Source organism: Helianthus annuus, chromosome 14 (genome assembly GCF_002127325.2).
Source record: "Helianthus annuus cultivar XRQ/B chromosome 14, HanXRQr2.0-SUNRISE, whole genome shotgun sequence".
NCBI classification, from domain to species: Eukaryota; Viridiplantae; Streptophyta; class Magnoliopsida; order Asterales; family Asteraceae; genus Helianthus; species Helianthus annuus.
This window is the reverse complement of record NC_035446.2, coordinates 81147444-81219532: the sequence shown is the minus strand read 5'-3', so window position 1 is coordinate 81219532 and position 72089 is coordinate 81147444. Positions and strand designations below refer to the sequence as shown.

Sequence of the window (72089 nt, the reverse complement as noted above, 5' to 3'; positions counted from 1 at the left end):
CGTCGGACCATCGCCATTGCCGCCGTCCGGTAATCAGTTCCGTTTCTTTTATTAATAACAGTTTGTTTTTTTTTTTCTTTTATTTATTTATTTATTTCTTAGTTTCAATCTTATATTATTATTATTAGTTATAATTCAAATGTGATTATTAATATTATAACTATTACTATTATTAAAATTATTATTATTATCCTTATTATTAATATTGTTATTATTAATATTATTAGTATTAGATATTATTATTAAAATCAGAATTTATAAATCAGATTTATACTTTTATATTATCAGAATTTTTTTATATATAAAATAAACAGATTTATTTATATATTTTTAAAAATCTGAAATCTAATGTATTAACAGAATTATTATTCTATTTTATTTATAAAATCAGATCTATTAATTAAAATCAGAATTTTTAATTTACAGAATTTACATTTTATTTTAAGCAGAAATTATGTTTAAAATCAGAATAATTATTTATTTAAAATCTGAATTATTACTTATATTTAACCAGATTTATTTCTATTAATATTAAACAAATTTATTTATATTTTAAAACTGGAATATTATTAAAGTTCAGAATTCTTATTTCTGCTTTTATTTAATTTCAGAATTTATTATTTTTCAGAAATTTTATTTTATTAATTCAGATTTATTATAAACAGAATTTATATTTAATATCAGAATTATTACTTGAAATAAAATCAGAATTTTTATTTTAAATATATATTAGAAATTAATAATCTATATAATCTAGAATTTTAGAAATATTATTTATTATTCACTTATTTATAAATGAATTGTTATTTATTTCATTAATTACCAAATATTAAAAATGAAGCATATGAATATTATTTTAGACATGTCTATATTTTTATATAAATGCCTTGTTATTTAATAATCTCCAAATTCCCAATAATTAACAAACCTCAAAATTAATAGGGTAATTCTCTTGTGCACGCTCTCTTTGGAAAATCTTTTATTCTTAATTCTATTCCAAGAAATACGCAACGCACTCTAAGGTGAGTATACTTGACCCATTTTCTTTTTACACTTTTGGGTGTAGTATGCATTTCCTATATCAAAAACACTATGTGAAACATTTTTGCACTATCTATCCACATTTCTTGTGAATCTATTTGAATCATGTTATTCATGTTATGCTAATGTTAAACATTTATGACTGTGTGTTCATTAACTTTGCAAGCCTCCCCTAACAATGGCAGCGCTGTAGGTTGAGAAACGCCCCTCCCATAATATTATGGGTATTGTTAGGATTTTTATTCTATGTTACCACCCTTTTAGGGTTAGGCTATGTTAATTGCGTTAAACTTTGGTTTGAACACATAGATTTCATCGTTACGAGTATAACTGTTAATATGATCTCATGTATTCACGTGGATTTGATCAAGTTAAACTATTTTAAACATATTATACTATTATCAAACTTGTATACTCGCCAACATGTGTTGTTGACTTTATTTTAAATGCATACTGCAGGATGAGGAATCAAGATTCGAAGAATTGATTAGGATGGCTTAGAAACCCACCTAGAAATAAATCATGTATTATGTTGTTATTTCCTTTTGTGACATTATGTATGAACCTTTGAAATTTTAATAAATGAAATTTTAATTATTGTCACATTTAGTGTTATGATGTCTTTGAACAGTTTGTACGTCTCATCCTGATGTTTCCGCCATCGGTTGGGGTGTGACACGACCGCCATGGACCCATCTGTTTGAGAGCTTAACGGTGGAAATTAATTCGGGTACCAAACCATCTTTGGAGGAACCCCGAAATTGGAGCTAAAAGATTTGCCAAGCCATTTGAAGTATTCATTCTTAGGGGATAATGATACTTTACCGGTCATTATTGCCTCTAATTTGGAGATGGCACAAGAGCAAGCTTTGTTGGAAGTGTTGAAGGCGAATAAAGGGGCTATTGGGTGGACGATTGCCGATTTGAAAGGAATTAGTCCATCAATTGTTATGCACAAAATCATCACCACTGAGGATGCAAAACCAACGAGGGAGGCACAAAGGAGATTGAACCCGAATCTACGAGAAATGGTAAAAAAGGAGGTAATTAAGTGGTTAGACGCGGGAATTATCTATCCTATTTCGGATAGTGCTTGGGTAAATCCTACCCAAGTAGTGCCTAAGAAGGCCGGCATTCAAGTTATTAAAGATGAAAATGGTGAACAAATCGCCACCCGACCGGTCACCGGGTGGCGTGTGTGTATTGATTACCGAAAACTGAATGCCGCCACTTCTAAGGACCATTTCCCGCTACCGTTTATTGACCAAATTATTGAAAAATTATCGGGTAAAAATTATTACTGCTCTTTGGATGGGTACTCGGGTTACAATCAAATTGTAATTCACCCAGATGACCAACACAAGACCACCTTCACTTGTCCATATGGCACTTTTGCCTTTCGGCGAATGCCATTTGGCTTGTGTAATGCACCGGAAACTTTCCTACGATGTATGATGAGTATTTTCCCGGACATGGTTGGGGAGTCGCTTGAGGTATTTATCGATGACTTTTCCATTTTTGGCACAAGTTTTGAATCGTGTCTCGACGAGTTGCAAAAAGTTTTAAAAAGATGTGTCGAGAAAAACTTGGTGCTAAGTTGGGATAAAAGTCATTTCATGGTGCAAGAGGGTATTGTGTTAGGCCATGTAATTTCAGAAATGGGAATGGAGGTGGATAAGGCGAAAATTCGGGTAATATCATCTTTGCCTCCACCAAAAAATGTAAAAGGGGTAAGGTCATTTTTGGGACATGTGGGTTTTTATCGACGTTTCATTAAAGGTTTAGAGAGTCTAGAGTATTACTTTGAGTCTAGATTTAGGTTAATTTTAGTTGTTTTTATTAAATTACTTTTAGCACATCAATGTCAAAGCACCAGTCAAAGATAAAGAGATGTGTATTCCTATTCACCTTAGCTAGTTTGGGAAGTAGGGTGTCGAACCATGAAGAGTTTGTGGTCGGTGGCTAAACTCGATTGATTAAGACTTATTTTAAGATTGGATTAATGGTCGAGATATGAGACAGTAATTATGCTTTGATTGAAAATAACGAGCAACAATGAAATTAAGATTTGTACACAATGGTTTATAAAAGGATCACACCCCGTGTTTTGTGTTTAGTAAAATAATTAGAAAAATCTCATAACTTTGGATTCGAGTTTAGATAAGCATAATTGATCAATAAGGTTTTTCACAATCAAGGCCAATTCAAAAAGACCAACAATCATCTATCAAATGCAATTAGTGCAATAAAACCTTCAATAGACGATTTTAACAATTGTATGCAATAAAGAATTGGGATAATCAATCAAATTGTAGCATAAACCATATGTCAATAATGATTATCTTAAAAATGTTGACGGTATTAGAAAACCTTTAACTAGATGATTCAATAATAATACAAAACAATAGATTCTCATAAATTAATCAAATGATTACATGAATTAGTTCTCAAATAGATAGAAACATGAAATAAACCCTAAAAACTTACAAAATCTACACTCGAGGATGATCACAAGTAAATTAGCCTTGCATCTTCATGAATTGCATCTTGTATTCTTCAATTTTCGGTTTGAAATCTTTAATCAGAGGTATGGAATGAGAATCCAATTGTGGAAAATCACCAAAATAGTCTAAAAACTGAATGTGTTTGAATGAGGACGAGGCCTTGATTAAAAACCGGCTAAATCATCTATTTCCTCAATTTCCCCACATGAAATCATCCCACGACGTCGAGGACACAAGAAAAGGCATCCAGGAGGCGCCTTTAGATCGTCGTCACGATCTTATGCTGCATTACGCCCCCAAGTTGCTCCCAGAACGCCGACTCTTGTTTTCTTTTATGTTTTTCGTTAGTTTGACCCCTTGATTCTTTAATCTCTCGCCTTATCTCATCCATAGCCATCCAAACTCATCCAAAATCCCTTTTGCATCCTTAATGCATATAGTCCTGCAATCATCAAACATTATCAAAGTATCATTCTTCTAGATAGTTATACATGTAAAAACAATGATTACACATCCTTAAACCCAGATTACACCTAGCCATCACATCCCCACGCTTACCATTTGCTTGCCCTCAAACAAACTATCTTGTAGCACATTTGCACCAATTAACCAAATACAACATCTCAACCATATGTGAGTTGAGGTCCAGGGCCATACCCAATTCACAAGAATACATATATCAATTGAATTACATCCCAACAAACAACACGATATGTGTGTAAAACACAAAATTGCCTAATTAAACTTGGTGTTCCTCTTGATTCAACATACTTGCAATCACACCTCTCACAATTGACATTTCTCTCATTTCCATATATGCGCTAGCAATGATGCACTAGCATATTTGTAACACTCAAAACCGATAATGAATCTCATTATCATAAGCTTACATATCAATCATATGTCCACCAACTAACACAATCATAATGCACAAATCAAAAGGACTTAAACGAGTTAAAATGTAGGCTAGGATATAAGGTATGGAATGATTATTTATTTGAGTGACTAAAGATGGTGAAAATCCAACTTGCTAGGTCAAAATAAAACAAACACAAAACATCTATGTTCGATTAACTCAATCCACAAATAAACAACTCTTTTTTGTTTTCTTTTTTTTTTCTATTTGATATTTTTACTTTTCTTTCTCATACTTCTTTTAGCAATACATAACATAACAACTATGACCTAACTTTGACCAAATTTCACCACTCGGGTGTCAAAAATTTTAATAAGTTAACAAAGCTAGAGGGGTTGGTGGTTTTGGGTTAAGAATAGAAATAGTAATGCTAATGTGTGTAAAATGCAACATATAAATTACATCAAATGAGGCATAAAACTAACCCTTTTTTAGTACTAATGTTGAAAAAAGTGTGCTTTTGTCTTCCTTTAATATTTTCAGGATTAAATGAGCGTAAATGAACAAAAGGAACAAATATGCAGCAAAATCTAACATAATTACAAGAAAAGGAATAAACGTGGCATGCCCGACCCCTCGACAATATCTTCCCAATCAAAAACAAGTGAACAGAAGGCTGAACACGGCCCCATGCCCAGCGGACATGGGGGCGTAGTCAGGTGTCTGCAGAAAGGACAAAGCTATAGAAGCTTCTATCCCCGACACGGGGGCGTGCCCAGCTCAACACGGCCGTGGTCAACACTATGATTCGCAGAATCCAAGCAAATCTTGATAGTACAGATACGCTTCTGCACACGGGGTCGTGCCCAGCGGACGCGGGGGCGTGTGGAGCTAATGCAGACAAATTGCAAGTAATGAAGAAAGAGAAAGTGGATGGACACGGGGCCGTGCTCAATGGACACGGGACCGTGTCCGGGCTTCTGTGCAGGCTATAAATAGAGGTGCTTGGTTCACTTCAAAGGCATCCCTTAGCAAACCACCTCTCTCCCACTTTACCCACACTCCCCCACCATCACAACCCACATCCACCACCATCATCCATCATCCATCTTAGAGTGTGTGTAGTAGTCTCGGGATCCAAGATTGATAGTAAAAGTTCTTGACAATCAAAGGCCATGTTTGCCTAAGTCTCTTACATCACTTGGTGAAGACAAGCATTTAGTGTAATACTTTTGATTTTTAATCTTTTCGCACTTTTTATTTGGTTTTGTATTAATGACTTTAATAACTAGTTTCTTATGTTGAAGGTGAAACTCTCTTATCATTTGTCCGTGGTGTCTTGGCATTATTTTACTGTCTATATAAAATAAAAGATTTACACCATTCATATCTCTACGGTCCATATAGAGATATGTTGGCTACCTGGTCGGGGGTTAAGGGAATGGTTTGGTAAGGTTCTTGCCTTGTTCAATGTATAGATCCTGCAAGGATCTGGGTCAAGCTTACTAGGACCTCCTTCAATACGCACTAGTGTTGGATGGCGGGGGTGCGAATAGCTTGATCCCCTCATATGTAAACTACTATTAATACATTAACCCGGCTACTTGGGATTGTATCCCTGCTGACTCAAACCACTTAGCCGAGGGTAACGTCACCTTCAAAAGAGGGGCGTACCACATTACGCATTAATAAATTAATTAATTATCTTTCAATATTCCGACCCTTTAGGATTGTATCCATGCTGACTCAAACTACTGGGTTGAGGGTAACGTCACCTTCAAAATAGGAGCCTACCACTATAACTGAGATAATCTCTTAAAAAGTGCAAAAGTGCGGAAATCATCAAAGGTTACACTAAAGGCGAGTCAGATCCAAGTGATTCATCTTGTCTATCTGTTTATTTTTCAGCATTTTTTTTAGTTTTTATTTTCATGTTTAAAACTTTTTCTAAACTTTTGATTTGATTAGACGTTGAGGATAAACCGGTACTAAAAGCTCGTGTGTCCTCGGACGACCTCGGTATCTTACCAACGCTATACTACGCTCATGATGGGTGCACTTGCCCATATGTGTGTTTAGTGTTAGTAAAATATCGTGTTTTATAAATTTAAAACTTGACTAAAGTGTTAAAAAAGGGCTTAAAATATAAGTACAAATATATAACGCTACACGCACATCAAGTTTTTGGCGCCGCTGCCGGGGACACAAGGATTTTAAGAAAGTTAGGACTCAACGGCCTAATCAGTTTTTCAAAACCTTTTTAATCGCGCACATATTTTTCTGCATTTTAGTTAGTTTTGTATTTACAGTAGACTGAACACGGGGCCGTGCTGCACATTTTGTTCAAAACTCCCGGATACAGAGTCTGAACACGGGGTCATGCTCACTGAACACGCCCCCGTGCTGCACTAATTATTAAAATGCCCAGATACATGACCTGAACACGGGCCTTGCTCACTAAACACAGGGTCGTGTCCAGCCTCTGTTTTCGTTTTTATTTTTGTTTTCTGGTCCCGAGACTCTGTTGTGGCCTGCTGAGTGATTCTTATGGATCAATACTCAAGGAGGATGATTATAGGGAAGACTATTGAACCATTTGTGGTAACCCTCATTCGGTACAATATTGTGACCTCTTTGAGCCATCCCCTTCATACACCTACTATGAGGAGCCCAGGTAGGAGCCGACAACTTCATACACACCCTATGAAGAGCCGAGGTATGAACCTTCTCCCTCATACTCATATCTTGATGAACCAAGGTATGAGCCTTCATACTCATACTTTGAGGAACCAAGATATGAGCCTTCACCTTCATATGCTTACTATGAGGAACCATGGCCTGAATAACCCAACTCATATGAGTATTATGAAGAACAAAGTTACGACCCTTATCCACCATATACTTACATGTAACACCCCAAAAACGGGCTTGGTAATTTAGAACCCGGTTAAGATAAAGGAATGGGTAAAGTACCGTTAGTAGTAAAAGTGAACCCATAAATAAAATAAGTAGGAATAAACTAGCCTAGTGGTGTCATGTATATAAGTAATAAGATGATAAGTTTTTAGTCCTGTATGCAATCAAAACGATATTGAGGGACCAAACCGTTAAGATGGAAAGATAGGTTTTATTTATGAAAGTTAACATACACTTCCTGTGTGTTCTAGATCAAGCAGGAGACTCCCATGGAGCCAAGAACCCTAACTTCATCATTTTCATCAAATTGAAAGGCTAAATGATGCTTAAATTCATGAATAAACACGGATTAATGATCACCTTCACAAGGGGATCGCAAGGTATGTCTTAAAAGTTAGATTGGTGATTATGCACGAAGTGGGTTATGTTGTAAATCACGAATTTGTATGAAATTGAGTATGAGTATGTGTTATAATTTTCATATAGAGCATGGATTATGCATGGTTTAGGTTAATTTGATGTTTAGAGATGAAACTCGTTGATTATGGTGATGATGATGATGACTTGAATGAATCATCCATGTCTAAATTCTTGCTTAATGTTGATGTATTTTGATATGTATGGTAGATTCTTGTTAGAGGAATTGAAGGAAATGTGATACTAGTATGTTTGATGTTTATGCATGAATGATTTATGTTGATTAGAAGGAGGAATTTGATGAATTATGAATGAGATTAGAAGGATATGCATGAACTAGTTGTACACTATGCTTAGGAGGTAGTACACACATCAAAAGTATGATGAATTTATGAAGAACATAAGATTTGATCACTTGTAAGTGATTAACAAAGTAGTTATGAAGTGGCTTTTTTATGATATGATAGAAGTAATGATATGTTTATGTTAATAATGTTGAAAATCATATTATGTGTAAGTATGTTTAAAGAAATTGGATAAGAAATGATGGATTAGCATGTTTTAAGGTTAAATGATAAACTTAATATGAGATCCGTGTGATAAAAAGGATTTGATGAATGATGAATAAGCTAACTATCTTGAGAATGTTATGTGATAGTTTATGCTTAATAAGCGATATGGAAGCTTGGAAAAGAAGCGGGTCAAACGGGACTAATGCGCACGGGAAGAATGTTCGGATGCTAGGTAAGTAAAACTTACACCCCTTTTGTAGAATATCTATTCAATGTTTAGATTACAAACATGGTAAGTAAATATGTGAATTATGATGTTCCGACAAGTCTTTGTATGGGTCGGAACATGTGGTTATGTCAAGAAACTAAGTTGATGGTTAAAAAGGGTAGAAGGGGCATTATGTTAATTTTGGTTGCAAGTTAACGAAGTAATAAGTTACATGGATGGGATAATGAATAAATAACATCCCACAAGGATAAAATGGACATTTAGACTTAACGGGTCAAATGGTGAAGATGTCACCCTTTGGCGTTATCGACTAATGAATTGCTTTGTTAAGTATTATGAATCTGCAGAATGTATAGAAAAAGGATTTGTGTTGCTATTGTCTAGCAATTTAGCGGATGAAGTATTAAAACGGGTCATAGCTTTGATCCGAGCCAGGTAGGTGCATTTACAATTGTAGATAAGTCGCATGATTGGTTAATTATGCAATGAAGTCTTTTGTAGTAAAGGATGGGTCAAAGTTGACAAAAACGCCCTTGATGGGTGAAACGGGCAAATGGTCTTAAAAGTTGATTACAAACAAGCTATTTGATTAAATGAATGTTTTGAAAAAGTAAGAAAGCGAGAAGTATGATTTTCGTAAGCTAAGGACCTTAAAATGCGCAACTACCTTTAACGGGTCAAAATAAGCTTTCGAGCGAAAATGGATTAAGAGGATGCAAGACATCCGAGAATTTAGTTTTTATGATAAACGTCATTGATATTATTAGGTTCATAAGAAGTTATGGTCAAACGAACGAGTTATGTTGATAAATGCATGAACGGGTCAAAATTTGGTAAAAGGGTAATAATCCGAAGGCTTAAAAATCATAAATTTCAGCAGTCCAAATATTGGATTTTCACTCCATGTGATGGAGAATTAAATTACGGTCGCGTAGAAAAAAGAATCGGGTAAAACGGATCAAAAACGAGAAAGTTATGCTCGTTTCCGTAAAATCCGGATGTGCTGGGAATGTGCAGCAACCAGCTGCAACAATTTTGGTCATATGAGGCCGTCGCGTAGCGCGACGGAAGAAGCATGTACCCGTCGCGCTACGTGACGGGGTGTGTTTCGCCGAAAAGTGTTTAATTTCTCCGTTTTTCCTTGGAAACTCGTTTAAATGCGTTCCAAACTGCATACGACTAATTAAACTTACGTTTTTACGAGTATAAGTGTATGCACACATGTAGATAGGTATGTATGTATGCTGTAAGTCTCTATACATGTATGTGGAAATGTATGTAAGCCCGTATGTACCTACGTATGTATGCTATAAGTATGCAAGCAAATATGAGTGGATAAATGAAGGTATGTATGTGAGTAGGCATGTATGAGTTAGGTATGTTTGCTAGTAGGGATGTATGTATGTATGTATGTATGTATGTATGTATGTATGTATGTATGTATGTATGTATGTATGTATGTATGTATGTATGTATGTATGTATGTATGTATGTATGTATGTATGTATGTATGTATGTATGTATGTATGTATGTATGTATGTATGTATGTATGTATGTATGTATGTATGTATGTATGTATGTATGTATGTATGTATGTATGTATGTATGTATGTATGTATGTATGTATGTATGTATGTATGTATGTATGTATGTATGTATGTATGTATGTATGTATGTATGTATGTATGTATGTATGTATGTATGTATGTATGTATGTATGTATGTATGTATGTATGTATGTATGTATGTATGTATGTATGTATGTATGTATGTATGTATGTATGTATGTATGTATGTATGTATGTATGTATGTATGTATGTATGTATGTATGTATGTATGTATGTATGTATGTATGTATGTATGTATGTATGTATGTATGTATGTATGTATGTATGTATGTATGTATGTATGTATGTATGTATGTATGTATGTATGTATGTATGTATGTATGTATGTATGTATGTATGTATGTATGTATGTATGTATGTATGTATGTATGTATGTATGTATGTATGTATGTATGTATGTATGTATGCATGTATATGTGTATAATGTTATGAGTGTACGTAATGATGTAGGTATGTGTGTACGTAGATACGTATGTAATGATGTAGGTGTGTTTATATGTGGGTATGCACGTATGTATGTAAATAGTTATGTGTGAACATATAATTGTGTATAAGTATGTCTGAAAGTAGGTACGCATGTAACCAATGAAATTGAGTACTAACGATGATATTAGCGTGCCTAGTAAATGAAGTGTAACGCAGGAATAGGAAAGAAGTCTCACCACGGATTATGTGATCGGATGGAAAGTTGGGATGTAAAAAGTTAACGGAACGAAAAGTAAACATGAATAAATCTTGTATGTTTATAGTGCGTACTAGTGTTATGAATTTTATGTGGTGAGCGCAGGTAGTACGAGTCACGTGGATCATCAAGGAATAGAGATCGAGGACTGAGTCACAAGATAGATTGTACGAGAACGTCGATGTATGTAATATAGTAAACAGAAGCCATGTTTTTACTTAGTAAATGAGTCGATTGATAATTTTATGTGAAAGAGTTATGTTACAATGAAATTTTAAAGTAAGTCAAGGTACTTATAAGGAAAGAAATTTTATGGCATGAACTTCCGCTGCGACATTTGTCAATTACGTGTTAGGGTATTACATTACAATGAGAAACAATGGTATGAACCATCTACCTCATATGAGTATTATGAGGAACCAAGGATCGAGCTTCCGACTTCAAGCTTTGAGGATACTTATTCAACTCAATTTGACGAACCACCAACTATTTCACCTGTAGCCGAAAAGATAATAGAACACTCTAAAACTATCGAGCGCTATATAAAAGAATCCTGCTCAAGGGAAGAGGAATCCCGCGCAAAGGAAGAAATAACTTGTAATAAAGTAGAGATAGTTGAAGAGGTAAAAATGGAAGAACAAATAAGTGAAAACCGACACATGAGTTAAACGACGAAAAAGGTGAGTCTGACAACGTTAAAATTCAAGAAGAGTCTAATTTTAAAGAAATTAATCTCTTATCACCTTCTTTCGAAAATCATTGTTTAGTACCCACTCATGCAAAGTTTTTAAAAGAGTTAAACACTAACACTAAAATTGACGAAACGGTAAGCATTAAGTTAACAAATGATCAAACTACGCTAGTAAAAGAAGACCCATTTGAAATTAACATTACACCGGTTCCATGTTTTTTTCAAAATTCCTTTATTAGTAATATTACAATTGATAAAGATCTTTGTGTTAATATAATGCCAAATTACATTTTCGAAAAATTAAGTATTGATGATTTTTCTCCACTTCAAATACCCATTTTTCTATCTAATCGGAAAACAATAAAATCAATAGGGATAGTTGATGATGTGTTGGTCCAGTCAAATCAATTGGTAATCCTAACCAACTTCTTCATCCTTGATGACGCTCCACTAGTGTTGGGACGACCTTTTGTAAAGACCCGCGAAGCTTTGAAAAATTGGAAGTATAACAATCTACCTATTCAATTAGGGGCATTCAAAAAAGTGTCAATCTTGAGCATTCAATGAAATATCCATTCGGCAATGATGACCCCCTAATTGAAGATGAAGATGAACCACCCGATACAAGAAAAGAAATTGACCACTTTGTTGAAGAAGAGGTCGCCATAGAACAAACCTTTGTGGTTCTTGACCGAAATGAGCAACCAAATAAGGAGTCTCCTAAAGACCCACCTCTTAAGCTCAAAGAACTTCCAAAAGGTTTGGAATATGCTTTTCTCGACAAAGATGGTAAATTACCTGTAATTATTTTGTCAAAAATAACTAGTTTAGAAAAAGAAAAACTAATTAAGCTTTTGAAAAAACACAAAAACGCGATCGCTTGGAAGCTTGTAGATATTAAAGGAATAAGTCCTTCCATGCGCACGCACAAAATTTTAATGAATGATGACTATAAATCGGTAATACAACCACAACGTAGAGTAAATCCAAACGTCCAAGAAGTGGTTAAAAACGAAGTCATCAAATTACTTGACGCTGGACTCATTTACCCAATCTCCGATAGTCCTTGGGTAAGTCCCGTCCAAGTAGTTCCAAAGAAAGGAGGTATGACAGTAGTAACTAACGAGAAAAAATGAATTAATACCAACAAGAACCGTCACAGGATGGAGAGTATGTATAGATTAGCGTCAATTAAATGAGGCAACAAGGAAAGATCACTTTCCTTTACCTTTTATTGATCAAATGTTAGAAAGATTATCTGGTCACAAATTTTATTGTTTCTTAGATGGCTTTTCAGGTTACTTTCAAAAACCGATAGCACCCGAAGACCAAGAAAAGACAACATTTACATGTCCCTACGGAACTTTTGCTTATCGACGCATGCCTTTTGGTCTATGTAATGTCCCCGCAACCTTTCAACGTTGCATGGTGGCCATCTTCCATGACATGATAGAAAAGACAATGGAAGTCTTCATGGACGACTTTTCTATCTTTGGAGATTCATACGACCAATGCCTCGATAACCTTGAACGAATGTTATCCCAGATGTGAGGAAACTAACCTCGCCCTTAACTGGGAAAAATTCCATTTCATGGTAACTGAGTGTAACACCTCGTAAAATCACGACCAATATAATGAAGACACGTGCCATGGACTTTAAACGTGTAATGAATTGATCTGGAGGGACTAAAATTGTCAAACAATGTAAATATGTGAGGCCGGGCCATCTCACCAGTCATGATCATGAGGTCGGGCCATCTCACCGGCGAACTCCTTCAGAATCTGAAGAAGTCAACAATCACCCTCTAGAGAATCATGATACTACCAGGATCAATATAACTGGTGCGGAACTTCGAGCATTGATTGACAATGTTGTTTCTAAAGTCGTGGACAAGCAATTTAAAGAATCTAGTGGTACACACTCTAAGACTCACTCTGTGGCCCACAGTAAGCCACTTTCTAAATCTCACGAGTCAAAGAATGACGATGCCCAACACTCATCAAATCAGCATAGTGTTCCGTCTAAGAAGATTGTATTTGATCAAGAGCCACGTGCAAAGACCTGTTCTTATACGTATTTTGTCTCCTGTAAGCCCAGGGATTTCACTGGGGAAAAAGGAGCCATTGATTGCATGACGTGGCTAGATGAGATGGATACGGTAGTTGATATTAGTGGATGTGTAGAGCAAGATATTGTGAAGTACGTCTCATAATCATTCAAAGGTGAAGCTCTAGCTTGGTGGAGGTCCTTAATCCAAGCTACTAGAAAGATTTTGTTATACAACTTGACATGGGCTTAGTTTATTGCGTTAATCAAGGAGAATTACAGTCCTCAACATGAAGTTGAGAAAATTGAAACTGACTTCTTGACCTTGGTCATAAAGAATTTAGACTGTCAGGCATATCTCACGAGCTTCAATACCATGTCTTGATTAGTTCCTTACCTGGTCACACCGGAACCAAAACGTATAGCTCGTTTTATTGGAGGTTTAGCTCCAGAGATTAAGGCAAGTGTAAAAGCATCAAGACCTACTACTTTTAGGTCAGTGGCTGATTTGTCGTTATCTCTTACCCTCGATGCGGTTAGGCTGAGATCGCTTAAGAGTTCCGATAAAGGAAAGAGAAAACGTGAGGATGAGAACTCAAGTCGTTCTGATAAGAAACATAAGGGAAACTCAGACCACAAGAAGAATTCTGGGTCTAACAAGGGTAACCAGCAAGTAGACGAGAAGCCTAAGTGCAAAACCTGCCAGAAGCGTCATTTTGGAAAATGCAGGTTTGCATCAAATCGCAGTCAAAGCCTATTGGATGTGGGATCTGCAAGTCCAAAGAACACAAGACTTTGGATTGCAAGAAGTTAAAGGACGCAACCTGTTATGGTTGCAACGAGAAGGGGCACATCAAGACTAACTGCCCAAAATATGCGAAGAAACCTGAAAAAGGTAAAAAGACCAATGCACGGGTCTTCCAAATGAATGCACAGGAAACAATTCAGAATGACAACGTGATAACAGGTACCTTTCTTATCAATGATGTTTATGCAATCATATTATTTGATTCGGGTGCAGATAAGTCGTTTGGGGATGATAAATTTTGCAAGTTGTTAAATTTGCCTATTAAAACCCTAAGCATAAAGTATGAAGTAGAATTGGCTGACGGTACCATAGAAACTGCTTCAACTGTGTTAGATGGATGTTTTATATCCATTAGGAACCACTATTTTCCGTTATCCTTGCTTCCTTTGAAACTAGTTGGTTTCGACACAGTGATAGGCATGGATTGGTTATCTCATAACCAAGCCCAGATTGTTTGTGACAAGAAACAAGTAGTTATCAAGACTCCGTATGGTGAGCCACTTACAATTCAAGGAGATACTCAGTACGGATTACCTAAGCAAGTGTCCTTGCTTAAAGCATCAAGGTGTATGAAGAAAGGTTGTGTCATTTATATGGCACAAGTGACTATTGATGAACCAAAGCCCAAGGTTGAAGACATCCCTATTATTTCTGAATATCCATAAGTATTCCCTGAAGAGCTACCTTGTTTACCTCCAGATAGGCAAGTGGAGTTTAGAATCGACATTATTCCTGGAGCAGCACCTGTTGCAAGAGCACTTTACAGGTTAGCACCGACTGAGATGAAAAAGTTAAGAACTCAACTGGATGATTTGTTGGCCAAACGTTTTATTCGACCTAATTCATCCCCTTGGGGAGCACCGATTTTGTTTGTAAAGAAAAAGGATGGGTCGATGCGTCTATGCATCGATTATCGCGAGCTAAATAAGGTTACTATCAAGAACAGATACCCATTACCCAGGATCGATGATTTGTTCGATCAGCTGCAAGGGGCGAGTTACTTCTCCAAGATTGACTTGAGGTCAGGTTACCATCAACTGAAGGTCAAAGATGAAGATGTGCATAAGACTGCATTTCGAACTCGTTATGGTCACTACGAGTTCTTAGTGATGCCTTTCGGGCTCACTAATGCACCAGCAGCGTTCATGGATCTCATGAATCGCGTTTGCAAACCCTACTTGGACAAGTTTGTCATCGTCTTCGTTGATGACATTCTTATTTATTCAAATAACCAGGCTGATCATGAAAAGCACCTTCGATGTATTCTTAAACTTCTTCAGCAAGAGAAGCTCTACGCCAAGTTTCCAAATTGTGAGTTTTGGATTCGTGAAGTCCAATTTCTTGGACATGTGGTTAGTGAGCATGGTATCCAGGTGGATCCTGCTAAGATTGAAGCCATCATGAATTGGCAAGAGCCGACGATGCCCACAGAGATTTGCAGTTTCTTGGGTTTAGCAGGATACTATCAAGGTTTTATTAAAAAAATTTCAAGGATTGCTACACCCCAAACTTCATTGACTCGAAACAATATAAAATTTGATTGGGGTCCTAAACAACAAGAATCCTTTGACATTCTTAAATAGAAGTTAAGCAATGCACCTGTGTTGACATTGCCTGAAGGAATTAAAGAATTTGTGGTATACTGCGACGCATCGCACACTGGCATGGGATGTGTGCTTATGTAGAAGGGCAAAGTTATTGCATATGCTTCCCGACAATTAAAGGTGCACGAGAAGAATTACACCACCCACGATTTAGAGTTGGGTGCCGCTGTATTTGCACTAAAGCTATGGAGGCACTACTTATATGGTACCAAGTGTGTGATCAATTCTGATCATAAGAGCCTCCAGCACCGGTTTAACCAAAAGGATCTGAACATGAGACAGCATCGATGGATGGAGAAACTGAATGCTTATGATTGTGAAATCCGATATCATCCAGGCAAGGCGAATGTGGTCGCCGATGCCTTGAGTAGGAAGGAACGAGTAAAGCCCATTAGAATCAATGCCAAGAGCATTCAATTGAAGAACAACTTGAATGAAAGGTTGTTAGCCGCTCAGAAGGAAGCTGTATTAGAAGCTAACTATCCTAATGAAAAGTTGGGGGTAACTGTTGAACAGTTATCATATGGCAAGGATGGAATCCTAAGATTGAATGGACGAATATGGGTTCCAATTTATGGAGGACTCAGGGAAGTTATTCTTCAAGAAGCCCATAACTCCAAATATTCTGTCCATCCTGGTAGTGATAAGATGTATCAGGATTTAAAGGAAAATTACTGGTGGATAGGTTTGAAGAAATCTATAGCCACTTATGTGGCCAAATGTCTGACGTGTGCTCAAGTTAAAGCAGAACACCAGAAGCCGTCAAGTTTGCTACAACAGCCTGAACTTCCCACCTGGAAGTGGGAAATGGTAACCATGGATTTTATCACTAAGTTACAGAAAACAAAGCGAGGAAATGATACTATTTGGGTTATAGTAGATAGACTGACTAAGTCAGCCCACTTCTTACCTATTAAGGAAACACAGCTCAGATAAGTTAGCTCAGCTGTACGTGGACGAGATTGTATCTCTTCACGGAGTGCCAGTGTCTATCATCTCTGATAGGGATACGAGATATACATTGCATTTTTGGAAAAGCTTTCAGCAATCCCTAGGCACTCGATTAAACTTCAGCAGTGCATATCATCCTCAGACGGATGGTCAAAGCGAACGAACAATTCAAACACTCGAGGATATGCTACGAGCTTATGTTATTGATTTAGGTGGAATTTGGGATGATCATCTTCCGTTGATTGAATTTTCGTATAATAATAGCTATCATTCCAGTATTCAAGCTGCACCTTTTGAAGCTTTGTATGGAAGAAAGTGCAGGACGCCAGTTTGTTGGGCAGAAGTTAGAGATGTCCAACTAACAGGACCTAATATAGTCCTGGAGACGACAGATAAGATTGTACAGATACGTGATCGTCTCAAAGCTGTCAGGGATAGGCAGAAAAGCTAAGCAGATAAAACGCGTAAACCTCTGAAATTCGAGGTAGGTGACAAAGTGTTACTGAAGGTATCACCCTGGAAAGGGGTAATGCGTTTTGGAAAGAAAAGCAAGTTAAGCCCAAGATACATAGGACCATTCGAGATCATCGAATGTGTTGGAACAGTGGCTTACAAGTTAAACCTGCCTGAAGAGCTCAGTGGAATTCATAATGTGTTCCACATCTGCAATCTCAAAAAATGTCTAGCTGATGAATCGCTAGCCATGTCACATAAGGATGTGCACATAGATGAGAGCTTAAAGTTTGTTGAAAAACCTTTGTCGATCGGATCGACAGGTTAAGAAGCTTAGAAATAATCACGTACCGATTGTGAAAGTTAAATGGGATGCCCATAGAGGTCCCGAATATACGTGGGAGGTTGAGTCCACAATGAAACAGAAGTACCCTCATTTATTTCAGTAAATCTCGAGGTCGAGATTTCTTTTAAGGGGGTGAGGATGTAACACCTAGTAAAATCACGACCAATATATAGAAGACACGTGTCATGGACTTTAAACGTGTAATGAATTGATCTGGAGGGACTAAAATTCTCAAACAATGTAAATATGTGAATAAAGGGATCCAAAGTGTCAACATGCCTAACTTGTCCCTCTGATTGACCTCACACGACGTTCGTATTCTTTAAAGAATAATTTGACGAACATTGGAAGTCGTTTGTGCAAAAAATAAGGATCTTACGAAGCATAAGGGTTAAAAGTGTCAACATGTTGAAAGCAACCTCTGAGTGACCTTTTAACGAGCCCAAAAACATTGTAACAATTATATATTTTGATCTCAGGAATATCGGATATTAATTCGTAGAGTTTCAACGCACATAAATAATCAAAGTGTTAATCACAAGTAATAAGGGTTAAATGCGTTAATATTGCATTTCAAGACTGTTCGGGTGACCTTGTAACTAACCGAAGGCCTATTGTTAAATGTTTAAAGACTCAAGACCCTTAAAGGTCAAGTTTGGGGGTTAAAAGTGCAATAAACGCAAGTTAAATAAAGTTTATATGGACCAGGGACCAAAATTGCAAAATTGGCAAACTGTTTACCGGAGATCGACCTTCACGCGGGCCGCGTAGGCCATAAGACAACTCTTACGCGGGCCGCGTAAGAGTGCCAGGTGCAGAAAAATTGACAGCTGCATGTACAGCCAGTTGCACCGCCTTAGAAAACCTGTTTTCGATTCAGGGGACTGAGCCAACAGTATTACATGCATAGGGGACACCTGGAATCATCAGAAAACATTTGTAGACTTGTGTGGAATGATCTTGTGATGAATTTTTGGCTATATAAGAACTTGTTGATTTGCTACTTCATTGCTCATTCACAAAAATCATTCACAACTCTTTCTCTGGAACTTCCTAGAGCTCAAGCAAGTTTCTTAAGTTCCAAATTCGTGCTAAGTGTCCTAGTAAGCATTCTTAGCTTCTCTAGTTCAAGATTTATTAGTCTAATGACCAAAAGTCAAAGTCGTTGTAATTAAGCTTTAACTTAGTGATTAATCACTAATGGTCCAGCCATTATTCGAATTGAAAGTGGCTATGAGTTGGTAATAATGTGGGTAATAAACCCTTAAAAGGGCACCCACTGATTATCACTCTAACTTTGTCAATTGTCGGGTCAAACTTAATATTAAAAAGTCAATAGAAAGCTATTTTGCAAATAAACTCATAACTGATAATGTAGAAGTTATGGAACATGTTTTAACACTAAAATAACTTGGTAAATAATGTAAGAACATGTCTAAGCATGTTCAACCCAACAATTCTGAATTTAGGCTCGGTTCGAAACCGAAAGTCGCAAAAGAAGACTTTTGCTTTGACTTTCAGTTCTGACCCGATTTAGTTTGTTTTAGATATGCCTTAGGGTTCCATTAGGACCATATTACATGTTAGTATAACCCTCTGTGGTTATACAACTTGGTTCCTTAGAAATCCTAGTTCATTGCATGTTTTTGTTAATTGCTTAAAAGTTGACCATTATGCCCTTTTGATATTACAACGAGATTTTTGAAAATGTGAGAGGACGGGGGTAGTAATCAACATCAGTTTGAGGTCTAAATTAGGAGTTACGCTCAATATCGTAAATTAAAGCTTTTTTATTAATTAAACGGCATTTTTAGCATAAAGCCTATTTAAACCCAAATTTTGACACCAAACCTTTTACCCACTGATGTAATATAATATTTTGGGATTTTTTAAGATTTTTATTAATTTTTAAACTGATCATAACATAGGGTTTTTGCTTTGATTCGGTAATTGACGCTTATACCCTTTTTGCTAATAAAATGAGTTTTACATAACATTTTGATACCAAACCTTTTGCTACTGATTTTTTATGTTAAATAAAATATTTTAAGCCTTCTGGACTGATAAAAATCTCAGCTTTCCTTATATAACCTGAAAATCGCCTAAAAGCGACTTTTTACACGTTTAAACGCATAGTATGGGTTAAAACTATTTTTAACACATAAGACTTATTACCTACTGATATTATAAGTAATTTTTTATACTTTAACAGTAAGTAGAAGTTTTGAAATCATATTTCCAAATTTGACCCTTAAAGCTTATGTGAAATGACCAAAATGCCCCTACGGTGCATAGTTTGGTTATAAATGATAAATTTCACATATATACATTACCTTACTGATATAACCTACTAAAATAAATATTTTTACTGATCAGTTTAGACCAGAACCTCAGATTATTATTTAACCTCTTTGATAATCTTAAAAATGACCAAAATACCCCTACGGGGCTTAAATTGGTTTTAAATCCATTTTGGGCATAATGGAAAGTATTCTACTGATATCACAACATATTTAATGCATATTAACTTGTGAAACCTGTACCTGACTCATTTGGTTACCCGTTATGCATTAATCGCGTTCGGTACGATTTATGTAACTAGTTTGCATAAATTGACCGAAACGGGTCAAACCTTATCATTTTTACTTCAAATCCAGAATGTGTTTAGTTTACCCATATTATACAAGTCTTTATACTTGTCGGGTCTAAATCACATTCTAATTCGGTCTTCGCTTAATCTTGCGTTTTGAACCGTAACCTTTCTTTAAAATTAATCGGTCTAAGTTTAAACTTAAGTAAGACCCGTTAGGAATCTAATAGGTCAATAAAACCTTAGTTCCAGATTTAGGAGCCCAGTAAAAGATATTTGCACTTGCTGATTGTATACGGCTGCGATATATTTGTATAACTTGCTCAAGTAAATACTTTTAACTTATTTTCCGTTATACGAGCTTGGGATACGGTATTATAATAATACCGCTTAGTCGGGTGTGTAGTTATTTAAATCGGATTGTGATTAATATATTTACATAACCCGTTTTAATATGTTTTGTTTGGTATATGGCCTTTGGGGGGTTAATGACCATGTCCTGGATATCCTCGGCTCATTCATTAAAATGGCCACGACTTAAGCACGGAGTGTAGGCATACACCTGACAGTTGCGTGTGTATAAAAGTATCCCACAATAAGATATTCCTTGTGGGCATTATACTTGTGGCGTGTCAGTTAATCTTGTCCGGCTCTTCTAACCGGCCCTAACGGACTGCAAACATATAAAACTGTATACAAGATTATTTTTATAATAATTATCCCAAGTTATAAAAGATTATTTGTGCCTTGTGCATTTAAATCAATTTTCTTAAACAATTTTTCAAAAGAGTCGGTTATTTGTATTTACCATTGTAAACTGACGTATTTTCCAAAATGTTAAGTCCAGGTACTATGCGAAATAGGATGGCTACTCCTGAGTGAATAAATAAAGAGTCTTGCAAGCTTTGTCACTTAAAAATATGTTGAACAATAATTCCTATGTTTTGATCCACCTGTGGATCCTTTTACATTCCGTTTGTAATACTTATGTTACATTCATTCGGTTTGTAATATTATTACTTTTATACTTCCGCTGTGCGTTGAACTATGATTATTTGACTATGATGATACCAACTACGTCACGATACTCCCCACCGGGCCCACCGGTAATACGTGGAAATATGGGGGTGTGACACGGAGGGAATAGTACTCGGTCATAAAATCTCAAGCGAAGGAATGGAGGTTGATCGAGCAAAAATAGACACTATTTCTCGATTACGACCCATTAAGGTAGCTTACGCTACTTTAACGCGTCGTTCGCGCGAATGCGCCTTCGAGGCGCCTAACTAGTCCTATGAAAAGTATTATATGCCCTAACATGTTTAAATATGTTCCATAATCAGTTTAAGTGTCAAAATTGAAGTTACATGTGCTTAAATTTAAATTATGCATGAAAAGGGCATTTTGGTCATTTTCCTAAGGCATATAAACTACCTATCATAACAACTAATTAAACTAAGTGACCATAAGGTATAACCTCGGAAGGTTATTCCCTATACAACTATGACATAATATGTTTGGTCGGATCCCAAAGATCGACCAAACGGGTCGGGTTCGAAAGTCTAAGCGGTTGTCAAGACCGCTTGACTTACGACCCTATTCAAGCACTACACTTAAAAGTGACGAGTTAAACATGTTAAAATTAAAACATGTTTAACTAAGTTAGAAAACAGGTTTGATATCAAAACAAAGTGTTTTGATACCCGAAAACAGTTTCGTCGCAAAATGCGCATAATCGGCATTTTGACTGAACTTTGACTCGTCACTTCGACTAATCGACATGGTAATCAGTAGGTATAGTCACAAGGGACTATAACCATCGTGATTACGCTCACATTGCAACGTTCGATTGAACATTGACTTGACCAATTCATGGTCAAATCAGAAAGTCAAACACTATTTGACTTTCATGCTTGAAAAGCATAAACAAGCATAAAAGAAGCTTACAAAGGGTCCAAGCTTGGATCAATGAACAAGAATACTAAAGAATGAAGCCTTCAACCAGAGGGATAGCTTCACTTAGCAGATTTGAAGTGAAATGAGCAAGGAACTAAGTGAAAAACCCAAGCTATTTATAGAAAGATTGGATCAATGAGATCATTCCATGTGTTAGGAGGCTCAATCTTGACCTTACATTTGTTAAACATTAATTGGGCAACTTGGAAAACACACAAACCAGCTCATAGATTGCAAAAACCAAGGATTAAAACTAGGATTCCGCTGTTGTTTGCTGAAATCTGGTTATTCTGGAAACTATCTCTGTCGCGTGGCGTGCCAAGATCAACCTGGGCTGGCGCGTGGCACGAGGCTGGTCTGTTATAAGTTTCAAGTTTTGGCAGAATTAGTCCCTGCATGCTTAAAACTTGGTTTTCGATGCGTTTAAGCTCCGTTAACCCCATTTCAAGACTCTAAAATGAAGTTAAAGCATAGGGAACATGAAATATGCTTGAAAACATCTCGGATTTCGGTTCGTTTGGTCGTACGGTCGCGTTATTCGGTTAATTACAACGACAACTCGAACGGACGCGAAAACGATCCAAATTGCGCGACGAATGGTATTTTTGCAGTCCAATCACTAACATAAAATATTTTAATGATTACAAAAATTTTTGGATGTCCGGATATGTTCAGAACGTAATATATGCGCGTAAATGCAAACTTATGCACTTTTTGACGCTCTTAGGCCCTATTGATCAAATAAGTTTATTTTCGCATACCGAACCCCTCAAAGACTATTTCTAAGCTATGTAAAGGATATTTAAGGTATGTTTAGCTTATGATCAAGTTCCGGAATGTTCGTTACTATACAAATCGGCATACTTTCTCAGTTTGTCGCAAATAGTCCCTGCGATCGAATAAACTTGTTTTCAACACACTAAAACCCTCCAAAATTTATTTCTAAGTTATGTAAAGGTTATTTAAGGTATGTTAAGCCTATATCACTATTCTGGAGTGTTTGTCGCAAGGGACTATAACCATCGTGATTACGCTCACGTTGCAAAGTTCGATTGAACTTTGACTTGACCAATTCATGGTCAAATCAGAAAGTCAAACACTATTTGACTTTCATGCTTGAAACGCATAAACAAGAATAAAAGAAGCTTACAAAGGGTCCAAGCTTTGATCAATGAACAAGAATACTAAAGAATGAAGCCTTCAACTAGAGGGATAGCTTCACTTAGCAGATTTGAAGTGAAATGAGCAAGGAACTAAGTGAAAAACCCAAGCTATTTATAGAAAGATTGGATCAATGAGATCATTCCATGTGTTAGGAGGCTCAATCTTGACCTTACATTTATTAAACATTAATTGGGCAACTTGCAAAACACACAAACCAACTCATAGATTGCAAAAACCAAGGATTAAAACTAGGATTCCGCTACTGTTTGCTGAAATCTGGTTATTCTGTAAACTGTCTCTGTCGTGTGGCGCGCCAAGATCAACCTGGGCTGGCGCGTGGCACGAGGCTGGTCTGTTATAAGTTTCAAGTTTTGGCAGAATTAGTCCCTGCATGCTTAAAACTTGGTTTTCGATGCGTTTAAGCTCCGTTAACCCCATTTCAAGACTCTAAAATGAAGTTAAGGCATAGGGAACATGAAATATGCTTGAAAACATCTCGGATTTCGGTTCGTTTGGTCGTACGGTCGCGTTATTCGGTTAATTACAACGAAAACTCGAACGGACGCGAAAACGATCCAAATTGCACGACGAATGGTATTTTTGCAGTCCAATCACTAAAATAAAATATTTTAATGATTACAAAAATTTTTGGATGTCCGGATATGTTCAGAACGTAATATATGCGCGTAAATGCAAACTTATGCACTTTTTGACGCTCTTAGGCCCTATTGATCAAATAAGTTTATTTTCGCATACCGAACCCCTCAAAGACTATTTCTAAGCTATGTAAAGGATATTTAAGGTATGTTTAGCTTATGATCAAGTTCCGGAATGTTCGTTACTATACAAATCGGCATACTTTCTCAGTTTGTCGCAAATAGTCCCTGCGATCGAATAAACTTGTTTTCGACACACTAAAACCCTCCAAAACTTATTTCTAAGTTATGTAAAGGTTATTTAAGGTATGTTAAGCCTATATCACTATTCCGGAGTGTTTGTCGTGTTAAACTGATCAGTTTGCGTATAACTTTCCAGAAAGCGATTTAAAGCTTGAAATCGAGCTAGAATTAAAACGTAAAATCGTCGAACACAAATACACAAACATTAAGACCAAAACACATCGTTTCATTGATAACTGATATTGTTTTACATCGTACATCATTTACAGAGCACAATTGTCAAAGATTGGCCAAGAAAAATAGGGATGCATGTGATTGGCCAACAATTTTCCATTTTGGCGTGATTCAAAACACGCTTTGGGTTTTTTTTTTTGAAAAAAAATGCCTAATCACGCCATGGGGAGTGGGGGGTCGGCGTTTTCCGGCGTGTTTAGGGACTTTTTTTGAAAACAAAACGCCCACTACGGACGATCTTAGTACAATGGGATTTAAAGTGTTATTAAGTCCTTATATATATACCCAATTACACGATGGATTCTCAATCTTTACCAACTATACTAGAGATCTTTAGTGCAATCGGTTTGTTGCAAATTAGATTCTTTACACTATTTCACATTAAAATTTACAGTCAAATATATCTTAAATGACCTTGTCGTGATTAAGGCTATATGGTATGGTGATGGTCCTCCCTTGGAGGATGATCCGCCACATAGACGTCACATCATAGTCCTTGGGATGATGGTCCATCCCACAAAAACAATGGAAATGGGTGGATGATCCTACTCCACCACTTTATTATTATTTTTTTTAAATCTTCCACTTTTTTTAACATTTAACAAATAAAATAGGAAAATACTTTCATCAATATTAAAAAACAATACATAAGCTTAAAAAAAACATAAACTTAAAAAAAACATAAACTTAAAAAAATCCTAATAAATTAAAAAAAAAACATAAACTTATAAAAATCATCCACTTTGATGCTTCTTCATAATATCATTTTGCAATTTTATCAAAGTCGAGTGTTTCGGTTCGGGATAACTATCAACATCCATCGTTAATATTTCCCACTACTTGAGCCGAACCTTATCATCGGACAATCATATAACTTTTCTCCCGCCACGCGTAACTTTTCTCCCGCCACGTGTGACTTTTCTTCGATCGCCCTCGCCTTTTGGCCCGTGACCTCGGTGTATGTTTTAAATTGCGTCATAAACTCCTCCATCTCCGGATAGACCTTTTGCTTTTCTTTCTTTGACGCCGCCTCCTTCTTTGATTTGTCCCGGCCCGGGGGACGTTCCGCTTCCTTTACGGCGTATTCTACTTCATCGAACTCGGCGTCATCGTTTAAGTTTATGTGACATCTCGCGTCCGATCCGCCGGCGCTATAACTACCAGATTCCAATGTCCTTTGCCATCTCCACCTCGTTCGGAACCGGCGCCCATTTTTTGGCCGTTCGCATAATTTCCCACGCCCGAACGTGTGCGAACGTGGTACCATGGTTCGACTTGTAAACATCCAACGCCTTTTTGAACACATCCTAGTCGCCCATCCCGCTACGACGCCCACTTGAATATGTTTTATTATATTCTTTGGAAAACTTGTTGATGAACCCGCTCATTTTTCGCCACTTAGAAGACACCGAGTCGATATCTCGATACGGCCCTTGGTCCATTAGCTCAAGAAAATTCGCCAAAACCGCCTTCCAAACCCCCTCACCCGTTTGATCGTCGGATAGTATCCTGGCACCGAAAAACATTCGGGATGTTCGTTGGGTTCGGGTTGTTCGGGTTGTTGGGGACGTTCGGGTTGTTGAAGGGATCCATGTAGAATAATATTTTATAAAAAATGAAGAATGTTATAAAAAATGAGAGAGAGAGAGAGAGAGATGAGTTGTAGTGGAAGGATAAGTGTGAAAAATGGTGTAAAAAAGGGGGATTTATATAATTTTGGGTTGGATTTTGGTAAAAAAGAGTAAAAGAGCCGTTTGAAAGTTTTTTAAAATTGAAAATATTTTTTTTTATTCTAACGGTCAACAAGCGCATCAAACCCCCCACAAATTTTGTCATTTTCTGCATCGTTTCAAACGGCTAGGAGGCGACGATCCAGACGAGGACCGGGGGGGTGTTTGGGTCGGCGACGGTTCGGACGGAGGGGGACGACCCTATATCGTCTAGCCTAATGATACTCCGCAACTCATATTCCTATGGTTCGGGTTCCAAAATTCAAGATTTCAACCTCACGCTAATACCATATGGTTTACTCGTAAAACTTGCTCCAGTTAAGGACCCAACATGCAATAGGGTGTATAGATTGTTTTTAAAAATAAAACTTCATTAAAACAAACGTCCGACCCAAACGGGTAAAAGGCCAATACAAAACAACAGCCTCGATCCAAACGAACAAATGGCCAAATTACAACATATGCCTCGATCCAAACGGACAAATGGCCAAATTACAACATATGCATAGGATATTTACACTACTCCTTCCAACTAATATATTTACATGACGTTCTATTTTTTAACCAACCAAAACCTCTCGACTTAATCTCTATCAAAATATCTTGCGAGCTTCTTCTATTCTGATAAAATACCAACTCGTTCCTGCTTTTCCAAATACACCAACACGAAATAATAACCAAACCTCGAATAATCTTCTTATTTTTTTCCTTCCCTAGGTAGAATTATGTATATCCATTAAATATTTGAATTCAAAAGCGAATATCGGTGGAATGTTGCACCAAGCACTGATAGCCGCCCAAACCCGAATAGCCACCAAACATGCCGTAAACAAATGATCCACCGATTCCTCATACTCGTCGCAAAAAAGGCACATAACCGATGAAATATCAACGCTTCTTTTTCTCAAATTGACTCTGGTAACAAGTCTATCTAAGTTATCTATTCACGCCATAATATTACATTTGATTGGCATTCATTTGCTCCACTCGAAATCAGGAAGAAGGCTACTTCCCAATAGGGTGTATAGATACTGATAAAATGAGAAACCAAATTACACGTGGGATCCATGTTAATTTTGTGCTAAACTAAGTGTTGGGAATAAATAGCCAATTATTTTGGAAGTAATTTCTTCTTCAGTTATATAATCTGGTTTATATGAACAAAGAAACACCACCACCACAAATAACAAATTTTTATGTTGTTTGACACAAATTCATTACCTTCAAGTTTCTATATTGTATGAAAAATATTTCGTCATCTCAAATAACATGTTTCTTTGTTACTCAAGACAACATGTTTTTCTTTCGACATTTTGATCTTATTTTATGTATGAAACAGACATCTATTTACCTTTTTTGGTTCTCACAACTTCACAAGTTTTATACTTTTAGGGGGTAGGGTGGTCATCACTCATCACTCACTCACAGCTTCCAATCAAGTTCCGCCACGTCATCAAGCTTTATTCCATCACTGGTGATGGATTTTAGTGGAAATGTCCATCATTCACAACACCCAACAATAAACTCTCACATTCTTCTATTCTTCACGCGTGATATATTCAACGCGTTATCAAATTGACGCGTTATCAAATTGACGCGTTATCAAATCGAGTGGTGGTGGTGTTTAGGATTGTTCCACACGTTATATGTTTCAATCATGGGGTAAATGTCCTCCACCCCGGGTCCCCTTATTGTTGATTATAAAATTTTGTAACTTTTATATTTATACATTAAATGGTCTGATATATGATAAAAATAAAACAGAATGAACAGTAGTCATTTAATATTATTAAATTATATAACAAACAACGTTGTCTCATATTTAATGAAGGCTCTTTAGCTCTTTGAACCACTTTGACAAACAATTAAACCATAGCGTTATACTTGTGGCCTACTAATATTAAAAAATCCTCAAGGGATACAACCATACGATCATTCATTCAATCATATTAGAGCATTCATATCCATTCCATCATATTTTCACTCTAAATTACATTAAAAATGCCACTTTTTCTCTCTCATTTTCAGTTAAATAATATTTTTTAACCTTTATCATTATCTTTTCACTCTCATTTACTTACAATCACTTTCAAAATATATTAAAAATTATAGGGGGTGAACAGTTTCCCCCCAAATATACAAATGAACACTAACAATTTCTCTCTCCTCCGCCCACAACCACTTTTTATACTCTTTATATTAGACCGTACGTAATGGGGCGTTTTCCATAAATTTTTTTTGCCCCAAAACGCTCTATAACGCCCTCATCCCCATTACGGGGGGCGTTTTGGGGCGTTTTAATTGAAAAAAATTGAAGCCGGCGTTTAAATTAAAACGCCAAACGAACCATTTATCCTCCAATCAAACGGTCATATTTCAAACGGCTAGTTTGACTATTTTTTTTTTTAAATCTATTATATATATATATATATATATATATATATATATAAACAATCAAAACTCATCCATTTTCAACCCAAAAAATCTCAAAACCTCTCTAAAAAATCCCACATTTTATAAAAAAACTTGATGGATTCTCCTAGTTCTTCATCCATGATGAATTTTTACTACAACGAGTTTTTTGCGGACGGCGATGGTTCGACCGATGAGGAGCTTGAGCAAGAGGCGGTTACGAGTGCATGTCAACTAGCGGTTCGTTATGTCAACCATTCTCGTCGGCCCGAAGCCCCAAAAAATAAAAGAAGCCATGTTGAACGAGACCGACGCGCGGCACACGAGCGTTTGATGAAAGACTATTTTGACGAGGTGCCGACATTTTCAAACGAAGTTTTTAGGCGTCGTTTCCGGATGAGTAAACGGTTGTTTCTACGCATAGTCAACGACTTGGAAGCCAACTACGATTATTTTAAACAAAAACCGGATGCGAGAGGGTACCTTGGATTCACCGGTATCCAAAAGTGTACGTCGGCATTACGAATCCTTGCTTATGGTAACACTACCGACATCAACGACGAGTATCTAAAAATGGCGGAGAAAACAACACGAGATAGCTTGGAACATTTTTGTCGCGGTACAATTTTTTTTTTTAGTTTTATTTTTTTTTAAACGACGCGTATGCTTAGAATTTTTTTTTTTTTTGAATCTTATGTTTGTCTATATTTTTTTTATAAAGGTATAATTGATGTGTACGGTGCGCGTTATCTTAGAACGCCTACATGGGAGGACCTTCGAAAGATCTACGAGGTACATAATGCCGAGCATGGTTTGCCTGGTATGATCGGGAGCATAGATTGCATGCATTGGCGTTGGGATAACTGCCCGACTGCATGGCGAGGCCAACACACACGTGGTGACCAAAAAGGACCCACTATTATTCTTCAGGCGGTTGCTTCACAGGACCTTTGGGTTTGGTCGGCTTACTTTGGCGTGGTCGGGTCATGCAATGATATCAATGTTTTTGAACAATCGCCGTTGTTAGAGGAGTGGATTTCTGGCAAAGCTCCAAAAGCGTCGTTTTACGCAAATGGAAACTACTACCCCCATGGATATTATTTGAGCGACGGAATTTATCCTAGGTATTCGATTTTTGTGAAGACGTTTAGTGATCCTATTGATGAGAAAAGAGCATACTTTAAAAAGGTTCAAGAGTCTTCACGAAAAGATATTGAGAGATGCTTTGGGGTTCTTAAACAACGCTGGCAATACTTGAGAAATCCTTGTCGTGCATGGAGCAAGCAAAAAATGAGAGATGCTATGTACGCTTGTATAATCATGCACAACATGATTTTGGAAGACGAAGGAAAGGCGATATGCCAGAATTATGTGCCAGAAGCCGTTCACCAGGAGCATCCGCAGGCGTCAATGGAAGAAAGAGTGAGTAACGCGCGAGAGTTGCGTTACGAACCGTACCATTCCCAGTTAATGGTTGATTTGGTACACCACGCATGGTCGGTTCGTTACGTACCACCTGAGGGAGAGGAAGAAACGGAGGACGAGGAAGACGAAGTTGGCGAGGGTGACGAAAGCGAAGACGAAAACTAGTTTTTTTTTCTAGTATTGTATTTTTTTCTGTTTTTTTTTATTTTCGGTTTTTTTTTTAGTTTTTTTTTATTTTTTTTTCATGCTATGTAATTTTATTTTTAAATTAATGAAGTTTTTTTATGTTTTAAATTTAAAAAAAATAATTGGGAAATGATTGTAAAATGATTGAATGGGGCATTATGGGGCATTATACCACTACACCACTTTTTCTATAATGCCCCCATGCTGACTAGGACACCACATGACGCAAAACGCCCCATGGTGGGGGCATTATAGTGTATCACCACTACACATGGTCTTATAAAAACTCCACACACATAATTTGACGGCATGCGGCATGGATGTGAATGCTCTTAGTCATCAAAACCATGCTAAAACAACTCATAAAGACAATAACTAATAACTTTATTAAGTAGCCTTTATAGTAATCATAGATATAACAACTTAATTTACAATATTACAATTATGCCTATAACAACGACAAAATAATGGGATAGCACATTTACCTTCTCTGGTTCCATACTTCTGGAAACATAAAACTTCACATTCAGTTATTACACATGGTACCATAAACAAATCGGAGTGACAATCTCGATTTGGCGTCACCATTCCGGTACCTGCATATTTACAACATATACTTTGTTATTTGTTTCAGTTCTATCTCCAAAGGTTAAGGCTAAGTTTTTTGCCTGTTAATAATTGTTAAAGGTTGGGCTAAGCTCGTTTATTACTATTTATATAGTGAAAGTGTATTGTACAATGGAGCTTAACGTACGCTATGTATATATAACATGCGGAATTTGGGTATACAAGATGCGGTTTTTTGGATGGGAGGTAAATTCGTATTTACATGAAAAAAAATCCGCATGTTAAAAAAAAATCGCATATTGAAAAAAAAAAACAAGTCGCATGTTGAAAAAAAAAACAAAATCGCATGTTAGAAATACATTTATTTATTACACGAGTTAAATAAAAAAATATTAAATAGTGAATTGATATTTTGAAGTCATACTTTATAAAGAAGTTACTATAAATAGTAAATAATAATGTAATATACTATGTTTTACTATTATTGTTTATTTATTAACTTTTTCATAATTTTAATTTAAGAAATGAAATACGAAGAGATAAAATAAGAGGAGCGAGAAAAATAATCTTGTATACACAGAATTATGACACTTGACACAACCAACTATTTATTTGGTATATAAGTATATTATTTAAATTTAATCATCATAATTACTTTTATAAATATTTAGACGTGTTTATCTTTGTAACTTTGTCTACCCAAACATATTATATGAAGCTTGAGCTCGTTTATTATACAAGCTACAATTTAGGATCAAGGGCGTTGAAGGTTGACTCAATTGAACTTTTAGCGAGCCGATATCAAGTAGTTAATTAGCGGATCAGGCCATTAACATCTCTAATCGGATCGTAAAAGTTGTTTCCATGAATATTCAAAGAGGATTAAAATGGATTTGTGTGTTATTTATTTGTTAAATCAAATAAAACGAAATCATAAATTACATGCGCTCAAGAGAAACACAAGAAATATGAAGATAACCAATGCCTTAGTCATCGTTGACGTTCGAGTTATATAGTATGTTGTTATACCGAGTTATATAGGAGATGAGACTATAGTTCATCCATTTATACAATTACATAATTACAGAATTTAATAATATGATATAATAATATCATCTAATCTAATCTAATCTAATCTAATAAAAGAGTTCACTTAATGCCATATGGCATTCTCTCATAATAAATAACTCCATCAAAAAGCCATGTGGCAATTTTTCATAATACCTCAACCATATTCTATAATAAATAACTATAATAATAAGTAAATTAATATAAGGAATATTATCCACCTGAATAAATAATTCTAAATAAATCTCCTTTTCCTCAAAAGAAATTGATATATCATGATACTTTGGTTAATATATTATACTATAAGATAGAGATAAAAATATAAAAATTACTTTATCTCTTGAATACACTGATTTTACTATTAGAGATCAAAATTATCTTCGTCTCTATGACATACGATAAAGGGTCATTATATTTTTTTTTAATATGACTGTATTTAATATTATTATCATTTAAAGTCAAAAGCCTTTTAATCGTTAGTTTATTACTATCCATTATTTTTTATTATTATTAATATCTACAAAGTAATTATTTATGTATTATTTTAATAAATTTATTTGGTAATATAACACCTCATTAAGATTAACCACATATATTTCTAAATTCAAATGATTTATACTATTAATCTTGCTATACTAATAAATAAAAATCTTTTTTGGACACGTGTCACTCTCTCTGATGCTTTCTCAACTTATTTTCCTATTTATCTCTCATATTTAATAATAATATTAATTTAAAAAAATTCTAGATAAGAATAAATATTTAAATAAGGATAAGCGTTTGTTTTTATTATGAGCTTATTAAATAATAATAATAATAATAATAATAATAATTTTAAACAAAAAGTTAGATAAGAATATAAACGTTTATTTTTATTATGATCTTTCCTATTTATCTCTCATATTAAATAATAATAATAATTTAAAAAAAAATACTAGATAAGAAGAAATATTTAAATAAGGATAAACGTTTGTTTTTATTACGAACATATTAAATAATAATAATAATTATAATAATTTTAAACAAAAAGTTAGATAAGAATATAAACATTTATTTTTATTATCATAATAATGATAATAATAATAATAATAATAATAATAATAATAATAATAATAACTAAAAAAATTAATTAAGAATAAATGTGATTGAAATTATGGTAAATTAGGAATCAAATGTTCCCGTTTAATATATACTTAATTAATAATTGTATTATTGTTTTTTTCTTAGTAGAATTAAATTATTATTCTAGGTCGGTCATATGCTTCTATCAAATTGTAAGTGTTTTTAAACGGATCACTATAATGGTAGGCATATGCTTCTAAATTGTAAACTTTAAACCCATCTTTTTTAGATATAAAGAACATCACTATAATTGTAAACTTTGACCCCATCATTTGTCGCACATTGCATCAACATGTATAAAGAACACCATTTTTAAATATAATAATTCTATACTTTATTCAAAGAGAATTTATTTCTCGATTTTACGCTATAATTCATAAAAATGATGAAATATATAAAACGCAGGATTGATCTCCACCTTTTTTGTACCGTAAACTCTCTTGAATACAAATTTAAGACGGGTGTTTTATGAATGAAATAAAAAAATAAGCATGAAGGTGCATAAAAACTAATTAAAATAATTGTATCTCATATGTTGAATGCATCATAAAAACGAGATTCAACCACATGTAAATATGTAATACATGTGTTTTTAACCTAATATAATAAATAAAAAAGCGAACTAAAATGTTATAATAAGTAAATTGTACATCAAAGTTCATTTTAAAGATAAATCTTGATGATTATATGTGTTAACACATGACATTATATTTTATACAACATGTGCAATATACGAGTTTTTTTTAAAGATATGTCTTTTTTATTATTTATTATATAAATTAAATATATGCAAAATAAAAAAACAAAGTAAAATGTTATAATAATTAAATAGTAAATCAATGCTCATCTTATAAATGATAAAATCTTGATGACTATTTATGTTAATATATGACATTATATTTTTTCAGCAAGTGCAATATACGAGTTTTTTAAAGATATATTTTTTTATTATCTATTATATAAAATTATGCAACTCGTGTAATACACGGGGTTCTAACCTAGTTATTAATAAAGATGGTAAAGTTACGAATAAAACACCAAATCTAATTTAACTTTTCACGTGTCACCTCTCCTTCAACCTTAAAATTTAGACTTACATTTTATTTTAAAATATTTTTTAATCCTTATCCTTACTAATATAATAAATTTAATTTAAATATGTTAATTACCTTATTAGGAAGCCCTATTTAATTAATATTATTAGATAAATACAATTTATTTTCTTAAATATTATCGTAAAATTAAAAAGTACAATAACTAAATCTTTTTTACTAAACCATCCTTATATTAATACTAAATGGAACAACGTAATAATTACATTATATTATTATTACACTTTTTTAACTATGTGATCAGGATTATATAGAAGCCATTTTTTTATATTTTACATCCGTAATACACGGGGTTGTAACACTTATGAATTGAGATATTATTCGATCTAAAGAATAAATTTAATGACACATGGCATTCTCTCAATCAATATGTCACCAAAATGCCATGCGGCAATTTCTTATCCTACCTTAACCGTAACAAATAATGATAATAATAATAATAAATAAATAAATAAATAAATAAAAGAACCATTATCTACCATAATAAATAATTATAAATAACCCTTCTCTTAAAAGAAATTGATATACCATGATGTTTGGGTTAAAAAATTATACCATACGATATAGAGATAAAAAAATATAAGAATTACCTTATCTATTGAATATACCGATTTTACATATTATCTCCGCCTCCATGACATACGATTAAGGGTTATTAGATTCTTTTTAGTATGTTTGTATTTAATATGAATATCCTTTATCAAAAGCCTTTTGATCCTTAGTTTATTTTTATCTATAACAAAACTATTATTATTATTATCTCCAATTTAATTACATATATATTATTATAATAACTTTATTTGTTAATATAAGACCTCATTAAGATTAACCGCATATATTTTTAAAATCAAATGATTTAAACTATTAAAGTTTTAATATAAGATTATTGTCACGTGTGACTTTCTCCTTCAACCTTACAATTTAGACTTACATTTTATTTTAAATATTTTTTTAATTTTTATCCTTACAAATATAATAAATTTAATTTACATATGTTAATAACCAGATTAAGATCCACTATTTAATTAATATTATTAGATAAATACAATATATTTTATTAAATATTATCGTAAAATAAGAATATAGTAATCAGAGATCTTTTTTACTAAACGATCCTTACTTTAGTACTAATCGGAAAAACACAATAATTAGAGTATACTATTATTACACTTTTTTTTAAAAATGTGATCATGATTATATAGAAGTATGATTTATAATTTTTAAATATTTTACGTGTGTAATACGTTAGTTTGTAACACTTATAAATTAAAATATTATTCAATCTAATTTGTTTATATATAATCCGTGTGATACACGGGTTTATATGCTAGTATCAAATAACCAAGTCAATTAATTACGTTTTAGGCTAGAGGGTGTGGGGCATGGCCCGCATGGGTTAGGTCATCAATCGTCATGTAGGACCATTAATGGCTTGCTACACCAATCGTTTCCTCTTCCACCATAGTTGACATGGATTAAATCATGACAACCATGGACCTCCTTTCTTTTTTCAATATTTCGTTTTCATAAAAATATGAGTTAATTGCCTGGATGGTCCCTGTGGTTTGCCAGTTTTTCATCTTTAGTCTCTAACTTTTCAAAATTGCATGCATGATCCCTGTGGTATTCTCACTTGTTACACAGATAGTCCCCTGACTGGATGTCAGTTAAGTTTTATAGTTAAGTGCATACGAAATTACTAGAATACCCCTTTATACTATAAAACTAGCTTTCAACCCCGTGTAATACACGGGTTGAATGACAAAAAATATAAATTATAAACTTGTATACAATCCTTATTGATGAAATGACTTATTTAGATAACATAGTAAAACAAAAGAACAATTATATTTTCGTTACTTGTACATGTGATTTAATACTTTATTAGTAATTATTGTTTATATCCAAATAATATATTTTATCTTAACAAATATATATGGTTATGGTAAAATGAAAACTTCTACGAGTTGCGAGATCTTAGAGAACTCAAACTTACAAAAGGTTTTTTGAATTTTTTTACAGAGGTGTGAATGAGCGGTTAGAGACTCAAGGTGTTAAACTTTTTGATTTTGGATTCAAGTGGTTAAAACCACTAAAACATAGCGACTCAAAAGGTAATTTACTATTAATTAAATTTGAAATTATACGTTTGATCTCTAACTATATTAAATAATATTATATTTATTATATTATTAGATACATTTATATTTGTTATAGATAATTATTAATTAAATTTGAATGAAGACGTTTATCGCTAACTATATTAATTAATATTATATTATATTTTGTGTATAAAATTACTATGTAATACTATTATTAAAAGGGAGGAGGCACAACCAGTGTAGAAAAAGATTTTCATTTATTTATTAGTATAGGAACATTAATAAACTTAATACCCTTTACAATTATTAAATATGTAATTAATTACAAAATTACATTGGTCCCATCCCTCTATTTTATTAAAAGACAATATATTCTAAAAACTTTTACGTTCAACTCATGTTCTTCATGCATTCCGACCAGTTGTTGCAACTCACAAGTCCGGTAACTAGTTTTCCCGGCCACCCAAGATTCCAGCCATCCAACGGCACCTAATCAAATCTGCAACCAAAAACCATCGCAAATCGTTTTTCCGTCGTCGGATCTTCACCACACTGATGAACAACCTCACTTTTCCGGTGAGCAAAGGTTTTGGCGATGAAGACGACCCTATAGGCTTAATTGGTCTAGATGTTTCAACTTCGATTTAGATCTGTGAGGTCCGGTAAGTGAATACAACAATTCATGTGTCGCTCTTCTTCTCCAGCGAGGCACTATCTCCGCACGAGAAAGAAATTTAATATGTTTTCTTTAAATTTATGACATAGCTCACAGATTTGAAATATCTTGGTTTCCATTAGATTTAATATTGAATGGAATGAACTTGATTTAGCTCATAGAGTTTATAAATTGGTTCAAATTAAATTCAATTTTGAATAAAGGAAAAATGACAGTGGAGTAGTGTTAGAGTTTTGGGAGTGCTTGGCCAGCGATAGCGGCGGTGATGAAGAGGTTGAAGATGGTGGTGAGGGAGGTTGAAGACGAAGATTGTGGGTGGGTCCCACATAATATTTGTTTTTCTCTTATAATATAAAGGGGTATTTTAGTAATTTCATATGCATTTGACTGTAAAACTTAACCAACATCCTGTTAGGGGACTATCCGTGTAACAAGTGAGAATACCATAGGGATCATGCATTCAATTTTGAAAAGTTAGGGATTAAAGATGAAAAACTAGCAAACCACAGGGATCATCCAGGTAATTAACTCTAAAAATAAATTAAAATAAGAATAGTGGTTTAGGTCATGATCATACCCTTAGGATAGTGATTTTGGATAATGGATTAGAAATGGATGACATAACGTTGATGTGGAGGGTCATTGTGACCATCAGGTCATAACCACACTCTATAGCTAGGGCTGACCCACCTTTAGAGGTAAGAAAAAAAAAACCCAGTTATTATTCCCTACTTGAAAAAAAAAACCTAAAACATGGTGTTAAAAACTTGGGTATTTCCAATCTGGTTCTCTACTCAAACCATCCCTTGGGTATTTACCAGGTACCTTTTTCTATGAATAAAAATTGGGTCCAACTTGGTATACCTGACCCTACGTGGCCAAAACCTAAAAAGAAATTAATCACCATTTAAATCAGTTTCATGAATATTAGTGTTTATGTGTAACTATAGGTGAAGTATAAGAAGACAACCTACTTGAGTTGAAAAAATTCTAAAAAATCCTATGTAATATTTTTATTTTTTTTCTATAAAAAACAGAGAATGTAACATAAATATATTTGAACATTTTTATAAATAAATGTAAAATGTGCCGACGAGTTTTTTTTTTAAATGTTCAAAATATGTATGTTACATTTTTTTGACATATATATTATGTAACATGAAATTTTTAACATTTTTTTAAACTACTCGGCACTTTTTTGTTTTTTTTTTTTACAAAAATGTTCAAATACATGTATTTTACATTCCCTATTTTTTTAGAAAAAATAAATATGTTACATAGGGTTTTTACAAAAGTATTTTTTAGTTTTTTCAACTCAAGTGGGTGCGCGCGCTAATGGTGAAGTCATCATAGATAAACGAGTACGCATGCACTACTTGTTATCTGCATAAACAACAGTTCTCGCGTAACAAAGAATATAAAGACACCACAAACAAAAGCAATTATATAGATATCACACTTATTCGAGAAACTTTAAACACCAAGCACACAATCTTCGCGGCAACGACGCCAAAATTTGATAGATGTCAAAGCACCAGTTAAAGATAAAGAGATATGTGTTCCTATTCACCTTAGCTAGTTTGGGGAAGTAGGGTGTCGAACCATGAAGAGTTTGTGGTCGGTGGCTAAACTCGATTGATTAAGACTTATTTTAAGATTGGATTAATGGTCGAGATATGAGACAGTAATTATGATTTGATTGAAAATAACGAGCAACAATGAAATTAGGATTTGTACACAATGGTTTATAAAAGGATCACACCCCGTGTTTTGTGTTTGGTAAAATAATTGGAAAAATCTCATAACTATGGATTTGACTTTAGATAAGCATAATTGATCAATAAGGTTTTTCACAATCAAGGCCAATTCAAGAAGACCAACAATCATCTATCAAATGCAATTAGTGCAATAAAACCTTCACTAGACGATTTTAACACTTGTATGCAATAAAGAATTGGAATAATCAATCACATTGTAGCATAAACCATATGTCAATAATGATTGTCTTAAAAATGTCGACGGTGTAAGAAAACCTTTAACTAGATGATTCAATAATAATATAAAACAATAGATTCTCATAAATTAATCAAATGATTACATTAATTAGTTCTCAAATAGATAGAAACATTAAATAAACCCTAAAAACTTACAAACTCTACACTCGAGGATGATCACAAGTAAATTAGCCTTTCATCTTCATGAATTGCATCTCGTATTCTTCAGTTTTCGGTTTGAAATCTTTAATCAGAGGTTTGGAATGAGAATCCAATTGTGGAAAATCACCAAAAGAGTCAAAAAACTAAATGTGTTTGAATGAGGATGAGGCCCTGATTAAAAACCGGCTAAATCATCTATTTCCTTAATTTCCCCACATGAAATCATCCCACGACGTCGAGGACACCAGAAAAGGCGTCCAGGAGGCACCTTTAGATCGTCATCGCCCTCTTATGCTGCATTACGCCCCCAAGTTGCTCCCAGAACACGCTGACTCTTGTTTTCTTTTATGTTTTTCGTTAGTTTGACCCCTTGATTCTTTAATCTCTTGCCTTATCTCATCCATAGCCATCCAAACTCATCCAAAATCCATTTTGCATCCTTAATGCATATAGTCCTGCAATCATCAAACATTATCAAAGTATCATTCTTCTAGATAGTTATACATGTAAAAACAATGATTACACATCCTTAAACCCGGATTACACCTAGCCATCACATCCCCACGCTTACCATTTGCTTGCCCTTAATCAAACTATCTTGTAGCACATTTGCAACAATTAACCAAATACAACAACATCTCAACCATATGTGAGTTGAGGTCCAGGGTCATACCCGATTCACAAGAATACATATATCAGTAGAATTACATCCCAACAAACAACACGATATGTGTGTAAAACACAAAATTGCCTAATTAAACTTGATGTTCCTCTTGATTCAACATACATGCAATCACACCTCTCACAATTGACATTCCGCTCATTTTCATATATGGGCTAGCAATGATGCACTAGCATATTTGTAACACTCAAAACTGATAATGAATCTCATTATCATAAGCTTACATATCAATCATATCTCCACCAATTAACACAATCATAATGCACAAATCAAAAGGACTTAAACGAGTTAAAATGTAGGCTATGATATAAGGTATGGAATGGTTATTTATTTGAGTGACTAAAGATGGTGAAAATCTAACTTCTTAGGTCAAAATAAAGCAAACACAAAATATCTAAGTTCGATTAACTCAATCCACAAATAAACAACTCTTTTTTGTTTTCTTTTTTTTATATTTGATATTTTTTTACTTTTCTTTCTCATACTTCTTTTAGCAATACATAACATAACAACTATCACCTAACTTTGACCGAATTTCACCACTCGGGTGTCAAAAATTTTAATAAATTAACAAAGCTAGAGGGGTTGGTGGTTTTGGGTTAAGAAAAGAAATAGTAATCCTCAAATAGGAGACTAAGGATTATAAACGGGTAGGAAGTTGAATTAGTGGCTTGCTCGATGGCTTACACAAAAACACAAGAGAACAAATTGAACTTTGAAAAATGAAAATCAACAAAAAAATAATAGAATAAATAAAAATTACACAAACCACGGGTTGGCTCCCGGGAGTGCTAAGGTTATACCTGTTACCTGCCACCACTCATAGTGGTTGAACAAAGTGCTTGCCTCCCTTAGCCTTCATAAATGTACTCCGTCAATGCTCTGGTAGGTTTTCCAATGTATTCCATACTGGGCGAACATCATTGTGACATTCACCACTTAACAAGGTTAACGTCCGTTTAACTGTAATTTCATTGCTAGCTTGATATCTCAACTGAGCCTTTATTTGTGTAAATGTAACCTTGTGATTGGTAAACTTACTATATTTTTAGTAGGAATCTTGAAACAAAACCGTAGACAAGTCTGCTATTTATAGAAACTTTAGTGAATTGGTAAGCATTAGCGAATAACCGGTAATTGCCCAAATATGAAAATTACGATCAACAAAACCTCAAATATATCAAACTACTAGTAGTTAATTTAATCCAAAAATGATAAGACTTTACATAAATGGAATCTTTGTTTGAGAAACCGATTAAATGTTCGTATGTAACATCAACTAAGGCATTTAGTAACTTTAAAACCTAATTAGTTAAATTTTGTATTTAATTAATAAATAAACATTAAAATAATAACAATAGTTATTGTTTCAAAAAAAAAAATGAATGTTAAATTATAAAATCCTTTATATATAAATTTAAAACACCATAGTTCTCCATAATACTCAACATTTAGTGCAATTAATTAAAATTAATCAAACCAATTCCTAAAACATCTAAGCCTAATTTGATCTTAACACCAATCATCTTAAAAAGGCCGACCATAGTAAGTTCTAAATTATCTATCATTTGAAATCTGCCCAAATTGTACATTTAGCAATCTGGTCCTTAGGCATATAAACATATAGGATATGTATCACACCCCGAAAAATCAGAGCTGGCGTGACTGGACTGGTATCTTCATTGCATAGCGGAAGTATTTGAGCTAAGACTTCTAAACAATGAACGCCCGCTAAGTACTCGAAATCACGTGGGTTCTTCTATTCCAACCGTTCCATATTTTTGAAAATGCAACCTGAGAAAGAACATGCGAAAAAGTCAACATAAAGTTGAGCGAGTTCATAGTTTGTTTTGAATCAAATGCGTTTTAAAACACTTGAAATCTTGCATTTGAAAAACCAGTTTATGAGATCTTAATATCTCAAAGCATTTGAAATGTCGTCTTTGTATATCGGTAACGAAATGTTTTCTGTTATGTTTATAAACCGATATATGTAACTGTTGAGTTTGTAAACCAGTAATGAAATATTTTCTGTCATATCTGTAAGCTGGTATTGAAACGATTTCTGTTATCTTTGTAACCCGGTATTGAAATGTTTTCTGTTATCTTTGTAAACCGGTATTGAAATGTTTTCTGTTATCTTTGTAAACCGGTATTGAAATCATAGTATGTAGGATACCTATGGAATCTAAGGATCAATCAGTGTGTAGCTAATACACTGACCTATGCCATAAGTAAGTAACCAAACCGAGACAACTTTGTTATCAGTTGGGATCACAAAAGCACTCCTAAAGGGTTAACCAACCCGGAGTGGAGCGCGCCTCAAACTCGATAGATCTATACCTTTTGCACCTTGGTCACTACGTGATTAATGGTTACTAATGTCATCCTCCTACTTACGCACAGTGATCTGTTATAATCTAATTCCATAGCTACACACCTAGTGTTATTGGGCCTTTGCCCATGTCATTGGGCCTTTTCCCATGTCCTTGGGCCTTTGCCCACGTCATTGAAACTCATGCATGTTTCGAAAACCTTGTATTGTTGTAAGAACCGGTAAGTTTGGATTAAAGCTTTTGGTAAACCATTTGAGTTCGTTGAAATCCTGTTACGAAATGGTTTAGAAACATGTGATTTTTGTTTATCGAAACATTGTGTTTTTGCAAAACTTGCATGTCTTTCCACCCCCGAAAACGTTTATAAAAAAAATGTAAAACAGTAAAAAGTGGGGGTTATGAACTCACCTGGACTTCCATGTGCAATGTTAGCCTAGCGTGATTCCGTAGTGTCGTTCCAAGAACGTGAATTAGCTAGCGTGCATCTATAGTATTCCTAATGAAGGAATAATTATAAGTTTCTAATACAACATCGTAGTTAACTACGTGTCCGAGCTCTACCGAGTCGTTAATAAAACGACTCTACGAAGGTGTTAGTATTTTGATCTACAATAACCAATCTATGGTTATTTGATCCCGTTTATAGTTGGGATAGAACTAAGTCTCAAGATCGACTTAGTTTTCAAGTGATTAAGATATATATTTATATATATTTAAATATAAATATATACTTGCGATGTCGTGTTGGTCGTTGAGAATTAGAAATACGGATACAGATAAAGGAGTGTCTTGTCGTGTCCTATATGATACGGTAATATACCGTTGTAGTTTTCGTAGGATGGAAATGGATAGATGTATATACATATGTATATATTCGAAACTCGACGTTTGAAATGAATATAATCAACTATACTCATTTTATAAAAATATTCGTATTCTAGACGATTAAAATAAATATAACTAATTATATTTATTTTATATGATTTTTCGAATATTAAATGTTTGAAATATAACTTACGAATTTCATCGTTTGAAAAAAATATAAAACATTATATTTATTTTTATAAAAGTATACGAAGTACGTTGTTTGAAATAAATATAACTAATGATACTTATGTCGTGAAAGCATTCGAGTTTCAATGCGTTTTGAAAATACATATAAATTTTCGAGTTTCGTTGATTGGTATTTCGTGTGTGTGTCAAAATGTTATAGTTTCGTTTTATAACTCGTAAAACATCGCCAAATAAATATACTTCTATATTAATTCTAAAAAAAACTTGTATCTCGATAAGTGTCGTCTTTAAGATTTAAATATGTTTTGTAATCCGGGTTTTTAACGGAAAACGGACAGAGTTTCCTCTGTTTTTAGGATAACCTCGACATCCAATGTGTCGATATTTTAAATCAAAACGCAATAATAATTCAATCAAACAATATATGTATATGATTTTCGCCAAAATACGCCAAAAATTAAACGTATATAATAACTAAATAAAGGATGGTTCGAGCTCGGTCGCGTAAGCTAAAAATCTACGAATCTTTATATAAAGTTTAACGCATTGTTAAAACTTTACCGGGTCCTGAGTTGACTGTCTTTGACCCGACAGTTGATTGTCGTTGACAAAAGTTTGACCAGTTGACGTGTTGACCCGAAACCCGAACTGAAACCAGTTGACCCATTCGAACCAGTCTTGAACCATAACTGAAACGAGTTGAACCGTAATCGAATCGGGGCTGACTTGTTGACCCGAGTTGCCTAGTTTGACTGAGTTGACTCGGTTTGACCGAGTCAAACCGAGTTGAACCAAACCAAATCTGACTTTTGCAGACTGAACCCGAATATTAACGACACCACCACTGTCGCACATCATCGTCTTCATCACCTCATCGGTTATCATTCAGCAACGTCATCATCATCATCGGACAATAAAAAAAACGAACACCAGTCGTTATGTTGTTACTCAAAGGTGAACGGAAAGAAAGAAAAAAAATAACAATTAAAATAAATAAAAGAACTCACCGGAGTTCTTGTCGGGTGGAGATTGCTGCCTAGCTTCGCCCTTCGTCGCAAGAACCACCATCTCCGTCGTCATCAACACGCCGCCAGAAACCCACCGGAATCTCCCACCGTTTCATCGTCACATCATCAATATCATCTTCAATAGATGCATCAACTGCATCAGTCATCATCGGGAAGGGTGCGTCTATAGCTGATCTGATCCGATCGTCGAGGGAAAGAGAGGAGCGAGATTGGGGGGGGGGTCTGTCAGCGAACCCGTCGACCAGAGGAGTTAGTCGGCCGCCGCCGGCTCCTCCCTGTGGTCCGCTTGATTGAAAACGAGAGGACGAGAGAGGGGTGTGATGTTGTCGGTTAATCGGGACCGGGAGAAACCACCGTCGCCTGTGGTGTCTCCCGTTGCTGTTGTAGTCGCCAAACGCCGCCACCACCTATGGTGGTCGGCCGGCCTTCAATAACAGGGAGAGGAGTCCGAGAGGTGTGGGTGAGTGGCCGGTCAGACATCAGGGATGAGAGGGAGATCCAGATATAAGGGTTGATTTAGTTGTGTTTTGTCTGTGTTTTGTTTGAGTAGAAGAGTTAGGGGATTTAGGGTTTCTTAGACTTGAAGATGAAGAAGAGCAGGCAAAAGAGATGGATGGTGTGCGTGTGTTTGGTATGAGTTTTCAACAAAATGAGAGGATAAGTGTATTACTACACTTATATACCTAGGGTTGGGTTAATGGGCTTGGGCCGTAGGCCCACAAGCCCAATCCCCATGTTTAAGTGGCCCAATCACACTAACGAACCCGTTAACAAAACCCGAACTCTCCACAACGTCGTAAACTAAAATCGTAAGTTCAAAAATATGAAAAAAAATGGTGTCGATAGTCGTTGTTGTTGCATTTGATTGTCGGTTGCGTAAAAGGGCGCGTAAATTGCGTTGGTTGTCATATCTAATCCGTTTTTTTTGAGTTAATACACGTGTCTGATGCTTCGATTCATTGCCGGTGCGTTCCTGTAGTCGTGTTTTCGTTCACGCTTACGTTTTGTGACGTTGGAGAGCACAATGAATCCGTAAAATCAAGTTCATATGTAAATATCATACGTATAAAATTCGTATTTGTTGGCGCTGTCCTTATTTTGTATGACATCAGTTCGTTATCGTTTATCGTTACGCAGTTCCTCCGCAGATTATCATTCGCGTACTGTAAGGTCGAGTAGGCGTTCCTAGGCATTACAAAAGCCTAATTAAGTTAATACGTGCCTTAAACACTATTTATCATTGCCTTAAAAATTTGTTAATCGCATAATTAAGAGGCGTTAATTACCGGTTGTCACAATATGAACCTCCTCGGGTAAGCCTTGGATATGCCCAATTAACAATATATAGTTCTGGTTACAAATTACACCACTTCTTTTGAAAACACTGGGATCCCAAAAACAATAAATCCCACCAGACTGGCCAGATGAGTTTACATACATAGTTTCGCATGTGGAGTTACCCCAAAAGATTTTTGGATCAATCATAGAAGAATTCGAACACTTTGTTTCCTGGAGAGAAATAAAATTAACACGGTGCGTTGTTTTGATTTGCCTGACCCAAGAGAATTTCTTAGAGTCCATAACCCCCCTTATGTTTAATGTCAAAAAATTCATTTTGACCGATTTGGAGCACCCGATACCTCATCTCTTACATCCTTCTCAAAGCGTTGTAGCTCGAAACCCACTCCTTGACCGACTGCAAGCGTGTCCTCAACTTCTTTAGCCACAGGGTCAGGTTCGGTTGAAACGTTGAAGACCGCCGACTTGGGCATAGCCGAGCAAGTGGACATCGTCGATTGCGATCCAGTATGGTCGTTCATCACGAAAGAGTTTAATCTAGACACAGATTTGGTTTTCCTAGCCGATTTGCGAGACCTGAAAGTAGAAACATTAGGTGATTCGCCATTACCAGGAGAAGGGGCAGGGGGTTGATATCGTTGAGTTGTGGGGGAGAGTTGAGGTCAAAATGCTCAGGTCCATTAAAATCAAGAATCCTCCCATATATAGATGGGCTAAATCCAGAAGTAGAAGTAGGATTAGCAAACATAGACCATAGACCTGGGCCTTTTGTTTGATTTGGGCCCCATCCCTTGAATTAGTGCGTTGGGAACTGGGGCCGGAGTAAATGCACCATCATTTAATGTAACACATGGGATGACCTCGGGAATACGGGCAAGAACCCTTTGGTTTTCTAGGGAAATATCTCTAGGACTCTTGGGATTCCCGATAGTTTTATCCACCGGAGTAGACGGTAGCGGACTCGGCTCTACCGCCGCATCAGGCCATCAGTCTTCCTTATGAGACTCCTCCACCGAACCAGAAGGTTTTTCGACGAAACCGGACAAGAAATCTGGTGACCAACTACCTTCTTCTTCAGTCACCCCCAGCAGTTGTAATTGATATTTTTCCATCGCAATGTGATATACTCCTTAATTTTGTCACCGTGATTCACCAAGACACCAATGCACTTGTGTGACATATCACTGTCTTTCCAAGAGGTCAGTGAGTGCTGGACAATCTTACCATATCTATTACCAATGCGATCAAAAATTGCCTTATCCCATAATTGAGCTGGTACACCGTTTATAAGAACAAATCGAGTTTAATATATTTATTGTTTTTAAATTATTTTAAAAAATTGTTGTTTCCACAAATAACAAATTTTTATCTTGTATGACACAAATTCATTATCTGCAAGTTTCTATATTGTATGAAAAATATTTCGTCATCTCAAATAACATGTTTGTTTGTTATTCAAGGTAACATCTTTTTCTTTCAACATTTTTGATATTATTTTATGTGTGAAACGGACATCATATCGTATAAAACGGACATCTATTTACCATTTTTTTTTGTTTCACAAGTTTTATACTTTTATTGTTGATTATAACATTTGTAACTTTTATATTTATACATTAAATGATATAATTAACATAGCAAACAACTTCACATTCATATTAGTCATCAAAACCATGCTAAAACAACTCATAATGACAATAACTAATAACTTTATTAATTAGCCTTTATAGTAATCATAGATATAACAACTTAATTTAGAATATTACAATTATGCCTATAACAACGACAATATAATGGGATAGCACATGAACCTTCTCTGGTACCAAACTTCTTGAAACATAAAAGTTGACATTGATCTTTAACACACGGTACCATAAACAAATCGGTGTGACAATCACGATTTGGCGTCACCATTCCGGTACCTGCATATTTACAACATATACTTTGTTATTTGTTTCAGTTCTATCTCCAAAAAGTTAAGGCTAAGTTTTGCCTGTTAATAATTGTTAAAGGTTAAGGCTAAGTTTTTTGCCTGTTAATAATTGTTAAAGGTTGGGCTAAGCTCCTTTATTACTATTAATAGTGAAAGTATATTGTACAATGGGGCTTAATGTACACTGTGTATATATAACATGTGGATTTTTGGTATACAATATGCGGTTTTTTAGATGGGAGGTAAATTACCAAGTACATGAAAAAAAAATCCGCATGTTAAAAAAAGAATAATCGCATGTTGAAAAAAGAAAACAAGTATCATGTTGAAAAAAAAAAAACAAATTCGCATGTTGATTAAAAAAAACCGCATGTTATGAAACAAAATACGTATGTTATATATTCACAGCGTGCGCAGCTTATGTTAAGTCCAATTATGCGTTAACCAACCCCTATATATATGCGTGGGTGTGTATATATATATATAACACTAGGTTAGAAACATATCTATTTATTACACGAGTTAAATAAAAAATATTAAATAGTTTATTGATATTTTGAAGTCATAGTTTATAAAGAAGTTACTATAAATAGTAAATATAATAATGTAATATACTATGTTTTTTCTATTATTGTTTATTAATTAACTTTTTCATAATTTTAATTTAAGAAAAGAAATATGAAGAGATAAAATAAGAGGAGCTAGAAAAATAATCTTGCATACACAAAATTCTGACATTTGACACAACCAACTATTTATTTGGTATATAAGTATATAGATTAGGTTTAAGAGTGAACACTTGTGTAGCTTGCGAACTGAATGAACTAATCCTGGTCATACACGTGTGTAGATCAATGGCCAGGATTTGGTGTTGAAATACACTAGTGTATTTTACGATTTGATGATGAGATCCTGGCCATACATGTGTGTAGATCAATGGCCAGGATTTGTTCACTCAGTTCGCAAATTCACAAGTACACAGGTGTTCACTCTAGAACCCCACCCATAAGTATATTATTTAAATTTAATCATCATAATTACTTTTACAAATATTTAGGCGTGTTTATCTTTGTAACTCTGTCTACCTAAACATATTATATGAAGCTTGAGTTTGTTTATTATACAAGCTACAATTTAGGATCAAGGGCGTTGAAGGTTGACTCAATTGAACTTTTAGCTGGCCGATATCGAGTAGCTAATTAGCGGATTAGGCCATTAACAATTCTTATCGGATCGTAAAAATTGTTTCCATGAATATTCAAAGAGGATTACAATGGATTTGTGTGTTATTTAATCGTTAAATCAAATAGAACGAAATCAAAAATTACCTGCGCTCAAGAGAAACACAAGAAATATAAAGATAACCAATGCCTTACTCATCGTTGACGTTCGAGTCATATAGTATGTTGTTATACCGAGTTATATAGGAGATGAGATTATAGTTAGTTTCATCTATTTATTACAATTACATTTATTACAGAATTTAATAATATGATGTAATATTATAACAAATAACCAAGTCAATTAATTACCTTTTAGGCTATAGTGTGTGGGGCATGTGTTGAGTCATCAATTGTTATGTAGGACCATTAATAGATTGCTACACCACCACATTCCTCTTCCACCATGGTTGACATGGATTAAATCATGGCAACCGTGGGTCTTCTTTTGTCACACTCTAACTTTTGCGGAAGCGTGATTTAGTGTGATTTGCTTAATATCATTGCATTCAACCATAACAAACATCTATATGATAAAGCCATGATGTTCATCCATAAATTATGTTTAAAACATTACAATCGTCATTGTTTAATACCCACTAAGACTTCACAAAGATACTTAACAAAACGAGGCTTTGAACCATGCATCCTATTAAGGATATAATACATAATCCAAATCCTTCAACGCTGGATGACATCATTTATTATAGACACAACTTGAAATCTTGAACGCCCGCCAGATCCATAAATAATCTCCTGAAATACATGTAGTTTGAAAACATCAACAAAAGTTGAGCGAGTTCATGTGTTTAGTATGTGCGCGCGAATAAACCTTTATAATCATTGTAAGTATGTATGTTTTGTAAACCCTGGTATGAAAGCAAATAAGGAAACAGATCAGTTAATGTGTAACCACATGGTCCAACCTGCGGGCACACGGGTGGGGATAAGACCTAGTCACCACATGGTCCAACCTGCGGGCGCATGGGTGGGGTTAAGACAAAGTCACCACATGGTCCAACCTGCGGGCGCATGGGTGGGCCTGAGACGTAATCACCACATGGTCCAACCCGCGAGCGCATCGGTGAGGCTAAGACATAATCACCACATGGTCCAACCTGCGGGCGCATGGGTGGGGCTCGCTATACTCAAATAGACCTATCACTCATATCCCTCGATCTTACTACGAGGACTAATGGTCTTACGTTAACACCTACCCATTCACATGATCTAACAGTTCGTTCCTTAGCTAACCATACCATTCGTAATCATCAAAGCGTTTGTAACAAGTATTTCACCCCTGAAGTTATAAAACTAAAAATAGTTAAAATAAAAAGGGGGACATGAACTCAATGTCTTGCGTCTTCACAATCGTAACTCAAATCCCTTCAGCAAACACGACCACCTACAATGTACTGATGTCTATTAGACGGACGGGTTGTGCCTTGTCTTAGTATTTATATTTTGAGTTACGTTTCGTTTATGTTCACAATATTATTCCAAGTTATAATTACTTGTTAAAATAATAATTATTTTAAGTTTAATATATATTTGTTACTTTTTGGAATAATCGTCAAACAATATTTTGTAACAATACTTCTCAAGTATTTATACTTTTATTTCCTTCCCAATGATGGGTATATTAGCATTTGTATATTTTGCCATGTATCGGTGTCGTATTCCGGTGTGGATTTATACGTATGAGAATACGTATTTTCTTGTAATTGTTAAGTATTCTTGTACTTAATTTTGTGTTAAACTCTCCGGAATATTATTTTCTATAAATATATATATATATATATATATATATATATATATATATATATATTTAAGAATTATTACTTAGAAAAATTATTTATAATTTTTCCTTTTTGGCAAAAATATTTGTAGTTCCAAAATAATATATTTTCAAGTCTAACTTTAGAAAATATATAAACTTATTTCTATCCCAAAAATAATGTATTTCAAGTTTTTCCAAGAAAATATATATTTTTCCCAAAAATCATATATCTTCTAAAAATTCCAAGAAAATGTATTTTTACTTCCCAAAAATAATATATTTTCTTTTTGTCAAAAATAAAAAAATATATGATATAACTAGGTAATATTTGGAAAATCATATTTTCATTTCTTTGTGTCCAAAATATTATTTACCAAAATATATTTCGTAAACATATTTTCCGGAATGTTTGGTAAGTTACATTTCTTGTTGGGTTCGCCACTATTTTGTGTGTAACTTGTGTATTTGTTCCTTGAGATTTTTGGTAATATATTGGATTGTAATTCCTTGGTATTTTGTTAAGTTATATTATTTCAAATCCTAAAATAATATAACTAATACACAAAGTATACAAATAATCACACACATGTGTCTTCTAAATATATATCTTTCAAGTACATATTTAGTTATTTTTATTTACAAAACCAACCTCCAATATTTGTTTTTTTTTTTGTAACAAAAATTATGGCAAAGTTTATATGGAAACTCTTGGTTAAAATATACTTGCAAATATTTGTTTGAAAATATTTTTCTAAGTGTTTATATTTTTAGAAAATTTTGCCATAGTTTCCCCTAAAAATGGAGGTTACCATGTTTTCATGCATATCATTTTCTTTTGTGAAAATCATCACAATCAATCAACAATTACCAAGTGCCAAAATCATGCAATTTACATAACAGTGTTGTAGAGATCGATAGGCGCCAGTCGGGCGGTGGTGTACTAACTAGGGATTAATAGGGATTAATCAGGATTAATCGGGATTAATCGGATCGGAATTTATATATATAATTTTTAAATTTAGATATATACACATACATTAATATCAATATAATAATTAAAAATAGTTCAAAATTCAAACAACTAAGTTTAAAACATAGCAAATCAAGTATTTAAACAATCAATACACACGTTAATATCAATATAATACTTAAAATAGTTCAAAATTTAAACAATGAAGTTTAAAACATAGCAATATAAGTATTTAAACATTCAAACATTAATATATCAGTCATGGCCTCATGGAATATGTTTTAATGGGTTAAAAACATGTTTTTTTTTGCCAGGTTGGAACTAAACAACTTGGGCCATGTATTTAATGGTTAAAAACATTTCTTTGGGGCAGATTTAAACTAAAAAGGAGTGGGCCGACTAGAAACGATTTGGCCGACATGGGCCGATTTGGGCCGCCTTGCACCGACTTGGACCGACTACCGACTAATGGTCCGACTAACTATAAATTAATCAGTCAACGACTGACTAGCGCCTAGGCGCCGATTAATTCCGATTTTTACGACACTAGTTATTAAATAAATAACCACACTTTAAAGGATAACTGGGCTTACTAAAAACACTAGTAAGTTACTACAAGTTTTTTATAAAAGTTCAAGTTCATGTTGTTATATGAACTTGAACTTTTATAAAAACTTGTAGTAACTTACTAGTGTTTTTAGTAAGCTTAGTTATCCTTTAAAGTGTGGTTATTTATTTAATAACTTCATTTTTGAAGATTTTAGATTTCTACAACTTGTAAAATAATTTTCTAAAAATATTTCTTTTTGAAATTTTCTTGTTAGTAACATGTTTCTATACTTGATTAAGCAATAGAAATGTGATTAGTTTCTTTAAAACTCATGTTTATGTAAATCTTGTGATTTAACTAAGTTTCTTGAGAAAACTAGTTTTGAAATCATCCATGTTTATGGCCAATAACATGTTACATACTTCATCATTCAAGAGAACACTGCATACTTCAAGTTCATGTTTACACATAAGGATGATCATCTTGATTTATCACATAATCATCCTCTCACTTGCTAGATCATGTGTTTAATCACAATCTAGCAAGCTTCTTATGATGATCAACATCATAATCTCAAGAAAATAACAATCAAGTATCATACATACACTAAATCAACATTGATTCTTATGTTATTAAGCTTTATGTGAAGGTTAATCTTCTTGTTCATTAGTGTTCTTCATGATTTGAAACATATATCATCTTTTAACCTACTAAATAAGAAGTAACAAAGGATCATAAGAGCCTTAATAGTATAACAAGGCTAGGGATGAAACTCAAGAAGATGAAGATGATAAATGTGATGGATAAAAGCAAATGAAAGAGGTCCTTCAATCTTCAAAGCCACCAAGCTTCCTAATCTTCCTTCTAACACCTTTGTATGGCCTTAAAATGAAAGAGATTGGATGAATGATGATGATGGTGAGTGGTGGTGCTTGCAGCCATGAGCAAGGGAGGAGAGGGAGAGAGTTAAGTGTGTGTTTTGTGGGTGAAAGATAATGAATTCAAGTTCCTTCATATATTACTTATAACCATCTTAAGAGTTAATCCATTGTGTATTGTGTCTCATAAGTACTAAACAAGATCTATTAACAAATCAAATAAAATCAAATGAAATCTTGATGGTGGGGCCATTCTTGGGCCGATTACATAGGTGGGGGGGGGGGGAGGGATTAGCTTAGGTTAAACTAGTTTAGTTACCATTTAGTTGAAAACCAAGTGTTTGTTACATGTATTAGTTACTAGATATTTTGTATGGGGTGTTATGATGTTCGGGATCATAACTAGCTCAGAAACATTAAAACAATGCTTCTAGTGTAATTTTGAGGTTTCAGGTAGTGTCCGGTTGTTCGGTAAGATACCGGTTCGTTAAAGTGCTAAACTATACCGTTTAGTGATCTTTATGTACCCTTTTGTGACACTTTTAATTCCCGACAATTAGGAAACCTTTCAGGACCATTTAGTCATAATTTTGCATGATACTAGCTTGTTAAAAGGCTGATTTTTGCTGTATTTTGCAGAATTCAGCACTTTGGGTGAGTTTTAGGCACTTTCCGGCACTTAAACTGTAACCTAGAAAAGCAGTTTTGTGATCCTTACTTCCCTACACTCTAAACTAGTGCAGTACTTAGTTTCTGGCTCATACAGTGTCTCAAAACAATGTCTGTCTATGTTCTGAACTCCGTCAGCATCTTCCCGATTTGTCTGTTAACTGCGCTAACTGTGCTTTGTGCATCATTTATGTCTATATGTTTGCATGCAGTCAATGATATGTTATTTGCAATATGTGATGCACATGTGATATGCGCAAAATGCAACATATAAATTATATCAATTGTGGTATAAAACTAACCTTTTTTTGTACTAATGTTGGAAAAAGTGTGCTTTTGTCTTCCTTTTATATTTTCAGGATTAAATGAGCTCAAATTAACAAAAGAAGCAAAAAGACAGCAAAATCTAACATAAATACAAGAAAAGGAACAAAAGTGGAATGCCCGACCCCTCGACAGCATCTTCCCAAGCAAAACTAAGAAAACAGAAGACTGAACACGCCCCGTGCTCAGCGAGCACGGGGCCGTGCCCAAGTAGCAGCAGAAAAGACAAACCTTTTGAAGCTTCTACTGCCCACCACGGGGCCGTGCCTAGCGGACACGGGGGCGTGGTCAACTTCCTGCAGGCGCATTTATTGTAATTGCGAATTACAATTAATGAAGAGAGAGAGACGAGGATGGACACGGGGCCGTGCCCAGCGGGCACGGGGCCGTGCCTGAGCTTCTGTTCAGCCTATAAATAGGAGTGTTTGGAGCCATTTCAACTCATCCCTTGGCACACCACCTCTCTCACACTTCACCCACCACCCACCACCACCATAACACCATCATCCACCACCATCATCCATTGTCCATCATAGAGTGTGTGAGTCGTCTCGGGATCCAAGATTGATCGTAAGAGTTCTTGACAATCAAAGGCCATGTTTGCCTAAGTCTCTTACATCAGTTGGTGAAGACAAGTGTTTAGTGTAATACTTTTTATTTTTAATCTTTTGCACTTTTTAATTGGTTTTGTATTAATGACTTTAATTACTAGTTTCTTATGTTAAAGGTGATTCTTCTTTATCATTTGTCCGTATGTCTTGGCATTATTTTACTGTCTATATAAAATAAAAGATTTTCACCATTCATATCTCCACGGTCTATATGGAGGTATGTTGACTACCTGGTCGGGGGTTAAGGGAATGGTTTGGTAAGAGTCTTTCCATTGTTTAGTGTATAGATCCTGCAAAGGACCTGGGTCAAATTTAGTAGGACCTCCTTCAATACCCAAAGGTATTGGATGGCGGGGGTCCAAACTCTTTGATCCCCTCATAAGTTAAACTACTATTAAAACTTTAACCCAGCTACTTAGGACTGTATTCCTGCTGACTCAGACTACTTAGCTGAGGGTAACGTCGCCTTCAAAAGAGGGGCCTACCACATTATGCATTAATAACTTAATTAATTATCTTTGAATAATCCGACCCTTTAGGATTGTATCCTTGCTGACTCAAACTACTGGGTTGAGGGTAACGTCGCCTTCAAAAGAGGGGCCTAATACAATAACTAAGATAATCTCTTAAACAAGTGCAAAAGTGCGAAAATAATCAAAGGTTACACTAACACACGAGTCGAATCCAAGTGATTCATCTTGTCTATTTGTTTTTATTTTTTATTTTATTTTTTAGCGTTTTAGTTAGTTTTATTTTCTTAGTTTAAAAACCTTTTTTCTAACATTTTGATTTGATTAGACGTTGAGGATAAACCGGTACTAATAGCTCTTGTGTCCTTGGACGACCTCGGTATCTTACCAACACTATACTACGTCCACGATGGGTGCACTTGCCCATATGTGTGTTTAGTGTTAGTAAATATCGTGTTTTATAAATTTAAAACTTGGCTAAAAGTGTAAAAAGGGCTTAAAATATACATCTAAAATATATTACACCTAACACGCATCAAGTTTTTGGCGCCGTGTGTTTAGTGTTAGTAAATATCGTGTTTTATAAATTTAAAACTTGGCTAAAAGTGTAAAAAGGGCTTAAAATATACATCTAAAATATATTACACCTAACACGCATCAAGTTTTTGGCGCCGTTGCCGGGGACACAAGGATTTTAAGAAAGTTAGGAATCAATGGCCTAATCATTTTTTTTATTTTCTTTTTATTTTTTTTAGGATTTTCTTAATTTTTCAGCTTCTGCAGAGCTCAGCATGGGCCGTTCCTGGTCGGACACGGGCCGTGCCCAGCAGTGTTACTGGTAGTTTTTAATTTTCCGAGTTACAGAAGGCTGACCACGGGGCCGTGTCGGTGCAACACGGGGTCGTGTCCAACTTTCTAGTAACAGGGATCCGGAAAACAATCACTGTAACTCCGACCACAGGTCGTGTTCACTGAGCACGGGGCCGTGGTGAACTTTCTGACCAACATTCTTTTTTGGTTTTGTTGCAGGACTTGGAACCAGACGCAACCTCTACGTAGTGTATGAGCTCCAGTTCTAATAAAGACATAAAAGAACCTCTATAAGAACCCGAACGCTTTCTCAGAAAAAGACTAAAAGCTAAAAACCAAGAGAAGGTTTCAGGGGACCCACTTCCAATGGCGGACCAACGTACCCTCATGGATTACCTACGACCCACCGTAGGTAATCTCGGCGCCGCTATCAATGCACCGAATGTCGAAGCCAACAACTTCGAACTTCGGCCACATTTGATACAGATGCTTCAAAACTCTGCAACCTTTCATGGGCTTGCGGACGAGGATCCCCATCTACATATTACTAATTTCTTAGAAATATGTGATACCTTTCGGATCAATGGAGCATCAAATGACACCATCCGCCTTCGAATGTTTCCATTTTCACTAAACGACCGAGCAAAAGCTTGGCTTAACGCCCTCCCAGTTGGTTCGGTATACACCTGGGATGAACTAGCCCAAAAATTTCTATATAAGTATTTCCCTCCCGCTAAAACGGCTAAATTAATGACTGAAATTAATACATACTCGCAAGAGGAGGGGGAATCCTTATATGAAACTTGGGAAAGGTTCAAGGAGCTATTACGAAAGTGTCCCCATCACAGTCTTGCGGTGTGGCAACTAGTATCCACTTTCTACAACGGATTGTTGCCACATACTAGACAAACACTTGACTCTAGCTCTGGGGGACTTTTAGGTAACCGCCGCCCGCATGAAATATATAATCAAATTAAGGAAATTGCTCAAACCAATTTCCAGTGGCACACTCCTCGAGGAAATAAATCTATAGCCCCGGGCGCCCATAAGGTTGATGAAAGCACTTCTTTACAAGCCCAAATCGAGGCCCTTTCTTCTAAAATTAAAAAGTTAGAAATGACAAAAACAGTCACGGTTATGGCTTGTGAAGGGTGTGGTGGGCCACATGAAAATTGGAGTTGTATGAAAGAAACAGATGATCAACCAGAATCGGTAAACTACATTGATAATAGACCTAGGCCGTCGGGTCCTCCAACGGGCACCTACAACCAAGGATGGCGTAACCACCCTAACCTTGTTTGGAGAGAGCCCGACAATAGTAGTAACCAACAAAGCCTAAACCAACGAAAAAACTTTCAACAACCAAGAAATGAGTCACAAAATTTCCCTCCACAACAAGGTGGACGAGAAAGGCTTGAAGATACTATATCTCGCCTCATCTCCGACACTGAAAAGAAAAACTCGGATAGGTTTCGACAATTAGAATCAAATTTTAGAAATCAACAAGCTAGTATACAAAACATCGAAAAACAAATAAATCAACTAGCCCAAAATTTCTCCGAGAGACCGCAAGGCGCGTTACCAAATAATACCGAAACAAACCCAAAAGCACAAGTTCATCTCATAACTTTACGGAACCGTACAGTGGGTCCCGCGGAAGGCCCACCGCCTACTGAGGAGATCGCAACACCGCCCCAACAAGAGAAGGTTTCTCCTCCATCGCCAGAGCCCACCAAGGCTCCTCGGGTTCCGTACCCCGGTAGGTTAATCCGTCAAAAGACCAATGAGCAATTCGCAAAATTCGTAAGTCTACTAAAACAATTGCATGTCAACATTCCTTTCATTGACGTCCTAACCCAAATGCCTAAATACTCAAAATTCATGAGGGACTTCCTCACTCATAAAAGGAAAATTGAATCATTGCAATTAATTAACTTAGGCGAAGAATGCTCCTCCCTTGTACTCAATAGACTCCCCCAAAAGAAGATTGATCCCGAAAGCTTCACAATTCCTTGCTCGATTGGGGACTCCCCCATTCGAAATGCACTAGCCGATCTTGGGGCTAGCATTAACCTCATGCCCGCATCAATGTTCAAAAGACTCGGCTTAGGAAAAACGAGTCCTACAAAGATGAGTATACAACTTGCTGATCGATCCGTCAAATTCCCGCAAGGTGTCGCTGAAAATCTACTAGTCAAAGTCGACAATTTCGTCTACCCGACCGACTTTGTCATACTTGATATGGAAGAAGACGCCGAAGTCCCCCTCATACTAGGGAGGCCATTTCTAGCCACCGCACAAGTAGTGGTAGACATGAATGACGGAACACTCACTTTAAAATATGGGGATAAGGAAGTGAAGTTCGGGGTTGGGAAGAGAATAGAGGATGATGACCTGGTCAATTACATGAAGGTTATTGATTCGAATTTGGATGATGCTCTCCGACGGTGCAACATGGGATGCAAAACATCATGCTCGGAAAACATATAACCTCACCTTGGGTCTAGCCAAGGACCCTTATAAACGTGGCGCACCGCGGAGGTATTCCGCAAAACTATCCTTAGTTTAGTTTAATCTTTTAGTTTTAATTTGCAGAAATAAAACACACTCGGGATGGTCAAGGATAACATGGGAAATGAGAAACATAGCTCCATGCACGAAAACAGGGCCATCCGACAACAACTTCTTCATTACAGTGAGCTCAGCACGGGCCGTGTCCGCCCAACACGGCCCCGTGCTGCACATCCTGCAGAAAAGTGCCCAGTTCAGGTAACGGACCAGGGCCGTGTTCGTTGAACACGCCCCCGTGTCCAGGCTTCTGTTTCTTTTCTTTAATTTTTGTTACTGGCACCTGAACACGGGGCCGTGCCCGGTCCCCACGGGGCCGTGCCCGGTCCCCACGGGGTTGTGTCCAGACTGCCAGTAACATAAAATTTTGCTTTTAACACAATTTTACACATTCAGTCAACCTAAAAACTTATTTTTGGGACACATTGAAGACAATTGTAATTTAAGTGTGGGGGGATGCTAAAAACTGGAATTTTGCAAGTCCTAATAACAAGCCTTACACAAAACTCTATTGGAACCGCTAATCACCCTAAATTCTTTCCAAAAATTTTCATTTTTTTTACTTGTCTAAGATTAAGTTGGGAATTCAAGCCTTAAAAAGGTTATATTTTACAAATTTACAACCGATAGCGTCGTGATAAAAAGAACCAACATAAGAAAATTATGAAAAGGCATGACAAACTTAGTTAAAATTTGATTATATATACTTGATCACATAAAAAACCCTTTTCCCACAAAAGTGAGTTTTAAGCCTTTAACGAGCATACAAATATATATCGTTACACAAAATGCTCATTTTTCATTTCTTGTGTGAATAGTCGCTTGGTTCGTACGACTCTAGAACTTGCCACAACAATACATTCCCGGTCCTTACCAACTTAAACCCGAGTAAGTAAATGATAGAGGCATTAGGACTAACCCTTTATCATTCTACACCATTATTTTTCATTTTTTTCCATCTACCCAAAATCCCCCTAGTTAACCCCTTTGAGCCTAAACCTTTTGATTTCTTAACCCAAAACAACCCTTTTTACCCACCTAAACCTTTTTATTTTAAACCCTTTTTTTAGTAACAATGTTCAGTACTCTTATGACTTCCAAAAAATATAATAATAATAATAATAATTTTATCTTGATGAAACCAAACAAACAAACAAAGTTTATCAAAATTAACTTTGTTTGAACAATTCATCAAAATAAAATAAAAATATGAAAAAAAATAAAAGTCCTTCAAACCGACGTTTGTTACGCCTTTCGCCCTTTTTACTAACCACTAACCCAACCACCCACCTTTAGCCCAACCCTAACCCTTCACCCATAAAGTCCTCTTGATATTTACAACGGTATATAGTTAAAAAGGAGGAGGACTGATTGTTTGGCAAGCTTATGGTAGGAGTAAGTTCCATGCCGCTCTCGAGTGATTCACTAAAAATACACCTTCGGCCGAGTGATGAGTGATCCCCCGTGAGGTATGTGAACTTGTATATAAATGAGATTTTAAAAAGGTATGTTATGCCCTAATAAGTAATTTATCTTAAGAAACGTTCTTAATAAATCATGCCGAATAGGATTGTAAATAAATAAAAATAAAACCTCAATAAAGAATCTTGGAAATCCCGACACTCTATGACAAGCCCAAAAAACCTTCTCTTCTACCCATTCCATTTGGGAGTGAATAAAGCCACATTATAAAGAGTTTTGCTTGAGGACAATCAAAGATTCAAGTGTGGGGGTATTTGATATGCGCAAAATGCAACATATAAATTATATCAATTGTGGCATAAAACTAACCCTTTTTTAGTACTAATGTTGGAAAAAGTATGCTTTTGTCTTCCTTTTGCATTTCAGGATTAAATGAGCTCAAATTAACAAAAGAAGCAAAAAGACAGCAAAATCTAACATAAATACAAGAAAAGGAACAAAAGTGGAATGCCCGACCCCTCGACAGCATCTTCCCAAGCAAAACTAAGAAAACAGAAGACTGAACACGCCCCTTGCTCGAGCACGGGGCCGTGCCCAAGTAGCAGCAAAAAAGACAAACCTTTAGAAGCTTCTACTGCCCACCACGGGGTCGTGCCCAGCGGACACGGGGGCGTGGTCAACTATCGTTTGTCCGTGGTGTCTCGGCATTATTTTGCTGTCTATATAAAATAAAAGATTTTCACCATTCATATCTCCACGGTCTATATGGAGGTATGTTGGCTACCTGGTCGGGGGTTAAGGGAATGGTTTGGTAAGAGTCTTGCCATTGTTCAGTGTATAGATCCTGCAAAGGACCTGGGTCAAATTTAGTAGGACCTCCTTCAATACCCAAAGGTATAAGGTATTGGATGGCGGGGGTCCAAACTCTTTGATCCCCTCATAAGTTAAACTACTATTAAAACTTTAACCCAACTACTTAGGACTGTATCCCTGCTGACTCAGACTACTTAGCTGAGGGTAACGTCGCCTTCAAAAGAGGGGCCTACCACATTATGCGTTAATAACTTAATTAATTATCTTTCAATAATCCGACCCTTTAGGATTGTATCATTGCTGACTCAAACTACTGGGTTGAGGGTAACGTCGCCTTCAAAAGAGGGCCCTACTACAATAACTAAGATAATCTCTTAAACAAGTGCAAAAGTGCGAAAATAATCAAAGGTTACACTAACACACGAGTCGGATCCAAGTGATTCATCTTGTTTATCTGTTTTTATTTTTTATTTTATTTTTCAGCGTTTTAGTTAGTTTTATTTTCTTAGTTTAAAAACCTTTTTTCTAACATTTTGATTTGATTAGACGTTGAGGATAAACCGGTACTAAAAGCTCTTGTGTCCTTGGACGACCTCGGTATCTTACCAACACTATACTACGTCCACGATTGGTGAACTTGCCCATATGTGTGTTTAGTGTTAGTAAATATCGTGTTTTATAAATTTAAAACTTGGCTAAAAGTGTAAAAAGAGCTTAAAATATACATCTAAAATATATTACACCTAACACGCATCAACATGTGTGTATAAATCAATAATCAGAAAACAGTTAAAGTCGTTAATTGTAATTCAACACAGTCATTAAACATTAATCAAGATTAATTAATTGTACGGATGCATGCAAATTTGGCAGTTGTCACACCTTTCATTTTTAAATAATTCATTTTCACAAAAATAAATTAAAATAAGAATAGTGGTTTAGGTCATAATCACACCCTTATGTAGTAGTTTTAGATAATGGATTAAAAATGGATGAAATGACACTGATGTGAAGGGTCATGGTGACAATAAGGGTAATGATCACAAACCTATCCCTTGAGTATTTACAGGTACCTTTTTCTATGGATAAAAATCGGGTCCAACTTGGTATACCTGACCCTACATGATCAAAACCAAAAAAGAAATTAATCACCGTTCAAATCCGTTTCATGAATATTAGTGTTTATGTGTAACTATAGGTGAAGTATAGAAAGAAAAACCACTTGAGTTGAAAAAACTCAAAAAAATCCTATTTAATATTTTTATTTTTTCCTAAAAAAACAGGTAATGTAACATAAATAAATTTGAACATTTTTATAAATAAATGTAAAATGTGCCGACCAGTTTTTTTTAAATGTTCTATGTTACATTTTTTTGATATATATATATATTATGTAACATGAAATTTTTAACTATTTTTTAAACTACTCGGCACTTTTTTGTTTTTTTTTTTTACAAAAATGTTCAGATATATGTATATTACATTCCCCATTTTTTTAGAAAAAAATAAATATGTTACATGGGGTTTTTACAAAAGTTTTTTTTTTAGTTTTTTCAACTCAAGTGGGTGCGCGCGCTAATGGTGAAGTCCTCTTAGATAAACGAGTACGCATGCACTACTTGTTATCTGCATAAACAACAGGTCTCACGTAACAAAGAATATAAAGACACCACAAACAAAAGCAATTATATAGATATCACACTTATTCGAGTAACTTTAAACACCAAGGACACAATCTTTGCGGCAACGACGCCAACATTTGATCGATGATGTCTGATGTATTGTAAAATACATCTTTATTCGCGTCCGTTTTAGTCGTTAATTAATCGTTTTAGTTCCGTTTTAGTGTAGATTGTACATACTATTGATTTATTTGTGTTTTCCAGGTCTTTGCAGCCAAAATATGCATAAAAGAGTAAAAATCTGGAAAAGCAAAGTATCGAATCGGAAAACGGGAGCTCGGGAGCTGAAACGAGATTCAGTTTCCAGGCGGGCCGCGTAGACATCAACACATTCTTACGCTCCCCGCCAAAGATTAAAAAATGGTTTTTTGAGTTTAGGAGCCACACGGGCCGCGTACACTTAACCATATTCCTTACGCGGGCCGCGTGAACGTGAATTTCGTGCACCGACTTCGAATTTCAACGGGTAAAGGGTTTGTGAAGGTTATATAATGATCATGATCGTCAACAGCCGTAACAACAACGAATTTTGGAGTTCAAGGAGCTTAGGAGAGGCTGATTGAAGGTGTTGGAAGCTTTCGGTTGCTAGGAATCATCGGGTAACGATCAGGAGCGCTCGGGAGTGAAGTATTCGGGTTTATTCTTCCCGTTTCTTTAGTTTTCATTTGTTTCTATTCGTTATATGATGAATTCAGATTTGTTTATGAACGTTATTATGTTTTTGATCATGTTTAGCGGCTAAATTTCATAAACTACCTAGGCTAAAGACAATGGTTTAATAAAGTTTGGATTTTTATTCGTAATTTATGTGGTTTATGGGTTTTCTTGAAAAGTAAACGATTATGATATTTTGATTTGGTGTATATGCATGGTTGATATTTTTTGATCATTGATTATTGCTTCGTACGAATCTTGGTGACGGTCTTTATCACATAATAGAATCGTTCTAGGTTTTTAGATTTTGGTGAGTGTCTATATCATGTAATAAATATTTAATCCTTTAGGGTTAATTGGCCATCAAACCTTAGAAGTAATATTCGGTAATCTTATAAAATCAAGTGTTCTACTAATCTTGTCCTTGTAAGGCTCGAGGTTATTAATAGGTCTCAGTTTGGCATATAGCGAGGATTAGGTTTTGTAAGAAATCGGTCTTAGTTCCCTAATCATTCTCTTGTCTATTAAACCAAGTTAGAATCCATAGTTGCCTTAGACTTTCGCGTTGTAAGGTAGATTGTCATATTAAGGCACTTTTCAAGAAGTTAGAGGACTGTAAGGAAATCTAACAACCGGTAGTCGTAACAGCCTTGAGTCTCACAAGTTTCTTCCTGAGAAGGGTCGGGAGGTCTTAGTAGGGATTTCTTAGGGTTTAGCATTAAAAGATCCTGGTTCCATAACCACATTAGTTTCGAATAGAAATCCATTCTATAAGTTAAACTTGCGTCTAGCCTAGGTAGTCTTCATCGCCTCTGGTTTAAGTCTTCGTCGAAGTTCGTGTTTAGTTGTTTTAATTAATTTAGTTTAATCTTTATTTGCTTTATTTAGGATTTTTAGAAACCCCCCAATCAAATAAACAATTAGTTAAGTTGTATCAGTCCTAGTATAGATAGAGTCTTAGCGTAATTTAATTGAGTCTCATGGGTTCGATATCCGAACTTGCTTAGCTTTACTAGAGTCGATCGGTTCGCTTGCCGGTTTCTAGTTTAGTCGAGTTTAGAGAGTCTAGAGTATTACTTTGAGTCTAGATTTAGGTTAATTTTAGTTGTTTTTATTAAACTACTTTTAGCAGATCAAGTTTTTGGCGCCGTTCCCGGGGACTCTTTGGCGATTGCGTTAATTACTTTGTTTGGACTTGTTTGACATATTACGTGCTATTTGTCCGTTTGCTTGAGTCGTAGGAGTCTAATTTTAAAAATAAAAAAATACAAAAAAATTAATTATTTTAGTTTGTTGAGTCGTTTGTTAGAGTCTCTTACTTGTCTGTATTCGATTTTTGCAGTTGATGCCCCACATGCGCTCGTAGGGACCTCCGCCGAATCCGCTTACGATCAAGTCTTCCTTCTCGTCTTCTGCCTCCGAGGTAAGTTCTTCTAGCTCTTCTTCGTTTCCGCATTCCACCCCAACTTTCGACTTCACACCAAAACCGTCACCACACAATTCCCCACCACCCTCCTGTTCTCGTACACCTAGTCCTCCACCCGCTATTCAAATGGCAAACCGCACCGTCTACGAGCAGGCTACCACTGGTTTCACCGGCGCTACTTCACCCATCACCCTTCCGAACATCGCGAATGATTGGTCCTGGCAGATTCCATCCTACATCATCACGGCCATCACCAATTTATGTCAGTTCCATGGTCGTGATGATAAGGATGCTCCCGCTCACATAAATCGTATCACCCGCCTTTGCAGCACCGTCTCCATTGAGGGTGTTAATCTAGATGCCAGGTACCTTCAGGTTCTCCCATTCTCCCTCGCTGGCCGCGCAGCCGTCTGGTTCGATTCTCAGCCATCAGGAACTTTCACCACTTGGGCAGGTCTTTGTGATGCCTTCTTAGTCAAGTACTTCCCACCAGCCAAGGCATCCCGCCTTCGTGATCAGATTCACTCCTTCCGCATGGAGCCTGATGAGCCGTACCACTTAGCTTGGGAGTGTTTCCAAACTCTAATTTCTCGTTGTTCTTAGCATGGTTTATCTGATTGGGCACTAGTTGAAAACTTCTACAATGGTCTCACCCCTGAGATCAAAGCTCGTTTCGATACTTCAGTTGGAGGGCAGCTTATGGGTAAAAAGACAATTAATGAGTGTAATGATTTGTTTGAGAGTTTCGCCCATTCTGATATGGATTACAGTACTACCAGCAGGACTTCCATTCTTGTGCGTACCTCCTCTGCCACTCGAGGGATAAACCAAGTTAGATTGGATCCATCGGTAGTTGCTGCTTTTGAGAGTCTGAAACAAGAGTTGAATGAGATTAAGAAAAAAGTTGATAGGTGTGAGGTTTGTAGAGGAGGCCACGATACGATAGATTGTCCTACACTTACCCTTGAGCATGTAGAGTTCATAGCCAATAGGGGTCCCACGAATCCGTTCAATAATTCTAATTATAACTCCAACTGGCGCAGTGGTGGCAATAATAGTGGGTTTCACTCTTCTGGTAATCCTCCTGGTTTTCCATCTGGTCAGTATCAAAGTAGGGGGGCCGGTCTTTACACTAGTAGTGGTTCAGGTTAAGGTGGTCAGTTTAGTGGTTTAGGTTCGAGTGGTCAGTTTGCTAGTGGGGGGTCAAATCAAGAGAGTCAAGGTAGTGGTAAGGATTCAGAGGCTAGTTTGAGTAGGATTGAAGAGATGCTCGCTTAAATGATGGCGTGAGATCAGACGACACAGAAATCTTTATCTGATTTAGGAAATTTCGTTAAAACTCAAGAGCAACTTAATAAAAGTCAAGATCTTCAGTTAAAAAATCAGCAATCCACACTTTTAGACCTTCAAAGAATAGTAGGCGGTATAGCTAAACAGTTACAAGAGCATCCACCTGGTCAGTTTTTAGGAAACACCTTCATGAACCCAGCTAACCATTCGGCGAAGGCTATTACTACCCGTAGTGGAAATAGTTTGGGGGAGGTCGTTCGAGAGAGTGAGGAGGTTGAAGATTATGAATTCGACGAGGAGATCGAGATGGAGGCTCTCGGTAAGGTGCACATGAGGCTAGACCCAGCAAGTACCGCACACACCGAGGAGTCTCTGGTAGAGAAGAATGAGGAGAAGCAGCCGACGAGAATTCGACCATCACCTATAGTTGATCCTTCTCGTGTCCCATATCCCGCTCGCCTTAAGCATCAGAAATATGCTAAGGAGTACGGGCAGTTTCTTGAAATGTTTAAGCAGTTGAAGATCAATCTTCCGTTCATCGAGGCTTTGCAGTCCATGCCTAAGTATGCTAAATTTCTTAAAGATCTTTTGAAGCGTAAGGAGAGAATTGGTGAGCTTTCGAATATTCCTTTGACAGGAGGTTGTTCTGCGGTAGTCTTGAATAAGCTGCCAGAGAAATTAACCGACCCTGGTACATTCACTATTCCATGCCTTTTTGGGGGAGCCATTACCCCTGCTCATGCTCTAGCCGATTTAGGAGCCAGCATCAATCTGATGCCATTTTCGTTGTATGAGAGGTTAGGTTTAGGAGAGCTTACACCCACGCATATGTCGTTGTCTTTGGCTGATCGTTTAATCAAGTATCCTCGTGGGATAGTTGAGAATTTGTTGGTTAAAGTTGATAAATTCGTGTTTCCTGTGGATTTCGTCGTTCTTGATATGGAGGCCGATGAAAGAGTTCCTATTATTCTAGGCCGTCCATTCCTTAGAACCGCAAAGGCGATCATCAACGTCTTTGGCGGTAAGATTTCTCTTCGTGCGGGTGACGAGATTGTCACATTTGAGATTGATAGAGCGATGCAGCATCCTGGAGGTAGAGACGAAGACACCGGGCCGTGTCATTCCATTTACTTTCTAAATTCTTTCATATCTTGTGTCGACACGTGTCTCGAGTACATCAGTGGGGCTGATTTAGTAGGCGAGGGAGTTGTTGACGAGCTTGATGAAGAAGTTGAGGAGGAGCAGTTGGATGAGAGTGATGAGTTGTGGGTTCCTGAGATGTTCAAACTAAACGAGATTAGCAGTGAGAGTACTCCTGTAGAGATTCACCACCTTTAGAACTTAAGATTCTTCCATCGCATCTTGAGTATGCATTTCTAGGAGAAAAGCCGAACATGCCTGTCATTATATCTTCGAAGTTGACAGAGGATGAGAAAGTGAGGTTGATTGAGGTGCTGAGGAAGCACAGTGACGCAATTGCATGGAGGTTGTCTGATATCAAGGGGATTAGCCCCACTTTTTGCATGCATCGCATTCTGATGGAAGAGGTTTACAAGCCGGTGGTGCAGCCGCAGCGTCGTCTAAATCTTAATATGCAGGAGGTAGTTAAGAAGGAGGTTATGAAGTTGTTGGAGTCTGGTTTGATATATCCTATTTCCGATTCTACTTGGGTGAGCCCTACGTAGGTCGTCCCAAAGAAAGGGGGATGGCAGTCGTTCTAAATGCGAAAAACGAGATTATACGTTCACGTACAGTCACGGGTTGGTGTGTGTGCATCGACTATCGAAAGTTGAATGACGCCACTCGTAAAGATCACTTTCCGCTCCCATTTATTGATCAGATGCTTGAGCGTCTCGCGGGTCAGCAGTTCTATTGCTTTCTTGACGGGTTTTCGGGTTATTTTCAGATCCCCATCGCACTGAAGGATCAAGAAAACACCACCTTTACATGTCCATACGGCATGTACGCGTACCAACGCATGCCGTTTGGTCTATGTAACACTCCACCTACATTCCAGCGATGTATGATAGCGATTTTCCAAGATATGGTAGAGAGTTCGATGGAGGTGTTTATGGATGATTTCTCGATGTACGGTAATTCTTCCGATCATTGCTTAGTTAATCTCGAGAAGATGTTGAGAAGATGTGTTGAAACGAAGCTGATGTTGAATTGGGAGAAGTGTCACTTCATGGTGACTGAGGGTATTGTGTTAGGACACAAGATTTCGAGAGCTGGTATTGAAGTTGATAAAGCTAAGATAGTTACGATCAGTCAGCTTCCTCCGCCGAGAAGTGTTAAGTCGATTCGTAGCTTTCTAGGTCATGCGGGATTTTATAGGCGTTTCATTAAAGACTTCTCTAAAATCACTCGCCCCATGACTCAATTGTTGGAAAAGGATGTTCCTTTTGTCTTTGACTAGGAATGCCTTAAAGCGTTTGAGTTTCTGAAGGAGAAACTGGTTAGTGCACCAATTCTTGTATCACCCGACTGGAGCTTGTCATTCGAGCTCATGTGCGATGCCAGTGATTATGCAGTCGGTGCGGTATTAGGGCAGAGATGAGAGAATCACTTTCACCCGATTTACTACGCAAGTAAAACATTGAATGATGCCTAAGAAAATTGCACCACTACTGAGAAGGAGTTGTTAGCAGTTGTGTTTGCATTTGACAAGTTCCGATCGTACTTTGTTCTTTCGAAAACCGTTGTGTTTACCGACCATTCTGCCTTGCGTTACCTGTTTCAGAAGAAAGACACTAAGTCGCGTCTGATTAGATGGATTCTGCTTCTTTCTGAGTTTGATATAGAAATAAAAGATAAAAAAGGAGCAGAAAACGTTGCAGCTGATCATCTCTCACGTTTGGAGGATCCTTGCAGGGAAGAGATTCGTGAGGAGGCGATAGGAGACAAATTCCCTCATGAGTTAGCGATCTAACTAACTACCTTGCAAACGGATTTGTGATGGATGGCATGAGTTATCAGCAAAAGAAGAAGCTTTTGAATGATGCATGGAGATATGTATGGGATGATCCCTACCTATTTAAGATAGGAGGTGATCGGATTTTGAGAAGGTGTGTGAGTAGATAGGATGGTTTAGACATTATTCGGCATGTTCATGAGGGTTTGACAGGAGGTCATCATGGTCCGCATGTGACTACGCAGAAAGTTTTCGATTGTGGGTTTTATTGGCCAACTGTAGTGAAGGATGCGGTTGAGTTTGTGAGAAAGTGTGATCGTTGCCAACGAACCGGCAACATCTCATCCAAGGATGAGATACCCCATAACCCTATTCAAGTGTTAGAAGTTTTCGATGTGTGGGGCATTGATTTCATGGGACCATTCCCATCTTCGAGTGGGAATCGGTACATCCTCGTTGCTATCGACTATGTTTCGAAGTGGGTGGAAGCTCAAGCTTTGCCAATGAACGATGCACGAGTGGTGGTGAGATTCTTGAAGAAGTTGTTTACACGTTTCGGTACTCCTAAGGAGATTATTAGTGATCACGGGACGCACTTTTGTAATTCCGTAATGGAAAAGGCGTTGGAGAGATATGGAGTTACGCACCGCTTGTCTACCGCGTATCATCCGCTTGTCAAGTGGAAAATGCGAATCGAGGAGTTAAGAGGATTTTAGAAAAGACGGTGGGAAAAAGCTGAAAGGATTGGTCGGATAAATTAGATGATGTGTTGTGGGCGTTTCGTATCGCCTACAAAACGCCGTTAGGAACTACGCCGTTTATGATAGTGTATGGGAAATCATGCCATTTGCTGGTAGAATTAGAGCATCAGGCTCTTTGGGCGCTTAAAACCGTTTGTTTAGATTTAACCGAGGCCGCTAGAAAAAGATTCTTCCAGATTCATGAATTGAAAGCTCTTCGTGATGCCGCATATGACCGATCTTGGAGTATTAAGGAAAAGTCAAAAGCTTTACATGATAGGAAGTTGCGAAAGTTGAAGGAGTTTCGAGCGGGTGATAACGTGCTTTTATTTATCTCGAGATTGAAGTTAATCGCCGGGAAGTTCAAGTCGAGATGGTCCAGACCATATGTCGTGAAGGAGGTTTCCCCGTACGGTACCGTGGAGTTGTTTAATGAAGATACCAAGAATTCGTGGAAAGTAAATGGACATCGTTTGAAACACTACCTAGGGGGTCCCATCGACACCGCCGAAGAGGAAGACGTTCCTCTTGCGCACCCGCCTAGCACCGCCGCATAATTTCTTGAGTAAAAACTCAAGTGTAGAGTTTGTACATTAAAATCGGAAAATTACGCATTGGGGGTAGTTTGGTCATAACAAAAATTAATTTGGCATTGCAAACTGCTGCTGCTGCACATTTCCTGCTACTGTTTGCTGTCTACGCGGGGCATGTAGACCCTCACTGGTATCTTACGCAGCCCGTGAGGGAATCAAAAGCAGATAACGCCGAAAATTTGGCACATTTGAAACCCTTATCTTCTTTCTTCTCTTTCTACGGCGACTCCACAAGACCATCCATAGCCACCACTGTTTCCACCATAAACCACCCTCCATAAACCACCCATTACCTTCTATTCCACCAGTAACCACCAAATACCTCGGTTATCGTCCTCTGTTTTCAACCTAACCGAAGTGGGTTGTGCATACATTACCATCATCTTCTTAGTTCTTTTTCTACATCGACTGTAAGGTATGTTTTCCTACAAACTCTTCTCTGTTTGTCTGAGTATTGTTTTAGTTTGTTAGTCAGTCGAGTCAGTAGGTTTCTGTTAATGGGCCAGGTCTGCGTTTTAGTTAGGTCTGTGTTTGTGGTAGTCGAGTTAGTAGGTAATCAAATATTGCTTAGGTTCAGGTTGTTTACAGGTGACAGGTGGGTACGGGTTGGTATTATCTTGGTTGTTTTGGTTGCGGGTAGCCTGGGCTATGTTAATGTTAAAAGTAGGCGTCTTTGCGGATGATTTTAGGCTAGGTTTCTTATGTTATGTACCTGCGGATAGAAATGAGTGTGAGGGTCGGGTGGTTATGATGATGTTAATAGAATTGTTTTTGAAATTGAATCGAGTTTTTGTGATCATAAAGAAGTTTTCAAATTTCGTTGGTTAAGTTGTGGCACTTAAAGGCGTTTATTATTAGTTCGAATACCATATATTAGTAAGTTTTAGGCTGTAACCAGGTTATAAAGGGTTGTTCGGGTTTGGTTGATTTGCTATTTCGGACGGTTTGGGATGGCTTAAGTTCAAGCTAAGTGTGGGGATGCAGGTCGCGATTTTTTGACATAAAAATAGGATGTTTAACACTTATTCGGCCCGTGTCCATTGCTTCCACACTTTTGTTTGTTTGATGATGTTTTTATCGGCATTTGAGCTTACTTGAGGATAAGTAAAGTGTCGGGAGGAGGTAGAGGTTATAGTTTTATATTTTGCGTCTACTTTAGGTCGAGTCTAGCTTAGTGTGTAGTTTAGCGTCCTTTGTGTCGTATGAGTTATTTTTGAGTCGTTTTAGTGTCTTTATGGTTCATGTTTGCTTACTTGAATATTAAAACCACTCGCCCGTACTCAATCTCCATTCGGGTGAGGTTCGATTTATGCTTAAATTGATTTGCAAAATGATGCGTTAAAGTCACTTGTTTTCAAACCACGGCCACGAACGAAATGCTATACGGCCGTCGATTGAATGTATTTTATATATTTTTATAAAAAAAACTCAAAAATACAAAAAAATAGTTTGTGTTACTAACTTTTCACCTGTTTTTGCTCATTATTGAATTGTTTTCCAGGATGTTAGGTGAAGGATCATCTTCTGGCATGAGCCGGAAGAGGCGTGCTTCTACTAGATCTCAGGACGTTGCTAAGGAGCAGCCAGCTGATTTACCACACAGGGAGATTAGTTATCGTGGACCTGGGGTTCCACATGGTCAGAGCACAGTCTTAAGGGATAGCCCGTTTCTACAGTTTGCTTACCAGACAACTGAGTATTCACGATATCATGTTATTAGGGTAGTAAAGCTGCTGGAATTCCGTAGGATTGACTAGGAGCTGGTAGGACGTCTGGGTCAGGTTGATAGGCTACAGCAGTTGTTGGGGGAGAAGTTTAGGTTGGCGCTGGATTGTGATTCACCCCAGTATTACGAGCTTGCATTGGAGTTTCATTTGACTTTTCTGTATAGGCATGTTGGGGGTTCCCTGAGCCGGATGTGGTTTCTTTTGCTTTGGGAAAGAAAATATTTAATATGACTCTACCGCAGTTTGCGACGACGACAGGTTTTTACACGCAGCAGGAGGTAGAGGAGTCGGGGTTTGTTTGTCTGCTGAGGGGTGTGGTGAAGAAACAGCAGGAGCATTATGTCCTGAAGGAGGATCTAGCGAGGTTCTGGGTTACTATTGCTACGTCACCATTCTAGAACAATATGGTTGTGTCAGACATTAGAGATCCACTCTATAGGTTTGTGCACAAGATTTTAGCAGCCACACTGATCGGCAGGCACGAGGGTGACAACAAAGTGAACCACCACAGTCTTTTCTGCTTGATGTGTATGGTGGAGAGACGACCGACCAATCTAACGAGTATTTTTGCGTGGTCGATGACGAGACCGAAGAAGGGAG

At 36.2% G+C, this 72089-nt stretch overlaps 3 protein-coding genes and 1 non-coding gene across 4 annotated transcripts; 3 read left to right on the top strand and 1 right to left on the bottom strand.

The window, feature by feature from the left end:
• Nucleotides 1-28789: 28789 nt before the first annotated feature.
• LOC118486503 lies at nucleotides 28790-37230 on the top strand. Its single transcript, XM_035982988.1, has 4 exons — nucleotides 28790-29291; nucleotides 29394-29740; nucleotides 36903-36916; nucleotides 37134-37230. The coding sequence occupies exons 1-4, from the start codon at nucleotides 28790-28792 to the stop codon at nucleotides 37228-37230; spliced, it is 960 nt and encodes a 319-aa protein (XP_035838881.1).
• Nucleotides 37231-56404: 19174 nt separating this feature from the next.
• LOC118487037 lies at nucleotides 56405-56511 on the bottom strand. Its single transcript, XR_004880204.1, has one exon. It is a non-coding gene; the product is annotated as a small nucleolar RNA R71 (small nucleolar RNA).
• A 7840-nt stretch (nucleotides 56512-64351) lies between these two features.
• Nucleotides 64352-66853, top strand: LOC110906870. Its single transcript, XM_022151937.1, has 3 exons — nucleotides 64352-64723; nucleotides 64829-65372; nucleotides 65550-66853. The coding sequence occupies exons 1-3, from the start codon at nucleotides 64352-64354 to the stop codon at nucleotides 66851-66853; spliced, it is 2220 nt and encodes a 739-aa protein (XP_022007629.1).
• A 2396-nt stretch (nucleotides 66854-69249) lies between these two features.
• LOC110906872 lies at nucleotides 69250-69726 on the top strand. The gene has a single exon (XM_022151938.1). The coding sequence runs from the start codon at nucleotides 69250-69252 to the stop codon at nucleotides 69724-69726; it is 477 nt and encodes a 158-aa protein (XP_022007630.1).
• Nucleotides 69727-72089: the final 2363 nt, after the last annotated feature.

Excerpts from the sequence above, each read along its gene's own strand:
- LOC118486503 (XM_035982988.1), top strand. The coding sequence starts at position 28,790 with ATGGATTCTCCTAGTTCTTCATCCATGATGAATTTTTACTACAACGAG. Across the intron at positions 29,292-29,393 it reads CTTGGAACATTTTTGTCGCG|GTATAATTGATGTGTACGGT; the intron begins GTACAATTTTTT and ends TTTTTTATAAAG.
- LOC110906870 (XM_022151937.1), top strand. The coding sequence starts at position 64,352 with ATGGCAAACCGCACCGTCTACGAGCAGGCTACCACTGGTTTCACCGGC. Across the intron at positions 64,724-64,828 it reads AGTACTTCCCACCAGCCAAG|CATGGTTTATCTGATTGGGC; the intron begins GCATCCCGCCTT and ends CGTTGTTCTTAG. Across the intron at positions 65,373-65,549 it reads TTACACTAGTAGTGGTTCAG|GAAATTTCGTTAAAACTCAA; the intron begins GTTAAGGTGGTC and ends TATCTGATTTAG.
- LOC110906872 (XM_022151938.1), top strand. The coding sequence starts at position 69,250 with ATGATAGTGTATGGGAAATCATGCCATTTGCTGGTAGAATTAGAGCAT.